The sequence below is a fragment of the Erythranthe guttata genome, chromosome 14, assembly GCF_056151865.1.
Source record: "Erythranthe guttata isolate IM_541 chromosome 14, IM_541, whole genome shotgun sequence".
Taxonomy (NCBI): domain Eukaryota; kingdom Viridiplantae; phylum Streptophyta; class Magnoliopsida; order Lamiales; family Phrymaceae; genus Erythranthe; species Erythranthe guttata.
In genome coordinates this window covers 19,599,984-19,655,269 of record NC_142546.1, presented here as the reverse complement: position 1 = coordinate 19,655,269, position 55,286 = coordinate 19,599,984, and the positions used below count along the sequence as shown (strand labels likewise).

Below are 55,286 nucleotides of genomic sequence, written 5' to 3'. Positions count from 1 at the left end.
ATAGCCACCGTTGTTCGTGCACTCATCACCGCCGGAGTCAAAATAACTTTCAACCGCCGGTCGGCCGAAACCAATGCAGGAGCCCTCCTCCGTACAAGTGGCGGCGGCGGTGCCTCTCCCACCTCGTCGCCGCCCTTCGTCGGATGCGTTACATGGAAATTTTCCTTTTTTCGTTTTCTCTTAATTTCTCAGTTTTTTTTTTTTTTTTTTTTTTTTTTTTTTTTTTTTTTTTTTTTTTTTTGTCCACCAGGTCCACCGACACCGTAGCCACGTCCCCACTCTCTCTGTCATTCGCCGTCGTTGTCGTCGTCTCCCCCTCCCTTCCTTTTGTTATTTTCGATTTTTTTTTTCTCCAGATCTGAAACAGCAGCATCAACGTGACTACTCTGGTTCAAATATGACTATTGTTGATTCACTCGATTAGTGATTTATTATTTTCTCGTGTTCGTTGTTTCTCTCGATTTCTCTCCTTCTACACCACCATCGTCTCCACATAGATTTGTACACAACCATTACCATCGCCGCTCGTTGCCGCCGCCTCCTCCTTCGTTTCCACGTAAGGCTTTTTCTCCATTTTTCGTTAACTTTCTATTTTTTTTATTTTTTTTTCCAGATTTGTCCACCACCACCACCGCCGCGGCCTCTCTCACTCTGTTTCCTTCACCACCGCCACCATCGTCGTTATCGTCGACTCCCCATGACTCTCTTTCGTTATTTTGCTATCTTTATTTATGTATTTTTCGATTTTTTTTTTCAGATCTGAAAATAGAGTTTCAGATCTGAACAACAACAGTAACATGACTATAGTCATGTTCGAATATGACTATAGTCATATTTATGTATTTTCGAATATGACTATTGTTGAATATGACTGTAGTCATATTCGAATATGTTCTATCTTCTCGTTTTCAAGTTGACTTCTAATAACTAGATTCAAAATTGTTATTTTTTGTGTCGATTTTGATTGGATTGTTTTCGTAAATAATAGGGAATCTTCGTTGTTTTATATAATTTGGTAAACATGACTATACCACACTATATAATCGGAATTTTTAAGTTGAAAATGTAAAAAATTGCAATATAAAAAAAGATTCACATATAGTCCTATTCAACTATATTCATATTCGGAGTTGTAAATCTGTTGGAAAAAAAAAAATCAATTTTTTGTGTAAAAAAAATTTTAAAAAAAAATTAAAAAATATTAAAAAATAAAAATAAATAAAAAAATGGCTAAAAATCCGAAAATAATAAAAAAATAAAAATAAATAAAAGAAAACTAAAAAAATCATTTTTTTTTATTTGGTAGCAAATTTTTAGGAATTATGAAGCAAATTTTTAGGAATTAGATTATTGTTATTGAAAGAGAGAAAAAAGGAATAATTGCGACTAATTATGCTAATTGACATAAGGGTAGAATTGGGAATACAAATTCTAGGGGTTATCACAAAGAAAGATTTAAGGGGTCGACATATCACCATTTATTATCTATATGAGGGGTTTATTGCTAATGACCCCTTAATAAAATTAGTAGTTGTCGTGCCCTTTGTGATTAATTAATAAAATGAAATATATGTATACTATACTTTTAAGTTACCCACAAGACAAAGTAGTTTATTGGTAAACACCTTGCTCTTAGAACCTATTTGGTTATGGATTCGAGTCGGCCTTACTGATTTTTTTTATTCTTAATCGTAAAACAAACGTTATAAGATTTAATATGTATACATTGTTTTCTTATAAATTTGTATTTGTAATTCTCACGGACCAAAGTTTTAAATCCAAATCAACTAGCTCAACTGTCCCAACAAGTCCAATTAGACCCAAATAAATCCACTGAGTTTATGAAAGTTTGATTGAGGTTATTCCTCAATCCCACATGGATGAAATAGTAATATAGGGCCACGTTTGGTTGGCAAAATAAGATTAGTCAAAATAAAATTAAATAATCTAATGAGATCAAATTATTTTATTGGAGCTTGAAACGTCTAACAAAAAAAACTCATTATAAGGCAAGATAAGTCGTGATTATATAATTTTGGTGGGTCGACCCGGCAATTTATTGAGGATACCAAACATCAAATTAAGTCCAACTATTTAGTTAATCATGACTTATCTTGGCAACCAAACGGGACCGGTTTTAATAAATCTTCATCTATTTATCATCCACATATTCACCTTTAATTTATTGGAGGGTACATAACATGTTGCCTACTTTATTACGTTTTAGCATTAAGTTTGCTATCAACACGTGAGATTAGGCATCGAGGGAAGGCGAATTAGGCGGTTCCCTGGGATTTTTTTTTTAAATTTAGGGCCCCAAACTTTTTTATACCCTTTATATATTAGTATTTATTTAAAACAAATATATTATATATATATATATATATATATAATTATTGAGAACTCTAATTCATAAATAGATATTGATCAATGATTTTTATTTGTTTGTATAGTTCCTCTAATCACGGGCCCCCAATTATTAAATTTATAGGGCATTAGCTATTTATTTTTATATATTTACACTTGTGTTAGTGCTACTTTATAAAAATTATCCTTAAAAAAATCGGGGGCGCTGCCCCCAAACCTCCGGAAACTATAACATCAATATATCAAGAATTTATAGCATTGCCTCTGGCTATATACCTTACAAAAACGAGTTAACATAGAGTTTATCACCTTTTTATAAAAAAATGAGTTTTAACAAATTATAGAAGGACCCCATTTTTCAACCATCTTTTAAACTCGCCTAGGGCTCCCAAAATCTCAAGAACGGCACTGCGCAAGATCATCTGGTGTAATCGTGTGAGAATTTTCTAGCATCTCACATAGTGTGTTAAGTTATTTTGCATATGGCATATACGAACATGTATTGAACCCGACGTTTCCGATCGTCTCTCCAACTCGACTCCCGAGCTACTTAACTTGCGTAATCATGCATCAATTGGACTGAACGTCTATATTTGAAAAAAAAATATAATTAAATTTACCATCCGTGGTAGGGGTGTGAACGAGCCGAGCTCGCCTCTTTTGGCTGGCTCGAGCTCGAGCTCGAGTTTATTTTGTCGAGCTCGAGCTCGTCGAGTTCCTCTTTTTTTGGCTCGAGCTCGAGCTCGTGTCAATTTTGTCGAGCTCGAGCCCATTGTCTTTTTTTTTTTTTTTTTTTTAAATATTTTTTTAATTATTATTTTATTATTAAAAATTATTTAAAAAAATAAAAAATAAAAACTAAATTGTAATTATATATATTTTTAATATTTGTATTTATTTCTATAATATTTTATATTATTATACATTATTTAAATAAAAATAACATATAAAAAATAAAAAAAAATAAAAAAATAATAATAAATCCGGCTCGCGAGCTCATGAACAACTGAAAACCAGCTCGAGCTCGGCTCGTCAGAAAGCTCGAGCTCGAGCTCGAAAATCTCGAGTCCGAGTTCGAGCTTTTTACGAGCCGGCTCGTCGAGCTCACGAGTCGGCTCGGCTCGTTTACACCCCTAATCCGTGGTATATCCCCAATTAAAGGGGAAATATGCAATACCCCCCTCAAATGGAAAATATTATGAGTAAAACCCATTTGACTTTTAAGACTTTTGCACAAACCCAAAATCCAATCTTAATTAGTGAAACCCCCTCAACAAATGTGATAAGCCGAAACTACCCTTATAGGTAGTTTTTTTTTTAAATAATTGCAATATTTATTTTCCATAACCTCTCACGTGATTATAGGATTACATTAATTATCTCTTTAAATCTCCATATTTCTCTCTTTCGTTATCTCTCTCCTCTCGTTCTCTCACAAAATTTTCGTTCTCTCATCTTATTCTCTCACAATTTTTTTTTCACGCTCCTTCCTCTCTCTCTCTCTCTCTCTCTCTCTCTCTCTCTCTCTCTCTCTCTCTCTCTCTCTCTCTATATATATATATATATATATATATATATATATATATATATATATATATATATATATAAACACAATTCATCTCTGTAATTTAAAATTCTTTTGTAATTGTATGTGTTCTCTTGAATCTTTGAAGATTGTTGGAAGAATTGTTAGTCTTTGATTCAGTTACAACAGCGGCATGTAATTTGAGAACCTTTGATAAAATTCTTCAAATGCGCTAACTGTAAGTTGTTCGTCGTTTTAATTTCTTGTTTGATGCCTTTGGTTTTAATATGTATTCTCATGATTTAAGATTCATACTTTGTTTATGTTTCTCAGGTGAAGTACTCAAGAGAGCCCGACAATATTGCCAAATGTAATTCATTGTTCTTCTTAATTGCATTTTATTTGTTCTAGATGCAAGCCACTGGCCAGAGCCGCCATTTAGGGTTACGCGTTTCCTCCTCCCAACCCCATAAATACCCCAAACACTCTTGCCTCCGCCACCTTACAACTAACCCATACCAAATTGATGCAAATAAAACAACGCCGACGAGATTTGAGGAACCCGTAGCGCAATTAGGAGTGTAGTCACATTGTAGTCACATTGTAGTCACGTTGGAGTCACATTGGACTCACTGTTATTGAATAAATACATACTTAATATGACTACAGTCATGGTTAATTCATATTTTTTTTCTCGAATTAATTGTCGAAAAACAGACTAAAGTTTTTTTAATTTGGTAAACATGACTGTAATACACTATATAATCAGGTATTTAAAGTTGAAAATGCAAAAACCGACAAAATAAAGAAAGAATATGACTACAATTGATATAGTCACATACAGTCATATTAGATTATAGTCATATTCAACTATAGTCATATTCAATGTAATAAACTTGTCTGGGGAAAAATTCAATTTTTTATTTAACATTTTTGTAAGAAAATATTAAAAAAAATAATAAAAAAATAAAAAATAAAAAATAAAAAATAAAAATTGTACTCTGCAAAGCTTTTAATTAGTGGGTTTTGATTTGTACGTGATCAAGCATATTTTTATTCTTTTTAATTTGTTGGCTGATTTTAAGGAGATGTGATATTGTGCTGATTTTTTTTTTATTTTCTTCTTTAATTAATTGGCAGAATTTAAGGAATTCGAATATTAAGTGTTGGAAAAAAATCACTATTATTTAGGCATTATTTAAGGAAACAAGAACCGTGCAATTATTGTGTAGGAGATTGTATAATTTTAGAAGGGTAGTATTGGAATTAATATTTATAGGGGTTATCACAAAGAAAGATTTGAGGGTTGGATATATCACCATTTATTATTCATCCAAGGGGTTTATTGCTAAAGACCCCATAATTAAATGACGTGGGGTTGAATCCGAGGTGGACGGACCCAAGTAGAAGATAAAGGTTAAAGGCCGTACGTGTAAGATTTGATGAATCATAAACTCATTGCTGCAGAGTTGACTCCAACTACAATATATATGGTGTCCCCTCATATCCCCATTTTTCCAAATAATTGTTTTGGTGAAGACGATAATCAAAACTTTTTCCTTCTTTCAATTTTTAATCAAAATGAAAAGGAATATGTGTGCATATATGAAAGAAACCAAAATAGTTGTGGTTTTTTTAAACAAAGGTTGTGGTTTTTTTTAAGTGGGTTTTGGAATTATCAAAATAGTAGGAATTTTAAATTAAAAAAAATTGAAAAATTCAACAAGGAATTTTTTTACATAAATTTTCTACCATAATTTGAGAATGTGTATGGATGTGATTAATTTGAATTTCAGAGTTATATTTTTTTTTCGAATTGCTATTAACTATTTTGAACTGATCATTGTGATTTGTGAGTGTGGCATAATGTGCATTTTTTTTTTCAAATTTTGATTTTTTTTCTTTAAAGTGAACTAGCTGACGGACATACCCATCAACCGACCCATTTCAAAACCAAATATTTGGCCGGCAATGGTTTTCAAATTTGAATAAAATTGATTTGTTGGATGAGTCGGTGTTTTTAGGCTGATAATCGAGAGACTCAATTCAATCTCAGTCCTAATACGTAGTAGTTAATAAAATTTCTTTTAATGTGACACATAATCCCTTATATCAATTCTTCTTTATTAATTAAACTCACATTTAAATTCCAAATTCTTTTTTCTTAGTTCAAAAGTTGATGCCTTTTATCCAATCATATGTATGAAGAAGAACTATTAATTAATTAATTATTCCATGAAGCTAATTTAAAATAGGTTCACTTTATAAACTAACAGTACTTGTACCAATGATTGAGAGCTTGTAATCCTGCCAAATAATAATTTTAATTTCCTTTTTCCACTTTTCACCATTATTAATTCTTAACACATAATGCAAAGTAAGCCAAAATTGTCATTTGTTTTTAGGAATTTAAGCCAAAAGAAAAACACGTCTACTACTACTACCAAAAAATCCACCTTAATTAATTAAAAAAAAATAATAATAATTTAAGTGGTTAATGGAGGGCATGTACAACAAGATGGGAGGCCACGAAGTAGATACATTTAGAGCTGTTTTAGGTGGGACAACTAGCATATGTAGACAAATCTTGCCATCCTATCATTCGGACAAACATATATTCTACATTATATTATGGCTAGTGGATTTAGATTCATTTAAAAAATAATAATAAATAAGAAAATAATAATTTTTTTTTTAGTGGTTTGGGGATTTTTAATTAGGGACTCTAATTGGAATTCGGCATTCAACTCAATTAGTCCCGACTTATGAGATACTACACTAGGTGAAATATACCATGTAATTATATACTCCCTCCATTTCATTTTAATTGTATTTTTGAGCTAATTCACACGTATTAAGAAAACTAATAAATGTGCATGAATTCTAGAAAAATCATAATATAATGACTAAAAACCCACTTTTATTAAATGTTTAACCATTAATTCTCTTAATAATAATAAAGGGCATAGTTGAGAAAATACAATAAATACTTCATTGGAATCCTAAAGTGACAATTATTTTGAAATGAAAAAAATTCTCTATAAAGACAATTAAAATTGAATGGTGTGTGTTATAATGTGCAAATTAACAGTATAAAACTATACGGTATAATTCACCAGGTGTAGGATCTATAAAATCTTTAATCCCTGAGAAAAGTTAAAACTCTAATTCAAGACAACAATCTTTCACATTTATTCCCTCATTATCATTTTAATTATCATTTTAGTTTGTCGTGCATAAATTAAGAAAATCAAATAAATATAATGCATGCATTACGGTCTATTCTATGTTACACCGGCTAAAATACATTGGGTATATTTTTATCATTCATATACATAGAAACCCACACACACCTACATTGGTGTATGTAGATCAACAGTAAAAATTCACCAGATATAGCATAAAAATAACCGAAATATACTACTACATATGTATTTTCACGTTTTGGTAATATGTAGTAGTGTATAGCAAAAAACATAGAATACTACCAAACTACTATTCTCATTAATTGTTTATCAACTATTTGTCTTTCAATTACCCCTCATTTGCTAAATAGGTGTTTCTTTTCACCTTTACACAAATATTAATAAACTTTATAAATGTGGATTGATTTTATGAAAAACACAGAAATAAACTGACATAATATTTGTCATTTAATGATTTTTAAGAGAGAGTTAATATTTAGTGTTGGCTTGATCTCACTTTGCACCCTTGAAATATACCATTTTGGTACTTTGCACCCTTGAAAAATAATAATGCCACTTTGCACCCTTAAAACACAATAAATCATTCACAATGCACCATGAATTGAATAATAAAAGCAATTTCATTTTTCATTGGTTTTTCTTTTCGGGGTGCAAAATAAAAAAAAAATTGTTATTTTCTTGAACCTTCAACCTAATTTCGAGCGGACAAAGTGCGAAAAAATAAAAATTACACCGGATTATTTAAAAAAACTATATTTTCTTACCAAAAATAAAATAAAATATGCTTTTATCACTAAATTATTCGATTGATGGATCTTTTATTGTAACTGGTTGAAAATATTAGGTAAAAGTATTTGGAAGAAAATATGATTTTTAGATAACTTGATAACGGTATAGCTAAATGATTTTTTTTTTCGTAAAATATTTTATTTTGATAAAAAAAATATAATTTTTAAATATGTTGATGAAATGTTTTTATTTTTGCACTTTTAGATTCAAAATGATTGATGAATAGAAAAAATATTTGACATTTGGCATCCTAAAAAAATATGACTAAAAATATAAAATTACATTTTTAGCTTTAAAAATTCATTTGGGGTGCATTATGCATGATTTATTGTATTTCGAGGGTGCAAAGTGCTATTAACTTGTTTTGAGGGTGCCAAGTGCCAAAATGGTATATTTCAAGGGTGTAGAGTGGAATTAAGCCCTTAGTGTTTACTGTAATTAATAAAATTAAACATGAAAACATGCATTTAATACAACATTGAAAATCTAAAGTGACACATAGTTAAAAGAGGTAAATGTTAACTATTTTTTAAAAGCCACCGTTATTGTGGAACACATGGAGTAATTAAAAGCGAAAAAGGTTAAATTAAAATTACAATTTTTTTTTATTGAAATTCTAAAACAACATATAATTTGAAAGAAAAGGTAAAAGTCATTCAAAGCAACAAATAATATGCGAATGGGGGAGTAGCATTTTTTGTAATATTGTTGAATGCATTGCAAGGCTACTTTTGAAGGACGCGATCACCTACCTAGAGCCATTAAAATGTTGTAAATTTATAGGGTCCCAAAATTATAATCTTTATAAAATAATATTTATTCAAACACATTTATAATATATTTATTGTTAGGCCCCTAAGTTTTCTAGTAATTTACTATAATTTGAAAAGAGGTCTAAAGTTGTTCAAACATTGGTAAAATATACACTTCCACTTGGTGTTTGCCCAAACCCGAGGTGACGAGGAGATCCGTGCATTGTGGGTCGACCCAAACAAAGGTCTAGAATCTTTGAATGGCTTTGATTAAACAATAAAATAAACTATTAATAAATAAATAAAAAAGCTCAAGTCTTTGTTGCATAAATTAAACATAAGTCCTTAAATTTGGGAAATATTGCCTAGGGGTCCCTATAAAGTATAAACTAGCCCGGTTTGACCCAAAAAAGAAACTTTAAATTGCTTTACAACTACAAATATATATTGTCTTAATTAATTAATTAATTAATTACAGTTTTCATAACACTTTCATACACAAAATCTGCACTTTAGAAATGGCTCTTCAGTGCACGAGAGTTCAAGTCATCAAGACCCCATACATTTAAACCTAGATTATCTTATAGCCTATGTAAGGGTCTATTCTATGCTGCACGGGAACGCACACACCCACATTGGTGTGTGTGGATCAACAGTAAAAATTACCCAATGTAGTCTTCACCGGATGCAACATAGAAATAACCGTATTGGTCTATCAGCCTTGCAAAACGGCAACACCTATTAAACTAAAGTGTTATGCGTTACATAAGTTATCGTTTTAGTTTGTAAGATAAATAATAATTAATTAAACGACTGGCTTTTACATTTGATGCTTAACTAGTCTATTAGTAATTGTTTCGGTCGATTTGTTGGGGAATCGTGTATTAAACATGCTCTAGTACAATTTGAGCATTCATAAGATTTTATAGTTTTATCTTGACTAATTTTATTTTTCGAAACAAAACCAGAGGTGTATATATTACTTAACTACTACGGACTATTTATCACTTCCATTTATATTTTTAATGATAAGTGCAACATCTAATTGATTTTATTTATTTTTCATAAAGATTAGGGTAAATAGTCCTCTTCTAATTGATTTTATTTATTTTTCCTGCATATTTTGCCTCGATATTATTTTATCCTCTTCTACTTGCGATTGCATCGAATTGTCTCCATGTACTTGAAAATTGTCTCAATGTGGCCCCCGCTGTTAGTTGTCTGACATTTAACTTTAACACCGTTTGATCTAAGACTGAAAATTACAAAAAAACATCCCTCCTAGTTTAAATAATTATTAAAAAAAAAAATTCAAGACAACGAGAAAGTATAGTCCACGACGGCAGCCACAATTTATTTTTAATTTTTAAATTTTTTTTTTAAATTTTCTTTAATAATTATGTAAACTGGGAGGGGTGGTTTTTTTGTAATTTTCACACTTAGATCAAATTGTGTTAAGGCCAAACGTCTAAAAACTAACGGCGATGGCCACATTGAGATAATTTTTCAAGTACAAGGGGTCAAATCGATGCAATTGAGAGTAGAAGGGGATAAAGTGATATCGAACTAAAGTACAAGGAAAAAGTGAAATTTACCCTAAAGATAAAGTGTGTTATCATGGTTGTGTCAAGTTGAGCTCGACCTATGTAGGGCATGTTTGGCTAAATTTAATTTTAAGAGATAAATTTTTACGTTAAATAAGTTGTTTTAATAGCTGATAAGTTGTTATATTTTATTTTTAGAATTGAATTTTAACGTGTTTGTATAATAAACTTATAAACTATTTTTACTCATTATAAGATCTTAAATACAAATGTGGAGTATAGATATAATTTAAAAAAACTAATCTTATTTGTTCTTACATACGGATTTTTAAGATCTTTTTAAAAAGATTACCAAACACTTTCAAAGAGCTTATGAGCTCCTAAACATCTTATAACTCTTTTTAACAGCTTATAAGATTATCCAAACGCCCATTTAGTGAGCTCGATTTATAAGTTTTATAAGTTATATGTCTCTACATCATCCCATACATTGACCCAATTTAGTTAAAATCTACAAATATTTTTTTTTCACTTTTCTTTTTATAATTTTTTCCCAACCAAATAAAATATCATAGATTCGCCCTGAAATATATAGTATCATAAATTTAAAAATAAATAGAAAAGAATGAAAGGGATAAAAAAAAAAAAAAAGCTCCCCAAAAAAATGGTACATAGTGCATTTGGATGGAGGGATTTGGGGGAGGGATTTCAAATCCATAATAACAAATTACTCGGACTTGTTTGGATGGAGGGATTTGGAGATGGATTTCAAATCTCCACCCCTCCTTTTTAGTTGATTTTGGAGCAATAGTGATGGATTTCAAATGACTTCAAAATTGGAGTCATTTCAAATCCATTCCCCAAATCAAATCCCTCCACCCAAATGGACTCTAAAAGAAGTAAAGGGACAGAAATCTCCTGGAAACCAAAATACATATGGTAATTTTCCCTACACCTTTTTGCACCTTAACACTACTATTTTTTATTTTCTGATTTTTACTTCTTCCTAATTAGGGGTAAAAAGAAGAAGAAAGAGAATGGGTCTGAATTGTACTTATAAAATAAAAAAAGTACATTACGAAAAAAACCTTTAATGTTTAGGTAATTACAATCATCTCCTCAGCTATGAATATTTTTACATGTCCACTATCGCGGTGCCAAAATTAGTGAGATTTTTTAGATCATATGGAATATTCTCTAGTTTGAACCCGTTTTACCCTATTTGAGCTCCATATTTTGACACAATATGATCATAAGATGTGTCCCTTGGCTTGTAAATATCAGAATGTGGTGCATCAGAAACTGCATTTTGCATAAAACGAGTACAAACTAAAGAATACTTCACGTAATCTAGAAGATTCTATTGAATTTGATGCTATAAGGATAGACGTGTAAAAAGATCCATATAGTTGAGTTGGGGTGGTTGAAATTATCAAATATGAGAATTTTTTTTTTTTCTTCATAATTTGACCTTATCTCAGAATTGAGTACATAGTACCCGTAAATGGTAATTTCCCCTAACAAAAAAAAAAGAAAAATAAAGAAGAAAACATTCGAAAGCTGACCGGAGGGGCATTCTTGAAATCAAAAGAGAAAGAGGGGGGGGGGGGGGGGGGGGGGGGACGTGGCAACATGGGATTGGCCCCTCTGTTTTTGAGCCAAAAAAACACGACCTCCGACAATTACACACACAAACACACACCCACATTGTAAAAGTGAGAGAGTAGTGTTTGTGTTTCCACATTTTAATTTTATCCCTTTTCTTCTCTGCCTTGTCTGTGATCAGCTCTGCAGCTCAACTTTAAATTATTCACTTCAAAATTCCATAAACAAACCACCCCACCCCGACAACAAACACATACCCATAAAACAAACGTCCTTACATCGTCTTTCATTTATCTTTTTTTTCTTCCCTTTACATTCTGGGATTATCCTGTTTCCCAAATAACGGAAATTGGAGCGAGCAAATTTTTCCATCTGGTTTTATCCTTTAATCGGTAATAAATCATAAACATGCCAAGAAACCTGGGTTTTCTTCTTCCCCTCTCTTGTTTTCTTTTAAGAATTTGTTGAAGAAAAAAGTTTTGATCTTGCCTTGATTTCGCAAAGAATCAAGAAAACAATGAGAGATGAGAACTCAGCAAAGAGCAAGGTACACAAAAATACGAAACCATTTGTCTGATTCTTTTTTTTTTTTTTTTTTTGTCTGAGAATTGTGTTTTTGTTGTGATGAAGCAGCTTTCTTGGCCGAAGACGCTAGTTAAGAAATGGTTCAATCTCCAGGACAAACCCGGTGATTTTCATGCTGATGACGTCATCATTCATCAATTAGGTTCCTATTTTTTGTCTCTGCAAATTTATGCTATAATCTAATTTGTGATTCTGTCATAATTAAGGATTACATGACTTCTGTAATAATTCTTCGATTGGCAATGAGATTTTTTTTTTCTTCTTTTTTTTTTTTTTTTTTTTTTTTATGGTAGTCGATAATTTGAAATCCATAGATTTTGATTTTCTTGATGGGAGGAAATGATCTTTTGTTGTGCAAATGTGGGTTTCTTTATTTTATTTTATTTTATTTTTTTAAATTTTAAATCTGGGTTTTCTGCTGTGACAGTAAATGGCACACCTTTAAATAGTAAATACTTTGAAATTAATTATTTGGGTTTTTCAGGTATAGATGAAAAATGGAGGAACAAATTCCCAGATGAAAAAGAGGAGAAATGCACTATCAGGAAAAGCAGCAAAACAGGTTCTGTATCAACCATGTTTCTTCAAATTAAATAAATAAATAAAGTTTGCCTTTCATTAATCCTTTTCCTAATGATCACCTGATATATATATTATAATTAGAGTAAAAAGCAGTTTACCCCCTAAACTAAGGGCCGATTTGCACTTTACCCCCCAAACAAAAAAAATTTGCACGTTTTTACCTGAACTCATTAATTCGTTGCACGGTGCCCCCTAAACTCAATTTTCCGGCAATTTTGGACGGAATGTTAAATCATATGCGTTGCACGTGCAATTTACAGGGGTAAATTTGTCCATTTACTTAAATTCTATATATTAATATAAAATAATCATTTAAAAAAAAAAAGAAAAAATCAAAACACCTGCCACATGCTTTTTTTATCTTTCTTTTTTATTCTCCATTTTATTCCCTCGTTCTATTTCTTCTTCTTTGCCGTTCATTTATCCTCCGCCGCCGCCTCCAATTCCCAGCACTTCGGCCGCCGCGATTTACCTGACCAACTCCAGCACAACAACTGAGAACGGACTCCAACAACAAGACCCACCCCCCAAATCCCAGCCCATATTCCCAGACCACAACCTAGCCGGCTAGCCCACAACCGCCCACCATCCCATTGTTAAACTACTCTGTTTTGCCGGCGACGAGGCTAATCAAGGTGGCGAAGCCGTGGAACTTGGGCTGACGAAGGAGCCTGTCAAAACTTCAGCGGCGAAATTGAAAAAGCAAGCACGTGTTAAGAACAAGATCAACATCAACAAAAATGGGGTAAAATTGGGGAGGCTGAGAGAATTGGTGATGGGGACTCTGGGAAGATTTGGATTTCTCTCTCTAAGGAAGAATCGAGGACATTTATGATTTGACCGGAGAGAGAGAGAGTGGACATTGGAGCCCATGTAGTGGATGCGGTGGAGGTAGATGGAGGAGATAGTGGCCTCCCCTTCCTCCGGCTCTGGCGAAGACCCTCTATGACACTGGCTTTACGACACCTATCTCTCCTCCGATCCCGACTACAGCTTGTCACCAACCTCTTCTCCGGCAGAAAGCCCAACGACATACTTCTCTCCCTCGACGACAATCAGTCCATCCAAGAGGTCTTCCTCGGAGCTCGAATTTCATGGGTCAATCAAATCGAAAGAGACCACCGGAACCAGGTTGTTTCTCGGAATTTTGTCATGAGAATCAAAAAAAGGGATAAGCGGAGGGTACTGAAACCTTATCTTCAACACATACACACAGTCTCCGACGATATCGAGCAGAGGGGGATTTACAATAACCGGAAGCAACGGCAGGTGGAAATCGGTTCCTTTCAATCACCCGGCGAGTTTCGACTCGCTCGTAATCGACCCAGACGTGAAAGCCAAAATACGCAACGATTTGGAAATGTTTCAGAAATCGAAGCAGGTTTTCGAGGATTTAGATTGTTATGTGTCGGACAGATCGAGGTCGAGGATTACGTCATCCGGTCTGATGGATTTCATGGATGGGCTGTTGAATTCTGAGGATGAGAGAATTATGATTTTCACGAAGGAATCGATTCAGCCCTCTTGCGTCCTGGGAGAATCGATATGCACATCCATTTTCCGATGGAGGAGATAAAACGAACAAGAAAGAAAAAGAAGAAATAGAACAGAGTGAAAAAAGGGAGGAAAGAAAAGGAAAAAAAAAAGGCCTGTGGTGGGTAGTTTTTCTTTTTTTCTTTTATTATAAATCATTATTTTATATTTAATATATACAATTTAAGAATGGACAAATTTACCCCTGTAAATTGCACGTGCAACGCATATGATTTAACATTCCGTTCAAAATTGCCGGAAAATTGAGTTTAGGGGGCACCGTGCAACGAATTAACGAGTTCAGGTAAAAACGTGCAAATTTTTTTTGTTTGGGGGGTAAAGTGCAAATCGGCCCTTAGTTTAGGGGGTAAACTGCTTTTTACTCTTATAATTATTATAGTCTAGTCCTATTGCTTATTTTTGGTCAATTGGATCCACAGGGAATTCAAATCGACGAACCCCTCACCGCGCGGGACGAAATAAGATCGATCTCGATTCCTCGCAAACTACAGATGTTCACAACTACAAGTATGTGTGCTCCGGTCCCATCCCTTTTAGACAACTTCCGTTAATTATTAACTCGTTAATTTATAATCTCCAATATAAATTAAAACAGGATATTTGTTGCAACATGGAATGTTGGTGGAAAATCTCCACCAAGTTACTTAAATCTCGAAGATTGGCTTCACACCGCACCCCCCGCCGATATTTACGTTCTCGGGTATTCTACAATTAGTTCTAATATATTACCATTTTCGTCCCCTCATTTCAAAATCCATGAACCAAACAGAGCCTTATATAACGATCCAATTTTGTCGTGTTTTTATAGCTTTCAAGAAATAGTCCCTTTGAACGCCGGAAACGTATTGGGCACGGAAGAGAAAGGCCCAGCAAGAAAATGGCAAGCACTCGTTCGAACATCTCTCAACAATCTTCCCAATCCGACCGACCAAGACTTCGAACAAGGGTCAAATCAAGATGACAAAGACTCGTATTACTTGCACCGCCCTTCGTTGCAGTCGATGAGCCGCAGCATGAGAATGACGTCGCGGAGTGGCATTTCGACTACGCCTCGCGCCGCGAACCTCGACCGTCGGTTCAGTGTGTGCGATCGGGCGATCTACGGCCACAGATCGAGCGGCGATTCGTCCGATGATGACGATGGTGATTATCAAGATGGACCGAGAGATTCTTCTTACACACATCATTACTCGTCGCCCGTCTTTATTGAAGACAGAGATCCTAGGTTGTCTAGATACTGTCTGGTTGCTAGCAAGCAGATGGTTGGGATATTTCTCATGGTCTGGATAAAGAGTGATTTGAAAGAACATGTTCGAAATTTGAAGGTGTCTTGCGTCGGCAGAGGGTTGATGAGATATCTCGGAAACAAGGTATATATATATATATATATATATATATATATATATATATGAACTTCTTAAAATTATTCAATTTCTTTTTTTAATTTTAAATTTTTTATATAATTTATTTCTGATACAGGGTTCGATTTCGATAAGCATGTCTTTGCACAAAACGAGCTTCTGCTTTGTTTGTAGTCATTTAAGCTCGGGGGAGAAGGACGGTGACGAGTTGCGAAGGAATGCTGATGTCATGGAAATTTTGCGGAAAACGAGGTTCCCGCAAAATCAGGCAGAGGGAGATTACGAGAGCTCTCCTCAAACAATTCTTGATCACGAGTATGAATTTTTCTCATCCATACATATTATTGATTTTCTTTAATTATTTCATTTGTTGTTTTTTTTTTTAATTTCTGTTCGTGTTTTTTTTTTCTCTTGCAGTCGAGTGATATGGCTTGGGGATTTGAACTACAGAATCGCGCTCGCTTATCGATCTGCAAAGGCTCTTGTCGAAATGCGAAACTGGAGAACTTTGCTAGAAAATGACCAGGTATTATTATATATGCAATTAATTAATTTTGTATTTTTTGTCGCCTTTTCTTTTTTATATATGTTGAAATAAATTGGACTTCAACTTTATAATAAACGCAGCTTCGGGTAGAGCAGAGTCACGGACGTGTTTTCGCAGGATGGAACGAAGGGAACATATATTTCCCTCCTACATATAAATATTCAAATAATTCAGACAGATACGCCGGCGAAAATACGCGCCCTAAAGAGAAACGAAGAACACCTGCATGGTAATTTTATTTTCCGATAAAATTCATACCCTTTTTATACATCACTTATCCCATTTTTTATCTTTCTTTTTTTTTTTTTGTGTAATGAAGGTGTGATCGAATATTATGGCACGGTGAAGGTCTAAAACAAGTATCATATGTTCGAGGGGAGTCTAGGTTTTCAGATCATAGGCCGGTGTACAGTGTGTTTTACGCAGAAGTAGAGTCTATCAATTGCAGCCGTTTAAGAAAATGCGCGAGTTATAACTCAAGCTCCCGTATTGAGGTTGAAGAGTTGCTCCCGTGTTCGTACGGATACGGTCAACTAAATCTCTACTGATAAGAGATTATATTTAATTAATTTCCCGCAAGAATATTGTTTTTTCTAACATGAGGACGAGTATGTAGGAATCTGTGCAAAGCAACTAGGTAAGTCGAATTCCATTTCTATAAGCAAAATAATTCGTATTTGATTTTCGGTACCAATTGGAGTATGATTTTTCTGTTGCATTTCTTGCAGGTTTAATCGGTGTGGGATTATGAACAGTAATTTCGAGACGACTTTCGAATAATGAGGTGCGGAGTTTTACTGATTGGTTTTGTTTAATGCTTCAATTTTTAATATTGCAATGATATTTTTATTTTGGTAATAAAGTTTCTTCACACTTTTTGCAGGAAGCAATGAAACTAACACATGAGATAGCTTGGTGTAAAATAGTAAATATTCAATTCTTTGGGGGAGGTAACTGTAAAATTTGGCAATTTTTTGAAGTGGTAGGAATTTGTATTATTTTGTTGATGTAATTTTACTTTGCCATCAGCAATTTCTAGAGTGGATTGTAAAAAAAAAAAAAAGAAAGAAAGAAAAAAAGAAAAAGAAACTATATTATTTCGAATTGCTAAAAAACTATCCATGTTTTTAATACTTATAATATGATGCATTTCTAGCACACAATTATCTAAATTAGGGGGCGTAAATGAGCTGAGCAGCTCGTGAGCTCAATGGGTCGGCTCGAGTTTTTCGAGCTCGAGCTTTCTGATGAGCTCGAGCTCGAGCACATCCTTAGTTGTTCTAAGTTCACGGGCCGGCTCACGAGCTTTTTTATATTTTATATTTTATTATTTACACCTTTAATATAAATATAATTGATACATAATAATAAATATAATTATATATATAATTAAATAATAAATTTCAATTATATTTTTAATTTCATAACTTTTTTTCTATTATAAATAATTTAGAATAAAATCTAATATTAATATTATGTAAAAAAAATAATAAATAATAAAATGAGCTAAGCTCGAGCTCACTAAATTTGACTCTAGCTCGACTCATTTACACCTTTAAATTCTAAACGGTGAGTCTCCGTCGGTAGTTTGTTGATAAAATTAAAATGTAGAGGTTTTTGCTAATAAAAATAGGGGTTATTTTCAATTTCGTACGAGGGACAAATCCAATTTTTTAGATAACCCCTCCTATAACAGAATACCTAATTTACCCCAATTGATATTTTTTGGGCTTTTATGTTTAATTTTTCTTATCAGTTTTTTTTAATCTTCAGTTCGTTTTTAAACTATTATTTTTTATTTCATTTTTTAAATGGATTTTTTCAATTTTTCTATTTTTATTTATTTATTTATTTTAATTTCATTTAAAAAATTGGTTATTTTTTTAATTTGTTTCCAGCATATTTTACCAAATTGAAATTCCTACAAATCTATTGAAATCCACTATGTACACGTAATATGCTATATAATTAAAATAATTCACTACAAAATCAACGAATACAGTATTAAATTAACGCAATACACTATTAAATTAACAAAACTACTACTATTGTTCTTTTTTTTTTTTTTTAGAAGGCATCAACAAATATCGCCACTAATGACAATAGTAGAATCATTGGAGCATCACCTAATCTAGTAAACCTTGGTGCCATGGCTCCGCTTGCTCAAGAACCTATAACAAAGAAAAAGAAGACATTTATCAAAACTCACAATATATTTATCGAGATCCGCTATATATTTATCAAAGTCCACCATAAATTTATCGGAATCCACTATAAAATTAACGTAATCCAAATATAAAATTAACATAATCCATTACAAACTTATCTGAGTCCACTATATCATTAACATAATCCATTATGAAAAAAGTAATATGCAACGCAATTGACGTAAACCACTATTAAAGAAACGTAAATCCACATTTAAATAAGAGCAAATCCACTATTAAATAAACGTAATCCACTATAAAGAATTTGACCAGAAAAAATTAAATAAATAAATAAATAAATAAATTTGCCAGCATGGGTATAGCTCAACTGGTTCCGGGGTAGTAAGTTGGAGCAAGGACATAGTAATTTAGACGACAAATTTGATTTTGATCTTTTTTTTATTTTTTAATTTTTGAAGAAAAAGAATTCCGCCTTCGCTGATTGATGGTCAATGTCAATCTTCTTCGGCGTTGAATTGTTTTTGTCTACCGGCGTAGGCGCCATGCAAATCCTTAAGGGTTTCTTAATGTAAGAGTTTTTTAGGATTTAATATATGGTTGTGTGACTGTAAAAAATTGGTATGATAAGTAAGGTTTAATATATATATGTGCTACTATAAAAATTTCGGAACTCAAATATCTTCATTATTAAGCTAGAAATGCTAATATTCTAACTTTTGTCTCCATTAACTGATTGTAACCAAAATATTCACAAGGGAGTATTAGAGGGAAATTAAGTTTTTCAAAGTTACAACATATTTATGTTATGTCACAAAAAAAATCAAATGACTTGTCCATTTTTATATAAAAATAAGTCGATTAGAAAAGAGTGTGAAAAGTTGAAATAATATGTTTACATCTATAAAAATAAATGAAATACATATAAAAAAATATATATATTTAAGGGTCACATTACGTATTTTGTCTAGGGTCCCTGAAACGTAGGGCTGGCCCTGACTCCTATTTATAGCCAGTTTCCTTCCTAATCAAACGATTGAAATTATCTTGGGATAATTAGTGAAAACCCCCCACCACATTAGGATATATTAGGATGGATCTACACCCTTTTTCAATATTAGTGAGACCCCCCTTCATGATTTATTTAAATTAATATTAATATAATTATCAAATGTTATACCTATATTACCCCGTAATTGTCAGATGTTATAATCACAAACCCTAGCCTCAAAATTTATATTCAACCGCCGTTCTATTATTCTTTCATTTTTTTCTCTTCTTTTCTGGGACTGGAAATTCATGGCGATGGAGGCGACGATGAAGGCGGCGACGAAGGCGACGACACATCTCGACAATGACGAGGAAAGACCCTGCAACCGTTGTTGCGGCAGCTACTGGTCGTCGATGCTCTCAGGGAAGTCCGATGAAGATAGAGAGGAGCTTTTCGACAGAATGCTCACCCGATTGGCACTATGCGAAGACTCAAAACTCCAGGACTTGCTCGCTAAGATTCTTCCCCTCTCCATTGCCGCCCTCTCATCTGCCTCCACTTCTCTCCGCAATAAAGTAATTTACCCCCCAAAACCAAGTTCAGATCTGGTGCCGTTTAATTCAAGCAAAAAGTTTATATTTTATTTTTGTTTATTGTGATTTTCTTTATATCATTTTTGCTATGATGTTTTTCAATTTTGTTTATACTTGTTTCCGTTACTTTGTAGTTGATTTCGGGTTTTGCTATTTTTATTGTTTTGAAATTATTGTCGAGAAATGTACAGTAGCTTTCAATAGTTTTATAATTGTTTTCGATTTTTTGTGTTGATTTACACAATTTATAGTTGTTTACCATTTCTTTTATAGCTGATTTCGTTCATTTGTAGTTGTTTTTATTTTTTGTAAATTTGTTATTTGTAAATCACCGTGTTTTATATAGTTGTTTTATAGTTTTCTAATAGTTGATTATGGCGAAAAAAACGAACAGTTGAAAAAAATAGTTATTTTGTAATAGTTGTTTTACAATTTATAGTTGTTTTTTATTAAAAAATGGTAAAAAAATAGTTGTTTTGTAATAGTTGTTTTACAATTTATAGTTGTTTTTTATTAAAAAATGGCAAAAAAATAGTTGTTTTTCTTGAAAAAATGCCAAAAATAACTGAAAATTAAAATTAAGAAAAATGAAATAAAAAAATTGAAATTATAGTCGATTTCAGAAATATTATAGTTGGTTTCAGAATCTTTATAGTTGATTCCGAACAAAAAAAGGGAAATTAAAAAAATAAAATAAAATAAAAATTATTTTTAGTTAAAAAATTAAAAGAAAAATATTTTTTAAAGCTATTATTGTTAGTTTTTTATTAAAATAATAAAAAAAAACCGAAAAATTAAATTTATTTAAATTATATATTAAAAAAATTAGAGTTTGCGATTGTAGGGATATCAAATTTCTGAATTTTATGTGTGTCTTCTAGAAGGCTATTTTCGGGAACCATTAAAATAGTGGGTTTTCCACTAATATTGAAAATATGGCTGGATCCCCCCTTATTAAAAAAACACTAGAGGGGGTTATGGCTAATAGTCCCAATTATCTTAGTCTAATGGCTATAGTTTCTCTATTAGAACTATCCATAATGGTATCTAAATATTTTTCTCAGCGAAATTTAGCTAGAATTAAGTTTCTAGAATATTGTTGGTTCTAATGGAACATAAGCTCTAGCTTTAGTTTACAACACATATTACTCGTCGAACCTAATATTTATTTGGAATTATTAAATTAAATTAAGTTTATTTGAACATGGATGCTACTTTCTAGGATTCCTGTATGAACAAAACCTCGGTATATCCTACGAATTGTCACCGGTAGCATTCAAAGTAAAAGTGTTTAAGAGATACAATAAGAAGTGGGTGAAAATATCCTTACTAGTAAATGGGGAGATGATTTCAATATATAAAATTAATTACAAAAGAGTGATATTCTACAAAATAGGAAAAAATATATTTACGTATATCTACAACTAAATCAATGGGATATTAATGATCCAAATTGATTTTCTCTAGAATAATGGAGAATTTTCGATTCTTCCTTATCACCCCCTGCAAGGTGAGCGTGGCTGAAGGTAGAACGCTGAGCTTGCCGCGAAAGAGAATGAATTGCGGCTTGGAGACGCCTTTGGTGAAGGAGTCAGCAAGTTGCAAATGTGAGGGAACGAAGTTAATTTTCCGAGTGCCACTAGCAACAAGTTCCCGTACAAAGTGATAATCGATAGCAATATGTTTCAATCGAGGTCGAGTAATTGGATTGACTGCCATAAAGATCGCACTTTGATTGTCACAAAGAAGTTTAGGTGGGGCTGCGAGTGTAACACGAAGATCCCGAAGCAATTGAGTAACCCAAACAATATCGGCAGCGACAACAACCAATGAACGATATTTAGCTTCGGCACTTGAACGAGAGACAGTATTTTGTTTCTTAGAAGACCAAGATATTAGATTGGCACCAAAAAAGATAGCATAGCTCGTCGTTGATCGCCGTGTATTGGGACATCCAGCCCAATCCGCATCAGAGTAGGCAAGAAGCTCTCGAGTGGATTGTTTATGAAGTTGAAGTCCATTATGGGTAGTGCCTTTAACATAGCGTAAGATACGTTTAAGAGCACGAAAGTGGTCCTCGGTAGGCGAATGCATGAATTGACAAATGGAATTCATACTAAAGGAGAGATCATGCCTGATAATGGTCAAGTATTGAAGAGCACCGGCAAGAGAGCGAAACAATGTAGGATTAGGAAATAATTGTCCTTCGACAGAGAGATGTGCACCGACAACAAAGCGTGTAGAGATAGGCTTTGCATCAATCATCGAAGCACGTTGTAAGAGATCAAGAGCATACTTTGTTTGACTTAGAAATAAACCTTTGTCATAAGATTGAACTTCAACACCGAGAAAATAATGAAGATCACCCAAATCCTTCATTGAGAATTCCTTGAAGAGCCGAGAAATGAGGTTTTGAACCAGGGAAGGATTACTGCCAGTAATAACCATATCGTCGACATAATGAAGGAGATAAATCATTCCAAGTGAGGAGAGGTAACCAAACAATGAGGAATCTGACTCGACATAAAACCAAGGGTAATCATAAAGGAGCTGAACCGATGAAACCAAGCTCGATGAGCTTGTTTCAAACCATAAAGAGCTCGCTTCAGGCGACAAACATGCTGAGGGAATTGTGGATCGATGTATCCCGGAGGTTGTTCCATATACACTTCTTCATTCAAAAAACCATGAAGAAATGCATTTTTAACATCTACCTGGTGTAAACTCCATCCAAGCGTAATGGCCAACGATAAAATAAGTCGAACAGTGGCAGGTGGCACAAAAGGGCTAAAAGTATCTCCAAAATCAAGACCGTGAATCTGAGAAAACCCCTGAGCGACCAAACGGGCCTTGTGGCGCTTAATAGACCCATCTGAGTGGAGTTTGGTTTTGAAAATCCAACGACATTATGATTTTGTAGACGATGGACAAGAATCCATGTATGATTGTTCTTCAAAGCTTGAATTTCATCATCCATAGCCGAGAGCCATTCATGGTGTTTTGCTGCTGATTTAAAATCCCTGGAGTCTTTGAGAGAAAGAAGAGCTTGAAAAACCTGAGACGAAGACACAACATTCATAGCATGATATAGCCGTGGTTTGAATATACCAGGTTTACCTCTAGTAATCATTGGATGGCTGGAAGTGGTCACATGAGGAGGCGGAGGAATAGGCGGTGAAGCGGCTGCTAAATTCGATAAATTTTCTACATGAGTAGAAGTATCTGAATTTGGGGTACTATTCGACGATATAGGCTGCAGAGAATCACTACAAGGAAAACATGGTGAAATGGAAATTGAAGGGGAATAATCAACATTAGAAGAATTAGAGACGCAATCATGACATTATGAAAATTGAGTGTAATCAATATCAGTCTGCAGGTCATGCATAGAGTCACTGTGATAAGGGAACTTATGCTCATAAAATAGCTCATATTCGAGAAATATAAACACGACTTGGTTTTGCGATCTAGACACATATACCCTTTATGAAGAGTACTAAAACCTAGGAAAACACAAGGAGTGGATTTCGGAGATAATTTTGGGTGAGTACTCACGCAAATAAGGAACACAAAGACAATCAAAGGTGCGCAACATAGAGAAATCTGGTGACTTACCAAATAGGAGCTCGTAAGGAGTTTTGCCATCATAAGACGGTGATGGAAGTCAGTTAATGAGAAAAACGGCAGTGTAGAAAGCTTCAACCCATAGAGAGAGCGGTACATTGGCATAAAACATAAGGGTTAGGCCAGTTTCGGTCACATGACGGTGTTTGCGTTCTACAATACCATTTTGACTAGGAGTATAAGGGCAAGACAAACGAAGCACAATACCACAAGAGTGCAAATGAGATCAAAATTTATTATTTGTAAACTCGGTTCCACCATCACACTGAAAGGATTTAATTTTGGTGGAAAATTGTGTTTCAATATATTTTTGTAAGCGAACGAAAGTTTCAAAAAATTCAGATTTTTATTTTAGTGGGAATATCCAATTAAATTTGGTACAATCATCAATAAAGACCGCATAATATCTATATCCAGTAAAAGAAAGAACAGGCGAAGGACCCCATAAGTCGCAATGTAAACGATCAAAAGACATGGCACAACGTTCATCATTAAGAGAAAAGGGTAAACAATGGCTTTTCCCAAGTCTACAGCCAACACAAACGTTGGAATATGACTCACGAGTTTATTACTGCAAGAAATAGATCCTAATCTAGAAAGGGATGCAACAATGCGATAATTGGGATGACCTAAACGAGCATGTCACAAATGAATAGAAGCTTGTGGTGAAGAAGTTGTGGTGGACAAAAAAATTATGATGTCGTTGTTCCAAAATACAGAAACCATTTTCACATCTTCCGACTCCAAGTACCGTTCTTGTGACCCAATCCTATATGGTAAAACTAGAGGAAGAAAAAATAACAAAACAATTATTTTCTTTAGTAAGTTGACTGATGGAAATAAGATTTTTCTTAATACAGGAACAACTAAGATGTTAGATATGAGAAGGGGACTAGACGGAACAAGAGATGAAATCGAACCGGTATGAGAGATAGCTAAAGACCGACCATTTCCAACCGTAACACATTCATTACCGGAGTAGGTAGCTGATTGATCCAAACCGTCAACGTGACTTGTCATATGAGATGTTGCGCCCGAGTCTAGGAACCATTCAGAGTCATTTATATCTTAACGTGAACATGCAGAAAAGGCTTCAACAAGATTAGCCGATTGTTTCTTCTTAGTTTTCAAGAATGTCCAACAACGTTTAGCTGTATGTCCATCTTTGTCACACAACTGACAGTGAATCGGACAAGTGGACGACTTTGGATTAACACCGTTTGTCGAGAAAGAGAAATTGCGAGGTTTTCCTCGTTTCGCTCCTCCCATTTTCGGAACCTGCTGCACAAAATAAGAAGAATTGGAAGCCGAGTGAGAAATAGATCTTTCGAAAATTTCATGACTCAAAGCTCTTGGAACAATCTCAGCAAAAGAGGTAATCGGGTGCAATGACATCATAGTGGTTGAAAAGATCTTGTAGTCAGATCGTAATGCTCATAGAAACCAGTGGACTTTGTCGGTGTCATCAATGGGACGTCCAATGGAAGCCAATTGATCACAAAGACCTTTGAATGTGCGGGAAAACTGAGCAATGGACTGAGAGCCGCGTTGCATCAATTGGAGTTCGTCCTTGAGTTGCAATTCACGGGTCTTTGATCGTTTAGAGAAAGAGCACGCCAAGTCCACGGGAGTAACTTAAACCCAATACCTCACTCATAGACTCTTCTGTAAGGGAAGAGTAGAGTAAACTGAGTATCATCTGATCAGTGTGTAACCAAAAAGTATATACCGGATTGGTTGTTATAGTGCCGTCAGACGCAGTAGTTGTTGGCGAGGGAGCTGCAACGGTACCATCCAAAAAACCAAACAAATCTTGACTAGTTAAAAGAGGGCCAAACTGATTTTTTCACAATAAATAAATGGAGGAAGTCAGCTTTATGGTTAACATATGAACCATTGTATTAAGCGGAAGAGTGGGAGATGATGAAGGTGAAGCAGCCATGGTGATGTCAAAGAAAAAACTTTGACAGTGATACCATAAAAGTGTTTAAGAGATACAATAAGAAGTGGTTGGAAATCTCCTTACCAGTAAATGGGGAGATGATTTCAATATATAAAATTAATTACAGAAGAGTGATATTCTACAAAATATAGGAAAAAATATATTTATGTATATCTACAACTAAATCAATGGGATATTAATGATCCAAATTGATTTTCTCTAAAATTATGGAGAATCTTCGATTCTTCCTTATCACAAAGTCTCATATGAAGCGTCGCTGCCGCATAAATCCATGATGGCTGAGTAGAAAAATATATGAAAGTAATAAAAGTTAGAAGAAAAAATGAAAATAAATAAATGAAACAAAGTGGTGCATGTAGTTATTAAAGACTCCAAAGAAGGTAGTAAAAAGAGATTATAATTTGACATTTTATCTGGTGGGGTGAACGGGTATCAAACTACCTGAGAGAATAAATATGCCTAAGAGGGGGGTGAATTAGGCTTTTCAAAACTTCTTAATATTTTTGCAGAATTAAATTATTTTTAGAAAAATATATTTTTCTTTGATAATAAATATTTTGCAAACTTCCAAATTAATTCTGAATAAAGTTTTAGCAATAGACTATATATGAGTGCGGAAATTTGAATACGATAAAATAAAGTGCGTAAGTAAATGACACCAAATTTATAGTGGTTCGGAGAAATTCCCCTACTCCACTCTTCTAGGCCCTCGAACTTTTATTCCACGTGCCTCCAAGATCCTTGGATCCTCCACACGAAAAAGATGTGCTTACAAGACTCTAACGACTTTTGCACCAACGACGTGCTTACAAGAGACTCACTCTTTCGCACTTTATCAATACGTGCTTACAAGAGACTAACTCTTTCGCACTCAACAAAAACCTCACAACAAAGAAATGCTCTCTAAGAGCTTTACAAAATCCCTCTCAATATATATAATGAAACAAGTGATAAGCTAGAGGAGAATTTCGAATTTCCTAATAAATAAATGACTCTCTATAAGCTCTTTTCGAAATTGGCTTGGAATGAATAAGCTTGAATGAATGGTCCACTATTTATAGGTGAAGCTCTTCATCTCTAGAAAGGAAATAATCAATCTTTAATCTCTTGATTGATTAGATGATGAGTGAGATTGATCTCCAGCTGATTGAGATCAATTAAATCACTTGAATATGGTAAGCATTTGAATTTTGAAACTCAAAAGGAGTGTTCTTCCTTCAAAAACGATTTTCAGCAAAACATCTTCCAGCCAGGTTCAGCAACTTCCGGGCTAACTTCCGGACAGCTTATATATTTTGAATCTTGATTGAGGATTGATTTAAAATCTTTCCAAGTCCGAAAATATGATTCTCAATCAGTTTAAATCAATGGAAAAACGTTTTTCAAACAATTCAAATAATTTTGAATATTAAACCATTTTCCAAAGATAGAAGATCTTGAATTTCGAAAAACCTTTAGCTTCCAAAATCTCATGGATATTTTCTTTCAAATCTTAGCTGATCCTTTTGAAATAATTTTCAAATAAAAAGAATTATTTTCGAAAATAAATTATCATTTTATAAAGGGCTAATTTTCGAAAATAAAGACCAAATAAATTGGGCTTATACTTTGATCCAAGAAAGAAGAATTTGGACCAAGACTAGAAAGCCGTATGGAGGATCGTTCGGATCTCGTTCTCGGGATAGTTCAAGGACACTAGGCCTCTTATGGATTATGTCACTCCGGTCTTGATTAATTTCGCCTTGATAAATTTGTCTAATAAAAATATGACTCAAAGAAAGACTATTAGATCAAATCAATTGTTTGTAAATCATCACATTCGAAAGTAACCTTTCGGCTAACACTACCAATTCACATTAAAAAAAAAACAACAAAAATGAGATTTCTATATTAGATAAATATTTAAAAATAGTGATAAATTGTTTGATATTTGTATTTGGTATTTAAATATTTTTTAAATACCTAGACTACCCCTAGAGCTACACAAAAATACCTAAATCAGTGGTTACTCCTTTTACATATAAGTATAACTAGCATTTCGCAAAATACAGTAGTCTGAAGTTCAGAATTGGTATAACAAGTTTCTTTCATATGCTGGTAGGTATACTCTTATCAAACATGTTCTAAATGCTATGCGTTTGTATACTATGAATATTTTTAAAATACCAGTCGCTTGTATTAATAGAATTAATGCATGTTGTAAGAAATTCCTTTGGAAGCATAACATATTTTAGAATTATACCAGAGGTTAGAGATGGTTGTTTTTGGGATACCTTTTGGACCACCTAAAGTATTTGTGGTGTATTTGTGGTTTATATATGTGTGTGTATTTCTTCTATGGATTAAAGTGCATGAGAATGGCTAGTGAAAGATGACCCTAAGCATTGGTTTGTACACACTTTTGATAAGCATGTGAAAAACGGTCATAACTGAATCATTCAATAGGTGGCTCGATACAAGTAGACAGTTACCAATTTAATCTTCTGGAATTCATGAGAAGAAATATTATGAGAAGGTTTTATAGAAGATTTCAAAAAGCACAAGGATGGACACACGACATTTCTCCTACGGTTAGAGAGCTGCTAGAGAAGTCCAGAAGAAAAGGTAGACATATTCACGGAGTTTCGAATGGCGATGTATACGAAATTGATGATGAAAACATAACTTATCTGATAAAGTTGAATGAAAAATACATGCAATGACTTGCATATATAACAAGCAAGTTGACCCACGTATGTTTGTTGATCCTTATTCAACAAAAGCTGAATATTTGAGGACATATTCTGGCAAGTGAGAAATATTAGAATGAAGTAGACATCCACCGATACTTCCTCCAACACATCAATATAAAAAAATGAATAGAAGAAGAGAACCTGGTGAAGCTGCTAAAAAGGCTAAGACTATAGTTAATACACTGTAGAAAGTGCAATGGTGTGAGACACAATTCGAGAAGCTTCTCTCAAAGGCCTGATAATGGTGATAGGAATAAGAAGAAGAGATCAGTGGTAGCTACAAGTCTACATATTTGCTCATGAGATGCTAAAAAGAATTTAACTTGTTAATTTATTGGTAAGAAATGTGACTGAATAGTTTCTTCTTTAATGAGATTATTATACTTGTGCTAAGTTGCTGTAATACAATAAATGATATTGTTTTTATAATTATTTGTCACTCCGAAAAAATAGAAGTTTATCAAAAAAAAAATGGTCTTTAATTCAGGAACATTGCCGTCAAACTAATGAAGGCAACATGGAATGAGGTCTAGCCTATCTAATGGTATGTGTGATCTTATATTAATTATACACTTGTATGATATAATTGACTAAAATTTGATTAAATCTCAGTTTTACAGATTTCGATATTGTAATAGAGCGTGGAGGCTGCCTCAAGATATTACATGTTTGTAGCTACATATGCTCTTTGAAAACGGGCAGTAGTTAGAGTTTATTCTATATTTTTCTACAATCAACTCTGTACGGTTGAGATTTTGGAAACTTTTTTTTTTTTTTGGGTGTGGAAATGATCAGAAAAGTCTGATCCTTTTACTTGGTTATTTTTTTGTCCAAACATTTGTTTAATGATCTTCTCGAAGTATGTTTTGCGTTCATCTGTAGAATCATATTTTACAAAAAACAAATACTTATATTTTTATTTATAATGTAAAATTTGACGTGTTTATAGACCATTTAAATTTGTACAATAATCATGTAACATATATTTATATTTATGAGGAAAAATGTGAGTTTTAATCCGTCAATAAAGTACGACAAAATATTCAGTCGCTGAATTTCTGTCGGTGAAGCCCTGTTTTCTTGTAGTGTAAAGAATATTAAGAAATGAGTAGTGATGAAGTAGAGAATAAATGGATGAGGGGGTATGGTTGCCCAAAAAATCAAAATTTGGAGGTAAATATGTATTTTCTAACCAAGATTAACGGTTCATTAACGGGAAAATTGATGGAGTGGATGTGTATGCCAAAAGATCAAACGTTTGAGGTGTGTTGCCAAAAACCAAAGTTCATGGGAGGTGGATGCAAATTACCCCAAAAGAATTAACAGCCTATCACCTATGACATCTATATATAGTGATTAGTACTATTTAATTTTTAATTAGAAGTGAAAATCGCATCAACTTTTTCCAAACGGTCAATTGCAATCTGACGGTCACGGCAATCAGAAGTGCAGAAGGCGCACAGGTTGCTGCATTATTTAAGCCAACAATCAGTACCAATTTACGGTTATTGGAAAATTAGGAATAATTAAAAAAAAAATCTATAATAAAAATGGAAAAAAAAAAAAAAGAATTAATTAGCAGTGTACGTAATTGTTAGAACAAAAATACCTATACATGAAAACCTCAGAGTTCTGCGCAATCGGCTTCCGGCAATAGTGGCACCGCTCCAGAAACCACCCAATTCTGAGATGACCGGAATCTCGGAGACGAGTCGGATAAGCGATGGTCAGAATCTTCGACCGCGGTGGCTCGCCGGCGGCATCAGCCTTCGTGCCCATCGCTGGGCTGGCTACAGCGGTGGCGCTTCTTGCGGACGACGAACTTCCGGTACGTCTGCGTTTCATCGGCATGTTCGGCTAATCTAGGTTCCTAATTACTGATATATGGTTTATGTGTATGTGTGAACAGAAGAATAGACACAGGGGAGTGACAGAGCTAGGTGGTGGATATATATATATACTACATTGTAGGCCCTGTGTGTATTTAGTATGTGTGAAATTGATTTACTATAATTCAGATATGTTAGATTGCTTCGATTGTAATCCAATTTTTATGTGATGGATTTTCTCAACCCTAAATGATATTACAACTAATAATTTGTGTTTGCCAAATTTAGTTACCAAAAGTCTTCAATTTCGAGTAAAATTTAATTATTATTATTTTTTTTTTTTATAGTTTATGGATAATTTTTGGGGTGTTATGAAAATCAATTTAAGTAGTCAATTAATAAGTTGATTAGTGATGAGTTTACCAAAACACAAAAAAAAAACTTTGATTTTTAATTTTATTTATTTTTTGGTAAAACATCTCAAAATGTATCCTTATATGCTGAATTTTTTAAAGATAATAAATATACATATATGATATATTTAATACAACTTTTGAACAATGTTGCATAGATAGATTTTAAATTCCATATTTGTAACATTTTAAGAATAAGATCGTCATTTCGTCTTCTTTTTTTTGGTCTCTATTGTATATTATAAATCTTATTTAAAGAAAACGTTTCATTTAGTAATCACTAATCAGTGTACACATGAGTCTAATTTAGTAATTTACAATCAATGTGTATGAAAGTAGAAAAAATATTGGAATGTATGATTTATGTAATCACACCGCAATGTGCAATCTTATAACAAAAATCGCAGCGCTGATTGTGTAAATTTGAGAAATCAATTAATGTGCAATCTGACGCAAAGGCAAACCTCATAGTCACACATTTAGAATTATATGCTACACCTGATTATTTATATTAGATAGATTTAATTAAATAACTATTCACAAAACACACATACACATGAGTTTATGTGATTATGTATAAATCCACCGTTCAAATTCATTCGATATTCAAATTCATTCGATATAAATAACCAGATGTAACATCTAGTTTTCCGTTCACCATCCATCACAAATTAAATCAAATATTATCCAGCCAAGAAAACACGTAGGAGAAGGTGCAAATTTATTGGATACATAGGAAATCAAATAATACTATCTTTTTACTTTTTTTTTTTTTGTAAAATATCTCAAATGTGTAATTGTGCTACATTTCATTAAAGATAATAAATATACAAATATTACATGGATCATTTTCAGTTATAGCTTAAAACTTGTAAGCTGGTACATAACATTTACCATTGGGGTTTGAATGAAATAGAGGTTGGTAAACGAGTTGAGCCGACGAATTCACCCGACAAAAACTCTAGCTCGAGCCCTAGTTTGTTATTTATTTATTTTATTTGATAGATTATGCAATACAATTATTATTATTATTATTATTATTTAAAACTCTCAAGCTCACCGAAGATCATGCGAGCTCGAGCCAAGTAAATTCAACTCATCGAGCTGTCGGCGCGAGGTCGGCTCTCACATCCCCAGGCTGAAGAATATCCCCATCACACCATCACATAAAATTCAGCTAAAAAAACAAAAATGGAGGATGAGATTTATTGATACATATGAAATTAAGTACTCATGGAAGCAGATCAGTCTTATTTATGTTAGCAAAAGACCGCTCCCCATTTTACATAGGTAGTTAATTACATATCCGCAAAACATCTCCATGATAACTTGTACTATCGTAGAGTTACATTACATAAAAACACTACACAGATTCATCCACATAACCAGCCACATCTTTATTTCCGATCTTTACTCATCGGAGCGGCCGCCCTGCTGACGTGGCCCCTTGAAGAAAAACTCCTCTTTCTGGCTCCTGAAAATCTCATCAACTTCTCTCGCCGGCATTCCGAAAGCCAGCTCCTTCGCCTCCCTCTCCAGCTGGTTCATCACATTCCTCCTTCCGGCAAGCGTGAACTTCTCGTTGTTGTACGCGTTCACTTCGAAGCAGAGCAGCTGCAGGTTCTGGTTGTTCGACGCCACCGCCACGAAAGGATGACCCGCCGGCACCACCACCACCGTCCCCCTCTTCAACCTCGAGCTCACCTTCTCGTATCCTCTCTGCCCAGCGCCTTGTTGTTGTCTTTGTTGGCGGCCGCCCTGCGACTGTGACTGAGAGATATGCGGGCACGCCATTTCGAAGTAGCCTTCTCCGTCCACCACAACCGTGATCTTCGTCGACTTCGAGTTGTAAGACGGAGCTATCATCGCACCCTATACTTGAACCAAACAACTATTAAAACCAAACACACAGTCGAAACTCGATAAATTAATAATATCACTTAAATAATAATTTGGGATAATTTGTCCCAGTCCCGACTCCTCGTAGTATAGTAAACGTATTAAATTATTAGTTCCATAATTTAATATTTCGCTAAATTAATAAAAATTTGCTGGTCCCGCTTGTATTAATTTATGGAGGTTTAAGTGTATATATACACATATAGATATAGAACATAGTTCGAATTCAAAACGAAACAGGGTTTTATATATGGATGCATGTAATTAAATTGACCTGGGTGATGTTGGCTAGAGAGACGGCGATATCGAGGTCACGAAGCTGCCTGAACTGGGAGGAGTCGACCTCGAAGAGCTGGCCGTACTCGTTGCTGTGGCTCGGGCGTTGGTCGTATAAATTGAACGTGCCTTTCGATTCGCCGCCAAAGGGCCAGATGCCGCCCTCTTCGTGGTGGCTCATTGCTCTAACTTGCTCTTCCGAGGCTTTTATTATCACACCTTGCTTTTGTTGTCCGAACAGCCTCTGCAGCCTATCCCTCCTTGTCTGCAGAAACCCCATGTAATTAATTAAATTGAATCACCATAATTAATTAATTAATTAATTAATAGCACTAATAGAGAAATGATAGAGATTTTACATACATTGAAAGCAGCTTCAAGTATTTCATTGCTGAAGGCAGTGTAGAAGGACTCTGGATTCTCCCCTCCCGCGCCAAAGAATGCCTATATTTTTCAGTTAAAAGAATAACAGTTAGATATATTTTATGCGGGATAAATAAAATGATTAATTATTATATTAATTAATTAGTAATTACCTCGAATTGGCCGGGAGTGTTGACGGGCTGTAGAAGCTTGGCAAGGACTAATTTCTGGTTAGAGTCCCTGTTGATCAAATACGCCGTCGTTCCGGCATTGATTCTGAATATATCACCTTGTTTTATATTGAAGCTCTCCCTCCTTTCTTGTCTCATTAAGCTCACTGCTCCCCTTCCTGCACCACATGATCCAAATACATATAATTATATTTTATCAATATTAAAATATAATTAGTTTAGAATTATATTAATTACCGTACCGTTAGCAACAAAGATTAGAGTGTCGGCATCCCAATGATTAGGCACGATGAAAGTTTGGGGCTCAGCTTCGAGAATGGCAACACGGTAATTTTCGATACCCTTGAGGAGTTTCGACCTGTCGGTGAATTTGGGAAGGATGCGGAGGCGGCCGTGTTGGGTCTCCATTCCGGTGAAGAAGTGTCTTTCTTCGAAAACATACGGATTCTGTTTCTGCTGCCGCCGCTCCTCTTCCTCCTCCTCCCTTTCTCTCCCCTCGTACATGTTGCCGCCGCCCTCTCGCCGCCCCGGCTGCTCCCTCTCCCTCTCTCGGCGCTGCTCCTGGCACCGCTCCTCGCACCTTTCCTGGCGGCTGCCGCCTTCTCTGGACTGGCGGCGGCACTCTTGGCGGCACTCCTGGTACTCCTGTTCTGGGTCGACTGGATTGCCGCCGCCTTCGTACCGCTCTTTCTCCTTCTCGTAGGTCTCCTGGCAGCGGCTTTGGCAGCGCTCCTTCTGTTTGCTGCGGTCGCATCCTTTGGTGCACTCGCGCAGGCGCTCTATCGGGCTTCTCCGGTTCAGGTCATCATCTTCCTCCTCGAAGAAGGTGGTGGATCCGCCGCCGTGCTCTCGCCTCTGCTTCTCACGGACGTAGTCCTCGCACTGCTGGATGCACGTGCGGATCTTCTCCTCGCCGAATTGCTTCTGGGCTTCGCATTGGTGCTTGCACTGCTTAAGCTCTGGGTCTTCTTTGTAGCCCAGAGCTATAGTTGCAGAAGCAAGTAACAATGCAAAGAACAACAAACAAAAACACCTCATTATTTCTTTTTCTTTTTTCTAATTTTGATTGATGAAATTAAAGGTAGAATGATTTAGTGGGTGGATTGATAATTGATTTATAGAGGTGAGCGGGGAAAGAGATAGAGATGGGAGGGGTTTTGCATGCAAGGCAATAGCCATGCATGAAGAGCATGTGTCCACCTTACGTGTCTACGTACCAGATGTACTTATCGCCGCGTATCAATATTTGTTCACCAGCTGCATATATTGTCTCTGCGGAGGAGATGGTACGGCTTTATACATACGACAAAATAGTAATAGGACAAAATTGCTTGTGTCATGAATATGAATTTACAAGATTTTGAACCTAGCTACGTTCGAATTACGATTTTATTTTTTTAATTACAGCTACCCTCTGTTTAAATATTTTTACATAAAATTTATGTAATTGGGTTCCATTTTATCGATTTAACATCTCTAAATTTATCTCTTGAAAGTTCTTTTTGTAGATTATACATAATTGAGGGATGGTTGTAATTACCCAAATAAGAGAGAATTTTCGTAATTTAACCATGGCTCAGAGGGATGGTTGTAATTTTCCAAGCTAAGTAATTTATTTGTTCATGTATCGTTATAATCTATGTTGAGTTTGACATTGAACTTGTTAATGTATTTGCGCATCCGACATCTTCACGAGTCGGACACTTACGAACATGTTTAGTGGCGAGTTTAGGATTTTTTACAACTAAATTTTGGGATTTAGGTAGGCTAAATGCTGCCTCGAGAAAAAAAAATTAGAAATTTTTTTATTTACAAAACTAGAAAATAGGAAATAAAAAGAGAGAAGAAAATTTATTAGTACAAAATCTGAATCCATGGAATTCAATCTTTTTCATTTTTTTATTCACCTATATTATAAAATAAGTAGTGGTATTAATATTATAATTGTAATTTTATAATCAAATCAAATGTATTTCAATTCCGTTCCCAAAACAAAAATTGAAAAACTAACCAAAAATCGTAACTTTCAAAATTAAAATTTAAAAACACTGTTCAAAGAAAAAAAAAAAAATCAGCGGATCAAAAAATGAATTACAATTTTCTCTCTATCGTATAAGTTTTTGTACTCCGGTTAAAAAAAAATTAAAAAAACAAAAATATGATACATCGCACGCAAGGAGAGGTGGTGATCACGTGAAGCAATACGGATAGATGACGAGCTACGATACAGAATAGCCCAGTTAATGACTTCCATATATCAAGTTGTCAAAAGTTCCTAGTTCCAATGCTAAAAATTACTCCTTATGTTTCACAATAACTGTTTCTTTTTAAAAAAAAAATTGTTCTATATTATCTGTCACTTTAGATTTCCAATACTGCATTAAATGCATTTTTTCGTGTTTTAACCTTATTAATTCAACTGTAAGTATTAATTCTCTCTTATCACATCATTAAATAATCAAGGTTATTTTAGTCTTTTTAATATATTTTACCTAAAATCAAGACACATTTATTGCACTTCTTAATCCTTGTGCAAAGCTAAAAACGACACTTAATAGGGAACGGATGGAGTATAACATTTTATTTTATCATTTAATCACTCTAATTTAATACTTGTGACGATAATATAGTACTGAGATGCGGGCACAGTTGTGGAGCCAGCATAGAGCTCGAGCTCGAGCTTTTGTGTCGAATCGAGTCCGAGCTTATATTTAGTTGTTCGTGAGCTTGCGAACCGATTCACGAGCTTTAAAAAAAACTAATTTTTTTTATTTTTTTTTAAATATAATTAATATAAAATAAATAATAAACTCATATAAATAATTAAAAAATAAATTACATACCATTTTTTTATTTCAATTTTTTATGATATAATTTATAATAATATTAATAAAGAAAATACGCAAAATGGTCTCAGACTCGAGTTCATCAAAATGGATGCAAGCTCGGGCTCGATAAAACAGCCAAACTCGAGCTCGACAAAACAGCCAAGCTCGGCTCACACCCCATGCTATGACCCACCAACAAGCAGTGGTGAAGCCATGGTTTCATCACTCGGTGGTTGAATACGTATTAAAAACTTTAAATAAAAAATAATATAAAGAAATTAATGGCAACAATGATCATTTCAAGAGTGGTGAATTTAGGATATTGTTTTAGGGTGAACTTTAATTTTCGGGTGATTGACAAACTATATGTTAAGTAATTATTAATTAGGGATTATTTGACAAACACTCCTCATTAGATATGTACAATTAAGATGAGCCCAAAATATTTTTTCAATTTTAAGATAAATCCAAACATTTTTTTGATTATCATAAATAATACAGTGTCATATAATACCCTTATCCAAACCATTAAATACCTATTTTTTCTCATTTTCTATTTCTTCACATCCCCAACTTTTTCCTCCCACGTCTCCCCTCACGCTGATGTTTTTTTTTCCCTTAACAATCGCTGCATCCTGTCTCTTTTCTCCCTATCGTTGTCGCACTCTCTTTTATCTTTACCGTTGCCCTCACATGTAGAATTCGTCTCCCACGAGGACTTTGACTTTTCGTTATACACTATTGCGTAGAGTGAATTTTGACTAATAGGGTATAATTTGTGAGGAGAGAATAATAGAAGAAAGAAGAAGAGAAGTTTAATAAGAGAAGAAGACTAAGTAAATAGTTACGTTCTCATATCTCCCTATTAATTAATAGGGAAAATTTGACAAAATCTCCTCATCACACAATTACAATTACAATTACAATGAGTCTAAATTTATTTCGTATTTTTTAAGTAAATCCAATACGTCTTTTATTAATACAAATTAATTAAATATCACAATTATACACTTACCTTATTATAACATATCTTAGGGTTGAATATAATTATACGTAATATATGTTCCTTTAATATCACGTTCTCAATTACACCCACAAACCTCTCCTTCAACATGAATAAACGTGTATTTCTTTTTTCTCTTTAGATGTGATTTTCTTCCATTTTTTCTATCACTGTAGCGCTTCTCGTTCAGCCTCCGCGTCTGTCTCTTCTCTCTTCACCGGCGCCGAGCAATCTCTATGCGGTGGTAGAAAAAAATATTTTTTTTGTCGTTTCAATCATCTTTCTATGTATTTAGGGTTTGTGGGCAGTCCTTATTTGATAACGATACTGTTAAAAAAAATTATTCATTCATATAAATTATTGTTTTGTACAAGATGATTACATATTATTATTTTTAATATTGCACCTTGGATAATTTTTTTTTTAATAAAATTTTGGCATCTGGACTATCCATGACAAGCTTCATAAATTAGTCATATTGGTGCTATATTGCATAAATCTGTTGAAACGAAAAATGAACGAGGAAACAATAATTATAATTAAAAGGAACGATAGTGATGATACATTGCATATTTGTATGTTGGAAAGAATTAATTATAAAAGCTTCCCACCAACCATGGTGTGACAACAGGATTTGCTATTGGAAATTGGTTTTCATTTGCTAAATAATTTTTTTCTTGTTCAAATTGATGTATTGACCCTCGCCGGCCTTTGTTGGTGGTAGTGTACTAGTCTTGCACTTTTTCCTGGACATTGTAGTGGTTTACATTTCAAATAGTGAATTTCCGAATAGTGGATTTATGAATAGTGACTTTGCATTTTTTGTTATTTTTTAGTTGTGTTAATAGTGGATTACGTTAATCTTATAGTGATTTTCGATGAATTTGTAGTAGTCTCCGATGAGTGTATAGTGAATTTTAATTTTCGTAACCCTGATGGGAAATAAAAATTGAAAAAAAAAATTAAAATAAAACTAGGCATTAAAAACCATATTTTTTAAACCTTGTGAAAAAAATAAACTGAAATAAAATAAAAGTAATATTTTGTTTTAGAATTGAAATTAAAAAATCATATTGTTTCTGACAAAAAATAAAAAGAAAAAGAAAAACTAAAATGAAGTTAGATTTGTGAGGAGTTATTTTGGAGAAAGAGTATGATATGGGCATTTCGGATAATTTAAGTCAAATTGGTTTATGTCAAATACTAATTAATAAAATGGATTTATTATGAAGATGAAATTCAATGATGGGTTTACCAAATAGCCCCTAATTAATATGGATCTATTAGAATTTTTAACCATTTATTATCTTATAAATTTTAGTGAATTAATGATTCAGCATGGTGTCCTCAAGTCGAGGCTGACACATATATGTGAGGTTATTAATTAATCGAGTATCAAATTATCGAGGTCGTAATGAAGTAAACTAAAGTAATTTTGGAGACTACGCAAAATTTTGTTTTCAAAGAAATTAATTCAATCACCAAACTTTGTTTTGTTTATCCAAACATTAGATTTTATTTTGGAGAGACATTTTGTAATATTAAATACACATGAGGTATCCTCATATGAAGCTCACAACATTTCTCAACTTTAACAAAAGACTTCACCATAAGAACTTGAAAGCCACAACTCCTATAAACATTAGAACAACAAGAGATGGCGAAGACGAACTTGAGGCGGAGTTGGGGTTGACCACCGGTCTAATCCACGGATTTTCACTCGGCCCCACCGGAAACTCAGGTGGAGCCGCCGGTGCAATATCCAAACTTCCGGTCGGCGGTGGAGCAGCCACGACCACCACAGCTTTAGAAGCTGAAGGAAAATGAATTAAAGAAAAAAACAAATATTGAACGAGCAAATTGAATGCACGTGCTGAATCGAAAGTAGTACCTTTTGGACTATAACTACGAGGAGAAGGAGCAAGAGCATGAGTTAAAGATGGAGCTGGAGATGGAGACGGAGGTCGAGGTGGCCCAAACAAAACGGGACCTGAATAATGCCGTTTATCAACTTTTAGCCATTTATATCATTAAAATTTCTAAAAATAGTTTCGTACATGTTGGAACACTATAAAAATATTCACGAGACAAATGTAGGTAAATGTAAGATTAATGCAAACGTACCTGGAGCCGGTAAGGGAATTCCAGAGGCTACCAGAAAAAGACGAGAAAAAAAAGAAATGAATCATTAGTTAGAAAAGGGACTCAACCGAATTAATGTGGCAATTAATAAAAAAAATATTGGATTTGCTTTTACTTTTTACCTTCACACCGTAACGGGACGGAATTTTGGCAGACTCGAGGGAGTGAAATAGCCAAGTTAGAATTGAGGAAAGGTAACGAGAAGGGCACATTTCCAGTGACGATGAGACAAACGCAATCCATGTTATTAGTCATGAGAGATTTCAATGAATCGCAGCAGTCTTTAGTAGGGGAAGAAGCGGTCCCACTACTTCCGGTGACGTAGTTTAAGCAAGGAGTGAATGTGGTTATCACTGAACTCGTGCACGGTGTGCTTATTATCTGTTGTGCTTTTGCTCCGAAAAGTAGCACCGAAGATATAATTAGCACGATTAGTGCAAGTAGTGTTGCACTCCAATATGAATGAGCCATGGTCATATCTTTTCGATTGGTTGTTTTTGGGAAAATCGAAAAGTTCAAAATTGTTGAAGTTAAAGTTGAGGACGTGTGTTGGACCTTATAAACTAGTTTTTTTTTTTTTTTTTTTTTTTTTTTTTTAATTTGGGAGGAAAAGCTGGTGGATTTGAAATTGGCGTTTTTGAAGCTCAACCACTTTGACTATTTTCTTAGTTTATTTTCTTATGGAAATGGGTAAATCGAATCGTTTCCCATCTACCAATTTGACATGGAATGGAAGAAGATTGTTTTGTTCTACGAAAATCGGTAGCAATAGCAAAACACTAACGTGGTCAAATAGTTGAGGCAGATTTTTGACAAATACAAGTAGTGGTTTAAAGAGTTGGCCAACAAATTACAACAGATGTATTTATTTATTATGTGTTTTCTATTCTAATTCCACCAAGAAATGTCTGGTTAACTATGCATCTTTCAATTTCCCTCAACTGTATCAAAAATTTCATGATCGATCGACTTAATACGATGTCATGCAGCTGTCTTGCTATATATATGTTCCTCGTTTCTTGTCTTGCTTCGTCTGATTTCTGTTTTTGAAACGTTCTAGCTGAGGGTTTTCTCTCGCTTTCCATCACTAGTCAACTATTTGTTTTACGTACCATTTTCCAAACTTCAAATGGAAAGCCAATTTCAGTAGATAATTTAACATCTAAGAACAAACATGCATGTAAAGCCAATTTCAGTAGATAATTTACACATCTAAGAACAAACATGCATGTAATTCGGAAGACAACCTATTAACCTGATAATATTATTTGGTTTAAACTTTTAAAATATACGATTATTAGATAATTTAGACGAAAGGTCTCTCCGAGTAGCAACACTCTGACAGTTCCAGTGACTAAAAACAACGTAGAACTAAACCAAACTAAACAAGGGCAAAGTTCGACAACACAGATAGAATAGTAGAAAACAAATATGGAAAATGAAATTAGCAAACACCATTAAAAAGATAACTGATAATTTCATCAAAGAGTCGATATAAACAAGTTCGACAACACTTGTAAAGAAAACAAAACCAGACAAAGATAGTTCAATACTATCACAAACGAAAGATAGTTCACTGCTATCACAAACGAAAGATAGTTCACTGCTATCACAAACGAAAGACATAAGACGGTGCATAATGCTCCAAGGAAAATTAACATATATAAGAACAGAATAACAAACTGACTAATACAACCAGGTACTGACACGGCCTTTCGAAGAATCTCTTCTCCCATCAGCAACTCGTACAGCCACTGTCAAAACCACAGAAAATATGTAATTATTAGTTAGCATCAATGCATGTGATGTGAGAATCGGGTAAAAATAGAACAACACTCGGATAAATTACCTGTAATTGTCTTGGTGTGATCGACACTTTTCAACGACAAACGGAACTTCAGAACAAGATGAAACGGTGCATCTCAATTTCGAGCGAGAGTAGGACAAAAGCTTACAAGGTATAGCACAAAACAGAACAACCCCAAAGCACTACCGTGCGGATCGTCTAATTCCTATTTCCCTTCCCATTATTTCTTTTTCAAAAACCAGAAAATATGGCAAGGGAAAAACCACATCTTTGCGTAGCAAAGACATTGAAGTCAGCTACTACTTCTAAGGAATAAAAAAAATAAAAAAAAGATAAAGCAACGAGAGCACAGGTGGTGAACGGACAAATACTACAGGAAACCTTCGGCTATTTTTTGAGAGGATAAATCAGAATGATAACCGAGTATCGAGGCTAATAGGCAAGATTGGGGTAGGGAGTTAAAACTAAATCCTATTGGACCTACAAGATTTTACTTTCTACAGAATATACAAGCTTTGTTTCGAAGAAAAACGACTCTAATGAGTAAAGGGTACGCGAGAATGAAACTAAGCTAAACCATAGACCAATATTACTTGCTATATACATACAGTCATCCAACAAAGCATATAAAACTTCCTTATCTACAGGGAGCACCAAACATGTAGCCCCCACCACCCCTTCAATCGCTGGAGATATCGAGATTGAGGATTCGACGAAGGGTCTTCGTCGCGGAGTCAGCATTATCAAACAGGTCATTAGGCGAAGGGCAGTTCCACCTTGTCGGTGAAGCGGGCGCAGATTTGGCAATCGGGTGCAAATCAATTTCTGACACCATAGAAGGCAAGTCGAGCGAAACGGTTCTTTTGGGCCGCATAGAAAATTTGGGCAACGGCAAAGAACTCGGCGGAGGGGAATTCGAGTAAGTGGGTCCAGCCCAGCGCTCGGAGAAACGGTACTCCCTCTCCTTGTTCTCGAAATTCATCTTAATAGGGATTGGAGCAGTTCCGATTTTAACACTTCCTTTCGAGCCTTTCTGATTTTCGACAAAATACGGAGACGGGGTTTTGGGCGACAAAGGAGCAGAGAGGGCATTTTTAGCTACAGGGGTGGAGAAAGATTTTAATGGGGTAGGTAGTAAACCTGCTCCAGACTGATACGCCGCCCGGCAACTAATTCCGGTGTATTTTTCCGGCGAAGAGGAATCAAACGAATCAAATTTGGTGGGACCACAGACAGGGTTATTAAACCGGTGGTGGCTCCTATGATGAGCAACAACTAGAGTCTCCATCTCGAATCAACTCAGTGAGTCAACTCAGCTCGGTTTCTATCACTACTTTTTTTTTCCAACTCAACAAAAACAAGGATCTTAGATCTCCGCCACAACCACCAAAAAAAAAACCTCAGCAAACCGTATGTATGTATTCACAACAAACCACCCCCTTACTCTTCAGTTTTCTCAGATCTACAAACATCAAATTAAAAAAAAAAAAATTAAAACGGAGAAATGAAAATCGAATCTTCGGGAGAAAAAAAGCACAAATCTGCAAACAAAAGCAGCACCATGTGAAGTGGGAAACTAGATTCAAATGGTGGATTACCTGATTTTGCGAACGAGGACGGCGAAATCTTCGATCTTTAGATACTGTGTTTGGATAGACTGTGTGTGTAGGTGTGTGACTGTGTGCGCATAGGAAAGTGTGATTTTTAGAGAGAGAGAGAGAGAGAGAGGAGGAAAATGGTAACTGCACAAAGTTATATATAAATATCGTCCATAGGAATGACGTGCAGCGTTGCCACCTTGGCCCTAGCCATATCGTGTGGAACGTTAACCGACGTACCAATGCAAACTTAAAAGACAATTTTGCCCTCCATATTACGTTAGAAAGATAATTCAAATATATATATTTTATTTTATTTTTGTAGAGAAGAAACTTGTGTGAGTAACGGGCAAAAACCTTTATTTACCATGTAATTATTTTAATCCGAGTATCAATGTTGTCCGAACCGAACAATGTTGTCAGAACCGAACGGGCTATGAAATCGATCGACTATTTGGGTCATGGTTTTATAGGGTCAAATCAGTTCAGCAGGGTTTTTTATTTTTTCTAAAATTTTATTATTTTATTAATTTTAATGTTTTAAAAATACTATTTCATTTATATTTTTTGATCTCCCACCTATTATTTTACTTTTATCTACATCGGTCTATTTTTTCACTATATTTCTTTTGCTTGCACTTTATATTTTTCATTTTTTATCCTCCAAATCCGGCAATCGGCCACCCATATTCAACCACACATGACCATATCCGGCAATCCTTCGACCACCAATGACTAGATCTGATCTCCCACAACTAAGTTTGTGAAGATTCGCTCAAATCTACCCACAAATAACCAACTCAGGCGGTGATTTGAGATGTTTTGGCCGAAAAGTGGGTTCATTACCGACTCGCCGGCCGAACCGGATTTTGGTCATTTAACCCCGATTTTCAGTTTTTTCGATTTTAGAGGTCAAACTGGATCGTCTCATCCCCGGGTCACGGTCGAACCGGTTCGACCGACCGGTTATCCGATTCTAACAACATTGGGGACTATTAGTAATAACCTCCTCTAGTTTTTTTTTTTTTTTTTTTTTTAAATAAGGGTGGATCCACCCTTATTTTCAATATCAATAGTAAGTCCAGCTTTCTTCATATTCCAAATGGCTTATTTTATATACCCCTCTGGGTGCTTAATAAACTAGGGACAAACCCAAACAGAATTTTTCATTTGGCATACCCCTGGCGATGGGAAAGTACAACACTACCCCCAATGGTATAGTACGTTGTCAATAAAATATAAATCAAATCCCACTAAAAACGTGCATTACCCAAAAAAACACACATCCACGCAACAAATAACACACAAGATCATCTTCTCAAAACTGTCGAAACCGCACGCAATCTTCAAACAAATTTGTTCAGAAAAAATCATCTCACAACCTCTTCGCCGTCGAATTTAAGGTTGTCTACAGCTTAAAAAAATGGGGCTTAAAGCAAAATCAAGCAAAAAAACAAGTAATTTGGCAGAAAAACTGTGTTGCAATTAGCGCTTGCTTTTGGGTTTTTTTTTCTTAGTTCTTACAGATTCATGACTCGCATTAGTCATGCTTCGTCGTACACTAGTGCTTGTAGTTTAATATTTTTTAAATCTTACCTAGAGCATATTCTCTACCCAGGAAAGCATAAAAGGACTGAGGCCGAAGAATTGGATACCCTAGACGCAGGTATATTTCTTTCTCTTCACCATTTATTTCTGTTTTTCTCCATTTCTACACAAAAATTGATAGTTGTATGTAGTAATTTTACCGTTGAGACAGACCCAACAAACAAATGATGTGTCGTGTGTCATTGGGAAACAACATAAGTATTTACATATCTTCATCGTCCGTGATATCTCTGTTTTAATTACTGCAGATCAAGAAACAATTCTAGCGCGCCACGCACTGGATCATGGGGGTATACTACAGAATACCGTACGAGACTACATAAAACAGTAAGTTCTTCTCCAATGTTCACCTCCGACCAGAACACTATGATTGCCTCCGACGTACACCATTCTACAATCATGTCCTCCCATTTTCCAAACACAAGATAAGTGAGGCATCGGTTACTGGAACACAGATGGGGGTTTGGAAAATATTGAGGACTTACAATGCTAAAGCACAGTCCTTTGTCATTGGAGGCAATAATTTCACCATCGAACCTAAAAAGTGTGAATTGATAGTCGGTATAAAATCAGGTCCTACATGAATGCGTTTCGACAAATCGCAGCGGCCAAACGAAGGCATGATGGAAAGAAAATTTCCAAATTACAATCAACTACCAATTTCGGATGTAAAAAAACAGCCAATATAGTCATTGGCTGGGAGAGCGCAAAAAGACGTCGAGAACGTAACCAGGTTAATAGTGCTACATCTGATGTGCAACTGCCTCTTCAATTCATCACCAAGCATAGTGTCTCGGTGGATGTTCAAATATTGCGACAACATTGTCAATAGAACAAATATAATTGGGCACGAGAGGTGACATAATTCTTCCTAGACCATGTCAGATTCGTCCCTGCAGAAAAAGTGAAAGGGTGCACACCATTACTGCTGGTGAGTTTACTGCCTACAAAAAATTATATGGTCAATGCAGTATGCAGTTATATGTAGTAACATGTTGTTATGTTTACTATTTAATGTCAATATTGTGTGCAACTACATTACTAATTTGCAATGCTTTCTGCAACTTTTGTGCAGTTTTGGGTATGCGAGCGCAACAATCTGCTTGTGTCAACCGCTCCAAACGCATTAAAGAACCTAACAGACCTGGCAAAACTGATTAAAGAAAAGGCAACTCCCACTGTTGGGAATCGGCCACGTGTACGCAATGGAAAATAAATTTTTTATATGAAATAAACAATTTAATTCACATAAACACATGCTCGATTCGTATTAAGCAATTAATTACGTACCTTAACTCTTCTAGCGAAAATTAAGAACAACGTGCGTATAATTAATTCGATAATAAGTCACATAGCATGCTCGCAGTAAATCATGAATTCATACAAACAATTACATACAACAATTCACGAAAATTCATACTGCAAATATTAACACATAATTTAATCTAATTAAATTAATACCAAATTAAAAACGGATCCGAAAAATACCTCTTGAAGATTGAGGCAAACTCTCGGATTAAAGCAAACTGCCACGGAAATCAATCCGTGCAATCGGGAGGAGCAACGGAGGTGCAGCGGCGACGGACGCGCTCAACGAAGGCGGCGCGTGAGATCTACGCGCGGTCTTCGAGCGGCGCTTGGGGGCGCGTGCGACGGTGCTTTGTCGTTGGATTCTCGGCAATTCGACTCATTGGTCTTCTTTCTCTCGGATTTCACCTCGTATACTGAGATCTACTAAATACGTGGAATTAGACACGCAAAAGTCAGAATAGACGGAAGAAAAAGATAAAAGGAAAGAAGCTATCAATAGCAATCGGCGCGTGAGGCCGATTCTGGAGACGGCGGCGACGGCGGAGGAGGAGAATTCGGCCGAGGGTTGTGAAAGAGCGGCTAGGGTTTTCTCTTGTGTGTTGTGTTTTTTTTTTTTTTTGGTGCAAGACCTTTAAATCTTGTATTTATAGTGTCTTGTATAAAAGCCCTAACGGGGTTAATTTGGATTAGTTCAACAACTTAAGTTCGTTAGTCTTTACTCGCTCGTTTCTCACAACTCAATGATCGGAAAAATTATAATGATTACATTTTCGGAATCATTGAAACGTCCTTGTCATTACGAGTGCCAATTCTCGATTGCCAATTTCCAAAAGTGGAAACCCTAATTCAGTGGACTTTCTAAATTTGAAAACTTCCCAATTTAGAAACTTAGCTAAGTTGTTCGCCTATTCTTTTCCTTTTCTTATTCTCATTCATAATTTCAAATTACGAATGTTGGACTCAATCACATTGACTTCCAATCATGCAAAGATTAAACATTTTTATCTTTGACCGTTTATTCAAAGATCTCGAGTGCACGAGCAGTGTGACCCTCAATGGTTTAGGTGTAAGCTAGTTGTGGGTCTACAACCCCTTGTGGTTTAAACTCGTCCATAGAGTTACGATTAAAATGAAGCTCGTTTCAACTTAATCACCCAACAAATCAAGATTGACGTCTAGCAACTACGAGTCATGATTTCGTAGATACAAATGAAGTGCCTGCAAGAAACTTTTGATATAGTTAACGTACAGTACGATCCCTTCGATTCATATGTCCCGATTGAACTAGAGGAATTGGTTCATCGAGACCTCCTTAGTAGTTCAATAACTGTGCCATCGTTCTAAGTTTTGTAATCGGTACGTGCATGACTTAGAGAATCGAATTCTCTAATCATCACTTACTCAACTCTGGCGAGAGACTTAGATATTACAAACTATGATAACACACAGGACATCCAAGACTATTCTAGCGATCGAATCCCCGACTACAATGCACAGACCTCCCACTAGATTTCAGACTGCACGAACACTGGCCATTGCGGCGGTCCTCGGTGGATCTCAGGGACATGTCATGATACAACTGGTCCTCTAGTGAAGTCACGGTGATGTCTATGTCTTAAGAACTAATGGTGTACAACTATACCATAGATATCTCTGCTCGATTATTGAGAACCACTTAGAGATTTCTAAGGTGAGAGAGTTCAGTGAACTCGTCAACTTATGAGCACCCACTTATGCATGCCGATATCACAATACCGTTTACTGATGAGATGCAGTACACATACACTAAGTGCTAGTCCCTTAATGGGAAAGGCCGATATCCTCATTGGTGGTGTAACCTTTCGACTAGGAACACGTTTAACAGTTATAATACTTAAGTAAATATCTCATGATCCTAAAAGATCAATTACAAGTACTTGTAATAACTGTAAGGACTACATCTATGTTTGAACAATGGACAAAGATATAGATTGCCAAGGTGTTTTATCATTAATACGAAAAATCAGTATTTATTACAAGAATAAATGGAAAGACCACAGCCACAAGTTGGCTTGTTGGTCACCTACTCTAACACCGATGAGGAGCTACCTCGCTCGGTAATAAGACTCGTTGCGAGACAACTCTAACGAGGAGACAACTCGCTCAGAGCGACCTCAATCCGCACGCTCCTCAGTCGCGCGTCATCCAACGCTCCCACAACTTCGGTGCGAGACAACTCACACGATGAGACAACTCGTTCGCAATTCACTACACAATCGCAAGCTTAAGTTAGCATGATTACAACCTTAGAAACACTTAGAGATATTATGAGAATCTATATAGCCTGACCAGCTTGATTATTCAAATTTATCTACTTGTTTTCGACGGGTCCTTCATTAAAACGTGGCCACGGTCCTAATATACATACGACCCACGAGGTCTAACAAGGGGCACGATCCCCATAAAAAAATCTTGAGATTCTGATCCACTCATCATGTACATCACGCACAAGGCTATATGTAAACACATATAAGCAACGCGTCAAACCATTGACAATGTCAATAAATAACAACTCCCATGAGGAGATAACTCGCCCTGTGCCATTATATTGTTGCGAGACAACTCCCACAAGGAGATAACTCGGTCAAAAAACAACTCTATTACCCCGCGATGAGATAACTCCAATGAGGAGATAATCGCTCCTTGCTACTACATCATCGTGAAACAACTCCGATGACTCAAGTAACTTGCATCCCGACAACTTGGTCGCGCCCCGCGTTACCATCGCAAGACTCCGGCCACGTGCCAACGTGCCTTCGCACCCCTCCGACCCACGCTCTAACACGTTTTCGCACACCACTAGACCATACACCAGCTCGGGACCACAACAATATTTACTCTCGACACAATCTGGAACCCATTCCGACATGGCCCCCACATCGACTCGAGAGTGGGGGGATTAATGATATGCCTAATTGGGCCAACCCAATGGGTCTACAATTTATTTACCTACTGGGTCACGAGCCCAATATTGAATACCACTACCACCGAGGCCCAATCACCTTCGAATAATGTTTGAGCCCAACAATCTCAACTAAGGTACAAATAACGATTTAATTCATTTATTAAGGAGAGGCCTTATTATCTGAGTAATACTATAATTTGTATTCTCCCAACTACTTCAATATCCGCACGTTTGACTTGATCGTCTGAGGGGTTTCCGCCGGATCAACCCCCCGCCTAGTCACGTGTTCTCTGTTCGCAGGTATCTCAGAACCAACTGGTTCGTGAGCCAGTGATCCAATTTGCTCTCTCAGCTCCTTCTACCTCAACAACTTAAGGTGATATATATATATATATATATATATATATATATATATATATATATATAATTTTGAAAAATATAAAAATTACAATTTAATTTAAAAGACATATTGAATTTTGATTTTTTAAAATTTTGAAATTTTGAAAAATTTCTCAATTATTATTTTCACTTATAAATACCCCTAATCCAATCTTCACAACTTTCATTTTATTTAGTTTATGCCTCAAGGTCTTAATCGTTTCCTTTGTTCTAAAATTGTTTAGTGTTTAAATTCAATTTTTTTTTTTTTTTTGTAATTTTGAATTTAAAGTTAATCTCAATTTTTTTCAAATTTTAATTCAAGTTTTTTTTCTTTCTTGTAATTATTAGGAAAAAAAATAAAAAAATTAAATTGGAAAACTGGTTTGGACCCGGGTCCGACCCGGACCCGAATGGACCCGCCCCGGACCCGGACCCGCCTCCCCACGGGTTGGTTTCGGGTCCTCAAAAAGTCGGACCCGACCCGCCCTGTGACCGTGTCTATACCTCGTGAATGTTTATCTAAATAATAAAGGGAAAATGTTTTTAAATTCTATTGGTTTGAAATTTGAAGTCTTAAATAAATGTCCATACTTAAATTTTATATTTTATTGGTCTAAAGTCTCCAATTTACAGGTCCAATTGAAGTTTAGTTTCAAATTTTATTTATTTTTTAAAGAAATATTTTTCTATCCCAAAGGCCCCAATTCCCATATTTAAGGACTTCTTTGTTATTTCCCCATATTTTTTGGTACAACCACTTTTCTCTTATTAGTCATCAATTTACATTTTTTTTCTTCTGATTTCGAATAGCTAACCAAGTAACATACTCATTTAAAAAGTACATGATTCAAGTTTGTTAATTTAAGAGTGAAAAATAGGTAAAAATATTGAATTGGTCAAAAATAGTTATATATAAGATCATTTACGGAAGAGCTTCCAACGGATTTTCGGAAATTTGGGATCAGGATTCAAATTTTTACTACCAGAACTTGCGTTCTCAAAAGATTTTCGCAAAAAATATTCCTGAGAAAAGTGTAGGTTTATAGCTTTCAATTCTGCACACTACGTTATATGACTGTAACAATAATCCAATTGAGCAAAAATAGATAGATCCCTTAAATCTGAAAGCAAAAATACAAAGCAATTTCACATGTAGATCAAATAGAATGCAAACAATGAATATCAATACCGTAATCATCAACACCATCAAATCAAGAATTCCAACTTGCTTGCAAGCACATTCCAACAAGTATTGACTAGTAGATAAAAGTCTATATTAACAACAACCCCAAGAAAATAAGTAAACAATTCCAGCTGAAAACCGGCAATCACTCAAATGATCGTGATAATTACCTCTTTACAACTGAGTAGCTTCCATTATAAAGCCCCATTTGTCTCAAAAAAATTCAACAAACTAAATCAAATTACAAACTTTTAAACTTAGAAATTAGAACCTCAACTTTCAAGTCTAAGGAACATGATCTGGTTTATATGGAATGAAAAGTAAACACAAATCTTTTCGCTGGACTTGGAGTTTGGAAATGAATGATTTAGTGGGCACAAAAGGAAGTCCATAATTTACAGCAAGAACTTACAAAAGAGACGGATTTAAAGCGCAAATACTTAAATAGAATACTCCGTTAGATTATCGAGAACCATCTATGCAAAACAGAACACATATATCCATAAGAGAAAACCTTATGCAGTAACGGCACCATGTTTGTCGATTTCCCTCTGCAAATCTTTGATCATAGGGCGAACAATCCTATGCACTTCCTTTCCTTCTTTAAGGAACACAAAGGTGGGTGTAGCCTCAACTTGGAATTCCTCACAGACAGTCTGCACAAAATGTTATGAATTAATCAAATCAAATTTCTAATCTAAAAGAATTGATCGAAAAATGTTGAAGTAATAGCAAGGTGCAAAATAACATAACTTAAGCTCATGGGTATAGATAGTCAGTATTGTAACATTGGTTGTCTTCTTTGCAATCTTGATTAATTTCGGAGCAATGGAACAACATGCTCCGCACCACGGCTTCATAAAATTTACCACTACCTGATCAAACAAATTTGGTTATCCAAATGAGAAACCACAAAATACAGTTGTAAATGCAAAGATGGGGGTTAGCTAGCAAAACAAGGATTTTTTTAGTTTTTTAATTTTTTTTGAAAATTTAACTAGGCTGCTAAATGAACATCATTTTCATAAATAACTGTAGACATTTTTTGGGTCCAAACCAGACGAACTTCTATCATTATTCGTCTCTTTTTTCCATAAAGAATTAACATCATAATCTCTATACATGCTCCCGTAAAGAAGAGCATCATTTGTTTAAGGGATAGAGCTCTAAAGCCAATCAATAGATAATAAAAACATCAAACGGAGTACATGACTTACCAGTTTCTTGGAAACTACTCCATTATGGTATTGCTCCTTCCACTCCTCCATGGAGTGGCATTCGGTCATTTGTCCACCACCACCATTATTAGTCGTTTCCATTAGTAACTCCTTCCCCTCCTCCATGAAGTGACCGCTGAGTAAATTTTGTCCATCACCATCATTAGCCATTTCCATAAGTAAATTTTGTTTAAATACCTCAAACTTTTTCTCCTTTTCTTCTTCGTGATAGGTTATTCCCTTTTGATTGCACAACATGTTGAATAACTCCTTTTGACGCTCGTGGAGTTCTTTTTGTATCACACCCAACTCCACCAGCTGATTGTCCAATTCCACCAGCTCTTTAGGCCGTTGATACAAAGTGCTATAAGCCTTCGAATTTTACCACAAAAAAAAAAAAAAAAAATGAAAGGAAAAAGCAAATCATTTGCGGCCATACACATATGAACTACGAATCTGTATAAAAATCAATAAATTAGAGACCTTGAACGCGGAAGCGTAGCGAGTGAGAAAAGGAAGACGACTATAAGTAACTTTATGATTGAATCCCATCGCCGTATTCCCTAGAAACGGAATGCATGCAATCTTACTCAACGCCTTCTCATCCAAATTTCAGTTCCATACAAAAAAAAATGAAAAAAAAAAAAACAATCAGTAATTGCGAGCATACACACACATAGTATAAATCTGAATAAAATTGACTAAATGAAAAGACCTTGCACGAGGAAACGAAGGGGTTAGCCATGGTGTGCGGGAACCGACAACTTTTGAGAGAGAGATGTTTTCTAGGTTTAGCAAAGGAGGGATAAAAACTAAAAAAAAGTTTTCCGTACACCTTTGGGAGATTTAGTCCATCTTGTTTGGTGGGTCTTCTGCTGTCACGTGTTCTTTTTTTATTTTTCTAAAACCCCTAAAGGTAAACCCTAGCGGGGAATCTATTATAAAATACAAAAAAAGAAACACGTGGCAGCAGAAGACCCACCCGGTGTTTTTCACCGGGTGTAGCATCGAACAAATCTAACTTAATTTGGATGAAAAGAGCACGTGGAGGCCCGTGTTTCAGCCCTTTCTGTTTTTAAATCTAGGGTAAAATTCATTTTGCACCCCTGTACTATGATAAATATATCGTTTACCCCCCTGAAGTATTGAAAACATCAAATACCCCCCTGCCGTTAGTTTTTTTCTTCTAATTTCGTTAGTCAAACCCTTTGACCGACTATTGCAAAGAAATGTTGGCTTTTTTTTAACGAAAATACCCCAAAAAATTTCTATATATAGATTTCAGGGCTTTTAGTTTTCATTTTTTGTGGGTTTTGTGCCGTTAGTTTTCCTATATATAGAAAATTTTTGGGGTATTTTCATTAAAAAAACAGCCAACATTTCTTTGCAATAGTCGGTCAAAGTGTTTGACTAACGGAATTAGAAGAAAAAAACTAACGGCAGGGGGGTGTTTGATGTTTTCAATATTTCAGGGGGGTAAACGATACATTTATCATAGTACAGGGGTGCAAAATGAATTTTACCCTTAAATCTATTTATGATTGAGTCATGCTATTTCCACCCTTATATTATCTCATTTCACCACCAAATTTTAAATACATAATATAATATAACATAAAATATCATAAATACCCTTAATAATTAATAATCTTTTAAATCACAATTTTGATCCACCACCGTCACTTCTCTTCATCTTCTCCAATATTTTATTTTTCTTCATAGACTTCCATAACACAAACCTTTTTAGACCAAAAAAAATTAAAAAAAGAAGAAATCAGTTAATCTAGAACGACATAATTAATGTCCATTAAAAAAAACCTTAAATATATTTATGCTTTAGAAATTACGACAATTGTTTATTGGTTGTTATCCAGAGAGGAGTGAGAAACTGAGAACAAAAAATGTTCAAGAAAATCAATGAGCCGAAATTAAACCAATATCCCAATTGCTATAATTGTCTTCTTCTCTAAATTTCTTGGATTTGGATCGCATCGATAAAAAAATTGGAAAGATCCACCCTTCGAGTTCCTCTATATGGAATATTTATGTTGATCGTATGAACATATAAGTCGAGGAGGAATGCATAGGATGCGGCGGCGCCATGGGCTAGGAGAGAAAGTACTTTCATAGTATTTTTTGAGATTTTTTGCGATGGGGATCCCCGATTGTAGATTCTTTTTATTCATTTTTTATTTAATGGTGAAATTTATTTATAAAAAAATGGAATGGTGTTAATTTCCAGAAACATTTTCTTTATGTTGTAATTGAGAAGATGAAGTTAGTAAATTGATGCTGGTGGATTAGAAAAATAATTAAATGAATACGTATGAAGGGTATTTCAGATATTTTATATTATGTTATTTATTTATTTAAAATTTTGGTGGTGAAATGAAATAAAATGAGGGTGGAAATAGCACATCTCTTTATGATTTAGTCATAATTTTAATTTATTCCTACAATTTCGCACAAAACAAAAAAAAAATGAGTTGCAATTGGTACCCCTGTTGTAGAAAATGTCCATGTGTTAAAATATTTTGCAAAAATCCCATGTGCGTCTCTCTCTCTCTCCATTCCTTCTTCGTCTTTTTCTTTCCAATTTTTTTGTCCCCTCGTCGAGCTCTTTCTTTTGGTAGTAATTTCATTCAGTTTGGGGCACTGGATCTGTTTTTGCAATTGCATTACAATCCGCACATATATCAACCACGGTGGGTCTCGAGTATGGGGTTACCCAACGCATTTGCTGAAAGCAAATGCAGATAAGTTGGGTCGAGAACTAATGTATGTTTGTTCATAGGCCATGTATAAGAAACAAAATGATGGTACTTCTATGATCCTAAATGAATGCGAGTTTTGGTTTTCACAAATGCAAGATTCCTTGAAGAGGACTATATAAGTAACCATAAGAGTAAGATTCAAATAAGAATAGAGGAACTAGAAGCAACCCAATCGATGGACAGTAACGCACCCAAATTTCAACCTGAATCAACACCAATCTTGGTTCGAGATTCATTACCCATCACAAATAGGAGATTTGTCGAGAATCGGACCAATGCGAATGAACCTATTGACAACTCGGATCCCGATGAAAACGAGAGGATTGTTGAGAACCAAGTTGAAATGCAGGAAACGGTTGACAACTCGGCACCCGATTTGAGTATGAGGGAAATCGAGAATCAACCCGAAGCACCACCAGAGCCTTGTCGTAGTGGGAGGGTTTCAATTAGACCTGAAAGATATATTTTCTTATGAGAATCTCAGGATAAGATCCCGGAAGAATAGGAACCCGAACCGAGAAACTATGACGAAACGCTGAGTGACTTAGATCTAGTCACTGGCTTAAGGCTATGAAATTCGAAATGGATTCCATGTACACGAACCAAGTATAGAAACTTGTAGAACCAGCAGATGGGATTCGTCCCATATGATGCAAGTGGATCTACAAGAGAAAAATAGGCGCAAACGAGAATGTGGAAACCTTGAAGGAGAGACTAGTGGCTAAGGGATTTGCTTAGAAAGAAGGGATATATCGATTATGATGAGACTTTTTCGCCAGTAGCCATGCTTAAGTCTATACGCATTTTGCTCTCAATCGCAACCCATTTCGATTATGAAATATGGCAGATGGACATCAAGAAAATTTTCCTAACTGGAAGTCTTGAAGAGCGCATATATATGATGCAACCCGATGGTTTCATGGCCAAAGGCCAAGAACACATGGTATGCAAGCTCAAGAAGTCCATCTATGGACTTAAGCAAGCATCGAGATCATGGAACATACGTTTTGATCAAGCAATCAGTTATTTTGGTT

At 34.9% G+C, this 55,286-nt stretch overlaps 5 protein-coding genes across 5 annotated transcripts; 1 reads left to right on the top strand and 4 right to left on the bottom strand.

Moving 5' to 3' along the window:
• Positions 1–11,873: 11,873 nt before the first annotated feature.
• On the top strand, positions 11,874–17,589 carry LOC105954055 (type I inositol polyphosphate 5-phosphatase 4). The gene is made up of 12 exons (XM_088812912.1): positions 11,874–12,335; positions 12,422–12,515; positions 12,858–12,935; positions 14,929–15,016; positions 15,105–15,209; positions 15,318–15,879; positions 15,989–16,185; positions 16,288–16,396; positions 16,498–16,646; positions 16,737–17,054; positions 17,146–17,201; positions 17,301–17,589. The coding sequence occupies exons 1-10, from the start codon at positions 12,306–12,308 to the stop codon at positions 16,963–16,965; spliced, it is 1,641 nt and encodes a 546-aa protein (XP_088669038.1). The 5' UTR covers positions 11,874–12,305; the 3' UTR covers positions 16,966–17,054; positions 17,146–17,201; positions 17,301–17,589.
• Positions 17,590–31,905: 14,316 nt separating this feature from the next.
• Positions 31,906–34,544, bottom strand: LOC105954076 (vicilin Cor a 11.0101). The gene is made up of 5 exons (XM_012977746.2): positions 33,699–34,544; positions 33,439–33,614; positions 33,266–33,346; positions 32,901–33,167; positions 31,906–32,599 (listed from the first exon to the last, which is right to left on the bottom strand). The coding sequence occupies exons 1-5, from the start codon at positions 34,492–34,494 to the stop codon at positions 32,138–32,140; spliced, it is 1,782 nt and encodes a 593-aa protein (XP_012833200.2). The 5' UTR covers positions 34,495–34,544; the 3' UTR covers positions 31,906–32,137.
• Positions 34,545–38,739: 4,195 nt separating this feature from the next.
• On the bottom strand, positions 38,740–39,955 carry LOC105954059 (non-specific lipid transfer protein GPI-anchored 16). The gene is made up of 4 exons (XM_012977729.2): positions 39,552–39,955; positions 39,412–39,438; positions 39,179–39,277; positions 38,740–39,100 (listed from the first exon to the last, which is right to left on the bottom strand). Exons 1-4 carry the CDS (start codon positions 39,904–39,906, stop codon positions 38,892–38,894), a joined length of 690 nt encoding a protein of 229 aa, XP_012833183.2. The 5' UTR covers positions 39,907–39,955; the 3' UTR covers positions 38,740–38,891.
• Positions 39,956–41,001: 1,046 nt separating this feature from the next.
• LOC105954109 (uncharacterized) lies at positions 41,002–43,009 on the bottom strand. The gene is made up of 3 exons (XM_088813572.1): positions 42,835–43,009; positions 41,279–42,698; positions 41,002–41,183 (listed from the first exon to the last, which is right to left on the bottom strand). Exon 2 carries the CDS (start codon positions 42,522–42,524, stop codon positions 41,916–41,918), a length of 609 nt encoding a protein of 202 aa, XP_088669698.1. The 5' UTR covers positions 42,525–42,698; positions 42,835–43,009; the 3' UTR covers positions 41,002–41,183; positions 41,279–41,915.
• A 7,326-nt stretch (positions 43,010–50,335) lies between these two features.
• LOC105954077 (uncharacterized) lies at positions 50,336–52,385 on the bottom strand. Its single transcript, XM_088814189.1, has 5 exons — positions 52,194–52,385; positions 51,962–52,075; positions 51,479–51,850; positions 51,016–51,136; positions 50,336–50,919 (listed from the first exon to the last, which is right to left on the bottom strand). The coding sequence occupies exons 1-5, from the start codon at positions 52,221–52,223 to the stop codon at positions 50,777–50,779; spliced, it is 780 nt and encodes a 259-aa protein (XP_088670315.1). The 5' UTR covers positions 52,224–52,385; the 3' UTR covers positions 50,336–50,776.
• Between the last annotated feature and the right edge of the window lie 2,901 nt (positions 52,386–55,286).

Bases quoted from the DNA above. Each gene is read 5' to 3' on its own strand.
- LOC105954055 (XM_088812912.1), top strand. From the start codon at position 12,306: ATGAGAGATGAGAACTCAGCAAAGAGCAAG. The intron at 12,516-12,857 runs GTTCCTATTTTT...TGGGTTTTTCAG, and splicing joins CGTCATCATTCATCAATTAG to GTATAGATGAAAAATGGAGG. The intron at 15,880-15,988 runs GTATATATATAT...TTTCTGATACAG, and splicing joins TGAGATATCTCGGAAACAAG to GGTTCGATTTCGATAAGCAT.
- LOC105954076 (XM_012977746.2), bottom strand. From the start codon at position 34,494: ATGAGGTGTTTTTGTTTGTTGTTCTTTGCATTGTTACTTGCTTCTGCA. The intron at 33,347-33,438 runs GTAATTACTAAT...TGAAAAATATAG, and splicing joins ACACTCCCGGCCAATTCGAG to GCATTCTTTGGCGCGGGAGG. The intron at 32,600-32,900 runs GTCAATTTAATT...GTTCAAGTATAG, and splicing joins CTCTAGCCAACATCACCCAG to GGTGCGATGATAGCTCCGTC.
- LOC105954059 (XM_012977729.2), bottom strand. From the start codon at position 39,906: ATGACCATGGCTCATTCATATTGGAGTGCAACACTACTTGCACTAATC. The intron at 39,278-39,411 runs GTACGTTTGCAT...GGCATTATTCAG, and splicing joins AATTCCCTTACCGGCTCCAG to GTCCCGTTTTGTTTGGGCCA. The intron at 39,101-39,178 runs GTACTACTTTCG...ATTTTCCTTCAG, and splicing joins TCGTAGTTATAGTCCAAAAG to CTTCTAAAGCTGTGGTGGTC.
- LOC105954109 (XM_088813572.1), bottom strand. From the start codon at position 42,524: ATGGAGACTCTAGTTGTTGCTCATCATAGGAGCCACCACCGGTTTAAT.
- LOC105954077 (XM_088814189.1), bottom strand. From the start codon at position 52,223: ATGGCTAACCCCTTCGTTTCCTCGTGCAAG. The intron at 51,851-51,961 runs GTCTCTAATTTA...TAAAATTCGAAG, and splicing joins GCTACGCTTCCGCGTTCAAG to GCTTATAGCACTTTGTATCA. The intron at 51,137-51,478 runs GTAAGTCATGTA...TTGTTTGATCAG, and splicing joins GAGTAGTTTCCAAGAAACTG to GTAGTGGTAAATTTTATGAA.